Source organism: Cyprinodon tularosa, unplaced genomic scaffold (assembly GCF_016077235.1).
Source record: "Cyprinodon tularosa strain WSP-4 unplaced genomic scaffold, ASM1607723v1 ctg608, whole genome shotgun sequence".
In the NCBI taxonomy this organism is placed as follows: Eukaryota; Metazoa; Chordata; class Actinopteri; order Cyprinodontiformes; family Cyprinodontidae; genus Cyprinodon; species Cyprinodon tularosa.
This window is the reverse complement of record NW_024039350.1, coordinates 274871-344877: the sequence shown is the minus strand read 5'-3', so window position 1 is coordinate 344877 and position 70007 is coordinate 274871. Positions and strand designations below refer to the sequence as shown.

Here is a 70007-nt window from a genome sequence, read left to right as displayed (position 1 = left end):
TGGTATTCAGTTTATTTATTCATTTTTAGATTGTTGTGGAATTTTAAATGAAAGACACTGGATCAAAAATGTTAGGAATTTTTTTTTATTGAGCTGGGTATTTTTATTTATTTTTTTTCTATCTTAGCGTTCAGCAGTCAGAGTTCCCGTTTAAACGCGTTGCCTTTTAATGATTGGATGAGGGTTGCTACTCTCCTTCTTGTGATTGGTCGTTAGCAATGACGTCCTCCCTGCAAACCTGTCCAATCAGATCATCGCAAAGTTGTGCTGCGGAAGACGGATGCGAGGAAGATGGCAGTAGTCAGATAGCCCAGTGTTTGAACAAATGTTTACCGCTATGGAGGTTCTCCGGGTAAGAATGAGCGGCAGAGGAGGAATGCTCAGCCTGGCGGTAGCCTTCCTGTGCTGCGCGGGCTCCGTGCAGAGTTTTGGCCAGAGCCAAGACAGTGAGTTTACGTTTCTTCTTCCAGCCGGAAGATCCGAGTGTTTCTATCAGACAGCATTAAAGAACGGTACGATGGAGGTCGAATATCAGGTAAATGCTTGGTCAGTGAAAGCAGTAATCATTGTCCTCACAAACAGCTACACATGCACCTATAAGGATCTCCCACTTATACCCACTAGTTGAATTAAACCGGGATTTTATAGATATTACCTGCTACATCTTATTTTTGTCTAATTCTGATTTTTACTTCCACAAAATACAGTAAATGTGATGCAGTTTCCTTCATTGGGGGACTATTTGTTTTTTAAATTAACACTATAAAGCAGGAATCAGTCGATGGCAATAAAAAAAAAATAACTTGTTACTCAGGAAATCAAAAAGCTATCATTGTCCATTGTGCTGTGAAATGTATGCACAGTTTTCATTTGCATAAGAAATAAATATTTTGCCTACCCAAGTGCTTTAAAAAAAAACATCTATAATTGGCAGAAAAAAATAAAATGCTGAAAAAGTGTAATGACAAAAATAAATATTACAATTTTTTAAATGGGAAATATTAAAAGCTATTCTAATTTGTTTTCCTCTTATTTTGCTTTGAGAAATGTTTTTTTCTACATATATGTATATATGTTTAAGTGTCTTAGCTTTACTGCTGTCAGAATTGAGAGGTGTTATTCAAAACATTTGAAACATCAGTGATTTGATTTTTTAACTACATCACAAAATGGGAAGTTGTACCACAAAAAGGCTCAGTCGTGACTTCATGGTTTTCTCTCCAGAGATGGAAACTTGAAAGTGTCTATAAACTGATTTACTTCACACTATTTAGTCCAATCAAGGCAATCAAATGAAGACCAGGTTAAATAGAGTCCAAATAATGTTGCCATATGGTCAAATTCAGTGGATAATTTAGGAATGGTAACTGCTTGGCAAATCGTTACCCAGCCAATTACTTTGGGTCAATTTCTTTACAGCATGCCCGTCCTTCTGAGTTAACATTAGGGCAAAGAAATAAAAGACAGAAAAAAATATTAGCAAGGAGTACTTTCTATGGCGGGAGAAAGGGAACACATGGCTGATGGCAGCAGTAGCTCTGTAATAGCCTCAACCCTGAAAGAGACACCATTAAATTGAAGGGTGCTGAGGATGGAGTACTTTCTATTTAAGATGGAGACAAACTGACAAATTAATGCCATAAAGTGGTAAATAGTAAAAATAGTCCTTAACTTATTGGATTTGAAACCATAAAGTTGGTTCCAATTAGAAAGCAGCCTGATAACTGAATGATTTTCCCCTTTTTCTCCTTTTCTTACCCACAGCAGTTTTCTTTAACAACTTAAATAACTTAAATTATCTGTGACTATTTCTGAACAGTAAATTATATTTTTTGTATTGAAAATATGTAAGAACAATTGTAACCAAAGGGAGGGCATGTTTTGGTGAATTACCAAGGAACAGCTGTGTAGTACCTGTTCCCCACTGGCCAGAAAAGCCAGTTTAAACCCGGAGAACTGTTGACTTTTAGTGGCTCACTGATGCGTGTCTACCTGGGTCAAACGACCCGTGCTAAAAGCGCCTCGGCTCTGATCGGTATGCTGATCAGAAATCAGCATGGGTCTGGCTTACCCACTAATTTACGTGATTCCATTGACATGGACATCAACACACTTTGAATCATTAGTGAGAAAAAGCCCAAATCTTATGAATAAACTATTTGGTACAATTTTAAGAATGTGACTAATTGAACCATGTAGAGGAACAGTGATCTCTATTAAGAGTACATATTTTTCTGTAAAAGAAAAATTTGTACTTTATTCCTTGTAGCTGTATAATCGCCTTTATTATTGCTTTCTTATCATCCTGATTCGCACTGAAGGAGTCAAGATATTCCCAGAGATTCTAAAGAGGGATTGTGGAGAACATGGGAAGAGGCCTGTTCATCAAGCCATGCTATAAATAGCAGCCAAACTATTAAGATTATCTAAAGAATTTTCTAAAATATGTGGAAGCTTGCATGTGGCTTTCAGGGAAAGACCAGATAACAAAAAGTTGCTGAAAAGAAACATTGGTGCTGCTAATATTCTAACCTTTTCTGATTTTCAGCCTCCCTAAATCATTAAGAATTTCAACCCTGTGTGGAGATCAAATCTTTAAGAGTAGGTTCATAATGTGGAAAAGAAAGTGTCAGCTAAGGGGTGCAAAGTGGAAAGAGTTTCTGGATCATAGATGACACGCAGCCTGAAGCGTCTTGTTTGCCTTCTTAACATAAACTCATGTTTAAACAGCAGCAGTCTAACGGCTTATTGAGCACGCCTCAGGCGCTAAGGGTGTGGCTTTGGATTCCTGTTTACTTTTTTCCTACAGTCTGAAAGTATAGAGCTAGTTTATTACATTCTGCTTTATGAGTCAGATGTAAAGCTTATTTACTTAAAGTGTTTGTCTGTGTTCCTAGGTGATAGCAGGTGCAGGTATGGATGTAGACTTCACCATCCTCTCCCCTAAAGGAGTCCAGCTGATCATGGAGTCTCGCCGATCCGATGGAGTCCACGTGTAAAGCACTTTTCACCCATTTTCACATCTCCAACCCTACCGTCTGTTTTCTACCTGTTGGCTTACATCTCTGTTTTTCCAGGGTGGAGCCCATGGAGGAGGGAGACTACGAGATCTGCTTCGACAACAGCTTTAGCCGCTTCTCTGAGAAGATGGTTTTCTTTGAGATCATCATCGAAGGACAAGGAGGGGATGTGGGAGGGGATGACGAGTTCCCGGGTTTGGAGGAGCCTGATGGCAGCCTGCTCGAGTACAAACTGGAGGACATCAAGGTGAGATGGAAACAAAAAAAAGGTGTACCAATCGCAAAGCACACATCCATGTTAAAATATCAGTGCTGTATTCACAAGGACTCAACATCATTCTAAGAAAAGATTTCTGATTAGCTTACTTTATTCTCCTGGTAAGATGAAAGCTATTCACAAAGTACCTAAGGGAGGTCCCAACGTTTAACAAGAATGTTAAGTTTAATGAGGACTTTTAAGGAGTCTTAGTGTCATAAGCAGAGTTAATACCAGAAAGACAAAGGAGAGATATTTTTCTTCCAATGAACCACAGTGAATTAATAAGATGCTAGCGGTTAAACGGATCATGCTGTACCCGACCTCATCAGGGACTTTTTCCCAATGTAGCTGAGTAAGCACAAACACCTACAACGCCAGTAGAATTAGTTTTGTAAAATATCAGTACTTTCAGTAGCAAAATAGGTTGAAGGTTCAACTCTAGATGAGTCGGTTTATGGACAAATATACAGTAGAACAAGTAGAAAAAAATTACATAGCAATGAATAATTTAGATTTTGTTCGTAGCCAGTGAAATGCTTTTAAACTAAAAACAATGTATTTGAATGCTTTAGAGAAAAAAACTAACAATAATATAGAAGTAATTTACTTAGAAGTTATCTTGTTAGATGCAATCTCTCTGGTGTTTGATCGCAGCACGTAGATATTCTTACATTCAAGGTTGGTGCGTAAAAGCAGGTTGAAGGATGTGATGCTCAGCCTGTTTTTCTCAGTCGTCCTGCTTTTTCACATCATAATACCAGGACCAAATTAACCTTTAAAGGCTCCTGTGGGGTGTTTTGATCTCCTATGGACTACATTTTATACAGTAAGCATTCTTTGCCTAGAACGTTGTTGTTTTTTTTCTTTTTTTTTATGTCCCTATCTAAAGGTTATATAATTTTTGATATATAATTATCATTTTGTCACATAGTCCATCCGTCCATACTATCCCGGTTATTGCTTGTATGAAAACATGCATTCTTTATAGATTAGCTAGATTGTGGCCTTTTTGAGGGTCTCCATTGTCCTGCAACATTGTTGTTGTTATGTCTTCCTTCTTTTTGCACAAATTTTCTCATATATTTACTCGTCTTTTTGGTATAGATTTGTGCACAAACCAGACATGAATCTAAAGATTAGGACCATCTCATTAGCAGGCCTCTCTCATACTAGTTGCTCACAAAGGGGAGGGTTCCTAAATGTCACTTTATGTTATTTAAATATGGAAATAATACATGCCTAATGAAGTGCTCTTCTGTTATGAAAAGGAACTAATTCAGCCCGTGAGCCTCAGAAAACTGGGGAAGTGGGAAATTTTGAAAGATGGACTAACACACAGTGGGTTTTGGTATTAACGCGAGACCTGCTGACATTTAGGAAAATATTTCCCTGTGACCTTCAAAATGCGGTTGGATGGAACCCAGCTGAAGTTAACTCATTAAACGTGATTCCTGATTATTGGAAAAGCTTCTCAAAAGAGCCGTAGGAAATAAATCATGATCTCAAAGGCACTCTTAGTACTTCAGAAACGGTTATTGGTGCTCATCCGGTTGAAAAATATGACTAAGCGATTTCTGCAGAGTATCTATGTTTAGAGAGAGCATTCAAATACTTGGAAATGCATGAAATATGTAGTTCCTATGGGGAAACCCCATTCTGTGTCACTGGGTTAATTGGGCTCTCTATAATATTTAATCTGTGAACATCTGTTGTTTTAGGTCAAATAAGTCTAGAAATGTCATCAGACTCACAACTCGATTTAACCCCTTAAAGGTACTGGAAACATCTGTTCTGCAACCGAAGCATGTCAGTGATGGCTGCAGGAGCCAGCTGGTGTGTCTCTGGAAATCAAAACAAGCTGACAGATTTCAAATTTTCAAAAATCTACAGAGACGGCTGGGGGAGGATATGGGAGTCTGTAGATTTAGAGAGCATCAGCTAGTAAATGGATACTTAAAAGCTCAAACCCTGGAGGAGAGACTCCCCTCCTCCCATAGTGCTTCTTCCATTAATTTGAGTGACTCTGCTTGGTGTCCCCTCAGGAGTCCATGGACTCTTTGCACAAACGTTTGGAGCGCAGCCGGCAGATGCAGATGGTTTTACGAGCGTTCGAGGCGCGGGACCGAAACCTTCTGGAGGATAATCTCTGGAGGGTCTCGTTCTGGTCATGTGCCAGTGTGCTGGTGATGCTGTGTGTGGCCTTAACCCAGGTAACATACCTTCAGTTCACTCTATTCAACTGTAAGATAAAAAAGCAGGCAAATTCAGCCTCTTTCCGTTTGTTCCTGGTCAATGTAATATGACATTTCTGACAATAACTGATAAGCAAATATGTTTCAGTGCCAAAGAAATACAAGATATTCATAACCTACTGTGAACTTTGGGGTGACTCTCAAAGAAGCACCTTCCTGCAAAATGGACAGACTCAATTCTGCAGAGGTCCAGATTGGTGTGAAGGGTTTGCAGTAAAAAAAAAAACATGTATCTGAGAGGTCCAACATCAGGTTGATCATTCTTACTTAACATGAAAGGAGCTGCTCACCCGAGATACTCCAGTAATCTGGGAAAACTGCAGCTATCTAAGAAGGAATAATAAAATAAGTGCCATTGCCTTATCTAAATGGACCTACCCAGATTAGTGCTGTAATTGCAACTAAAACTGCATCCATTGAATACTAACCTGAAGGGGGTGAAAAGTCTCCAATTAACTTGGAAGTTTAATTCAGTGTCAATTCATTTTATGTATGTAGCACCAATTCACAACACGTCATCTCAAGGTACTTTATCGAGACGTTTCAATCAGATCAAACAGTCAGATTGGTTCAAAGTTTGAATCATTGACTTTGCAGGATCCACTCCTCTTAGATGAGCATGTGGCGACAGATATTTGCCTGCCTTTAGTTTTGCCCTACAGTAATCTCACAACTCCTCCCACCAAGCATGCATATGGTGACAGTGGAGAGGAAAAACTCCCTCTTAACAAGAGAAACCTCCAGCACTCTCAGGCTGTGTGAGCGACCTTCTGCCGAGGCTGACTGGGTGTTCAAGGAGACAGAGGAAGACATTCAAAAGGAACATAAAATAACTTATCAATAAGCAAATTCTATATTAAAAAGATAATTGTAAACAAGCTCCATAGGTGGGTCTGTCTAGAAAAGAAACAGGTAGACAGGGGGGCTCTGAGCCCGTTTCCATGTGAAGGGGATGAAAGGTAGCACATAGTTAGTAAAAGTAAAAGCTGAGCCCAAACCCATGTCTTAAAGAGAAACAGGACTAAGTAATGAAAAAAGGCCATCATCTATAATCCAAGCTGTTTATGGCAGCAGCCCAGTTGATATTTCCTTCAACGGTAGTGTCATAGCCAAACAGGAACCAGATGACGTCAATAATAAACAGAGAGAACGTAAAGCTAATAGTTGAACTTACAAATACTGGACAATATGAGAATCGAGATACAATGATGAAAGGGGGTCCCTATATCATCCAGCAGTCTAAGCCTATAGCAGCATAACTATAGAAATAGCTAAGGATAACCTGAGCCCCTCTAACTATAAGCTTTTATCATAGAAGAAAGTTTAGGCTTAGCTTTAAAGTTGACCCCCATACATCCGTGTTTATATTTTTTTATATTTATATATTTTTTTAAACAAAGCGGAGTGTGAATGACGTCATCCGCGCACATGCCGTCAGCCCCACTGAACTGCTGCTAGTTTTACTTACATGCCTGGAAGATGTCTAGGGCTACTACCGCAGAGGATTTCGCTCTCAAAATGGAATTGAACGATTCAGATTAGCTAGCAAAATGAATATAAGGGGTAGAGTAGGTAGGTAGGGAATTTGAATGGGGGGAAACTAAGGGTTAAGGAATTATAACAATTAACTTGCTTTAGGCTAATCAGTAAGTCAAACTACTATTCTTTAACACCTTGATTTCTGTTCATAAAACCAGTTACTGCATTTATAACGGCAATCATAGGCTAAATACTTCAAATAGGCTGTATTACAATTGATTTCTGTGCTAATTTGTATTTTTTCCACAGGTCTACACTGTTCGCAAATTGTTTGATGATAAGCGGAGGGTCTGCACGTAGAGGAAAGATCGACCGCCGATGGATTAGGAAGTGAATAGACTGTGAGCAATAATGATATTTCATTAAATCACAAAGCATAACCAGAGGGTAAAGAGGTATGACAAAGCGGAAGTAAGTTAAGTCATTTCATGTAGTGCCTTTAATGTCACGCCTGGCCACAAACGGGTAAGGAAATGCTTTTCAAAGTGTAAAATCAGTCTCTGAAACTGGGTGAAGGTTTTGGGATTTTCTGTAAAGGTGTCATAACTGTCAGTAAAGGTAGAAGGTACACCCTGGTTGCTGGTTCAGGGGCAAACGATGTGCAATGACCCTGACGCTGTAGTTGCATTAATATTGTAGTTGTTCTCAGAGATAATTCAGGAGTTTTTTTAAAAGGGTACTCATTATTTTTTATGTGCCAAAAGAACTGTCTTTTTTTTCATCTTTTAGTGAATGAGGGAAGATTTTACAACCTGACTGCCAATAATGTTCACCTGTCCACTCTCTTTCATGTTACACGTCTAATTAGTGTAATTATGCCGTTTGTCTTTTAAGCTTCCATCCTGTTTTTTCTTACATATAATAAAAAAATGCCAATTTAAAAAAATGTAGACAAATATTGACTCCACGTTTCCTTCCATGTTTAAAATGTAACAAATAAGCTTTTAATGAGAGATTTGTGACAATAAATGCATTGTTTTACACTGAGTACATAGATGTTTGATTTCTTTTTGCTGAATGAAGGTTTGTGTGAAGGGAGACATGGAAAATTAACCTTATGGGAATGAGAAATTTAGAAAACATTTTTCATTTTTTGTTTTAGAACATTCAGACCATCAAAGATGAGGGTTTTAGACTGGGCCTCTAGATGTGAAACTAGATCAGGTTTTAATTTTTATTTTTTCCTCTGCCACTACTTTGAATGGATGAGTCATAGAGTAGCTCTCATAACACAGAAAGTACACAGAAACACAGAAAGCTTCTCATTACTACTGATTATCATGAAAATAATAATCCAATGAAAATTAACAGATGTATTTCAAAAGATATAAAGAGAGAAAGCCCAGAATCATACAGTTTTTATTCAGAACGTTACAGACTTCATTTCAAAAGTCAGTCTGCTGAGGCTGACATGTGAAAGAACGGGACAAAACCCATTTGATATAAGAACAACATCTAAGTTTAGATTTACAAAAGCAGGCATCCCCAAACTCTGTCCTCAAGGCCCCCTGTCCTGCAGGTTTTAGAGGTTTCTCTGCTTCAGCACAGCTGGTTATAATGATTGCAGTAGACCAAAAGCCTGTTAATCAGCTTTCAATTAAAATCAGCTGTGCTGGAGCAAGGAAACCTCTAAAACCTGCAGGACAGGGGGCCTTGAGGACCGAGTTTGGGGATGCCTGTACTAAAGTATTTCTGAAATTACTTCAGATGTGCCTGTATTTCACCCGCTTTGCCACATCAGAGGCCGTTAATACTGACAGGACACTGATGGAACACATTGGATCCCTAAAGGTGGGTTCAATTCATGCCGCAATAACTTAAGATTCTTAGATGGTGTTATGTAGTTGGGCTGCTTGTGTAGAACAGTTGCACTTCCTCATGAATAAGGGAATTTTCTTTCTAAAAGTCAAGCTTCTTTGTCGGGATGAAATGAGAAAACAATTCAATTCAGTTTATTTATATAGCGCCAAATTCACAACACATGTCATCTCAAGGCACTTTACAGTTCAACCAGATCATACAGTCAAATTAATACAAAGTTTTCTATCTAAGGAAAACCAGTTGATTGCATTGACTCATTGACTCAAATACAATCCCCCACACTAAGCATGCTTGTAGCGACAGTGGAGAGGAAAAACTCCCTTTTAACAGGAAGAAACCTCCAGCAGAACCAGGCTCAGTGTGAGCGGCCATCTGCCGAGGCCGACTGGGGTTCAAGGAGACAGAAGCAGAGATACAAAAAGCAGCTGTAAAAGGCGGCCCCGTCCAGGAAACACACAGCCAGGCAGACGAGATATAGAGATAGCTCAGGATAACCTGAGCCACCCTAACTATAAGCTTTATCAAAAAGGAAAGTTTTAAGCCTAGCCTTAAAAGTAGACAGGGTGTCTGCCTCACGGACTAAAACTGGTAGTTGGTTCCACAGGAGAGGAGCCTGATAACTAAAAGATCTGCCTCCCATTCTACTTTTAGAAATTCTAGGAACCACTAGTAAACCTGCAGATTGAGAGCGAAGTGCTCTGTTAGGAACATAAGGAACAATCAGATCTCTGATATAAGATGGAGCTTGGCCATTTAAGGCTTTATATGTGAGAAGGAGGATTTTAAATTCTATTCTTGATTTAACAGGAAGCCAATGAAGAGAAGCCAGGATAGGCGAGATATGATCTCTCTTTTTAATTTTCATTAGAACTCTGGCTGCAGCATTTTGGATCAGCTGAAGGCTTTTAACTACAGTTTGTGGACTTCCTGATAGTAAAGAATTACAATAGTCCAGCCTTGAAGTAACAAATGCATGGACTAGTTTCTCAGCATCACCCCTGGACAGGATATTTCTAATTTTTGCAATGTTCCTCAGATGAAAGAAGGAAATTCTGGAAACCTCTTTGATATGGGATTTAAATGACAGGTCCTGATCAAAAATAACACCAAGAGTTTTTACTTTATTATCTGAAATCAGTTTAATCCCATCCAAATGAAGTGACTGGCTAATCAGTTTCTTTTTCAGAGACTCTGGTCCAAAGACTATAACTTCTGTTTTGTCTGCATTCAGAAGCAGAAAGTTAAGAGTCATCCAGGTTTTTATGTCTTCAAGACATGCCTGTAATCTATGTAATGGGTTAGCTTCATCTGGATTTATAGACAGATATAGCTGGGTATCATCAGCATAACAGTGGAAATTAATCCCATGCTGTCTAATAATTCTACCAATTGGGAGCATGTGTAAAGTAAAGAGAATTGGTCATAGCACTGATCCCTGTGGTACTCCACAGGTAACCTTTGAGCATGTGGAAGATCTATCATTAACATGAACAAACTGAATTCGATCAGATAGATAAGATTTAAACCAGTCTAGTGCTGTTCCTTTAATTCCAACAAAATATTCAAGTCTTTCTAAAAGAATATTATGGTCAACTGTATCAAATGCAGCACTAAGATCCAACAGGACGAGCACAGATACAAGTCCATTATCTGAGGCCATGAGAATATCATTAGTGACTTTCACCAGAGCTGTTTCAGTGCTATGATGAGCTCTAAAGCCAGACTGAAACTCTTCAAAAAGTTCATTATGGTGGAAGTGATCACAAACTTGTTTGGCAACTACTTTTTCAAGAATTTTGGATAAGAAAGGAAGATTGGATATAGGTCTATAATTGACCAAGTCATCTGGGTCAAGAGACGGTTTCTTAAGCAGAGGTTTAATTACAGCAACCTTAAAAGCTTTAGGTACATATCCCTGTAACAGAGATAGATTAATCACATCTAAAATGGAGGAGGAGATCAAAGGGAATACCTCCTTAAATAACCTGGTTGGAACTGGATCTAACATACAAGTTGAAGGCTTAGATGAAGACAATAATTTTGCTAATTCAGAGAGTTCAACTGGATCAAAGCAGTCTAAACCCGGTTCAGATTCCATGACTACCTCAGGTACAATCGCGGATAGAGGAGTGCTTATGATCTTATTTTTAATAAGATCAATCTTATTTATAAAGAATCCCATAAAATCATTGCTGCTAAGAGCAGGTGGAATGGACGGTTCAACAGAGCTATGGCTCTGGGTGAGTTTGGCAACTGTATTAAAAAGAAATCTAGGATTATTCTTATTCTCCTCTATTAATGAGGAGAAGTATGCTGCTCTTGCTTTACAAAGGGTCCTCTTATACAGCAGTAAACCATATTTCCAGACTAGGAAGGACTCTCGCAGGCCTGTGGAGCGATATTTTCTCTCCAGTTTCCTAGCATTTTGCTTCAAAGTATGCAGCTCTGCATTAAACCAAGGAGCAAGCTTTCTATTTTTAACGGTTTTCATTTTCAAAGGAGCTGCGTTGTCTAAGGCAATACGCAGAGAACTAGCAACCCCATCAACAAAATCATCAACCTGTGAAGGGGAATAAGCTAAGCTTTTGCACTCTGCAGCACTGCTCAGTGACACAGAGGAGAGAGAAAGTGAAGCAGATTCTTTAAAATTTATAACTGCACTATCTGATAAAGATCTACTAAAATTAAACCTTCTTTTGGGGGAGGAGAACTCTGTTAAAGTAATCCTGAAGGTTATTAGAAAGTGGTCAGAGAGGACAGGGTTGTGAGGAAATACTGTTATTTCTTCACATTCTATGCCGTATGTCAGCACAAGATCCAAAGTATGAAGATGAGAATGCGTGGGACTATTCACATTTTGAACAAAGCCAATAGTGTCTAAGATAGCATTAAAGGCTGCTCTTAAGCTATCGCCTTCAATGTCAGCATGGATGTTAAAATCTCCCACTATGATGACCCTATCAGTATTTAATACCAAATCAGAAAGGAACTCTGAAAACTCATCTAAAAATTCAGAGTAAGGACCTGGTGGACGATACAAAGTTACAAAAAGAAGAGGTTTTCTTGCCTTGAAATTTGGATCAGGGAAATTAAGGGTTAAATGTTCAAAAGAGTTGTAGGTATTAATTGTTTTGGGAGTAATCAGTAAGTCAGATTGGAAGATTGTTGCTACTCCTCCTCCTCGCCCAGAACTTCTGGGGATGTGAAAATTTAAATAGCTTGAAGGAGTTGCCTCATTTATGCTCACATAATCCTCTTGCTGCAGCCAGGTTTCTGTAAGGCAAAACAAGTCAATGTGATTATCACAAATCAAGTCATTAACTAGTAGACTTTTAGAGGAAAGCGATCTTATGTTAAACAGACCGCATTTAATTGTTTTAACTTTTTCCCCAATTGGAGTTATTTTGATTTTAATTAGATTATCATGATTTACTCCTTTGGGAATCTTTGCTAATTTATTAGATTTTGGTCGTGGGCAAGACACTGTCTGGATGGAGTAAAGAGTGGGTAACAGTAGAGAAGCTGCAGAGATGTGTGTTAAACTACAACTCTGCTTCCTGGTCTGCACCCTGGGTGGTCAGGGTTTTGGAGGACTAATAAATGTGGCCAGATTCCTAGAAAGAAGAGCTGCACCATCCAAAGTGGGATGGATGCCGTCTCTCCGAATCAGACCAGGCTTTCCCCAAAAGGATTGCCAATTATTAATGTAGCCCACGTTGTTTTCAGGGCACCACCTAGACAACCAGCGGTTGAATGACGACATGCGGCTAAACATGTCATCACTGGTCAGATCAGGGAGGGGACCAGAGAAAATTATGGAGTCCGACATTTTTTTGGCAAACTTACACACCGAAGCAACACTAATTTTAGTGACCTCCGATCGGCGTAACCGGGTGTCATTACCACCAGCGTGAATAACAATCTTACTGTATTTAACCTTATCCTTAGCCAGTAGTTTCAGGTAGGATTTGATGTCGCCCGTTCTGGCCCCCGGCAAACATTTGACTATGGTCCCTGGTGTCTCTAATGCCACGTTTCTGACTATGGAGCTGCCAATCACCAGAGTGGGCTTCTCAGTGGGTGTGTCACTGAGTGGGGAAAACCGGTTAGAAACGTGAACGGGTTGGTGGTGACCAGTGGGCAGAGATCCACGACTACGCTTTCTGCGTACAGTTACCCAATCGCCTGGCTGCTCAGGCACTTTTGGAGGACAGCTACGTGGGGGGCCTACTTTAACTCCTGGATGTTCTACAGCCTGAAGCCTGGATTCTAACTCTGACACCCTCGCCTCCAAAGCTACAAAAATACTACACTTATTACACATCCCATTATCACTAAAGGAGGCAGAGGAATAACTGAACATCTGACACAGAGAGCAGCAGAGAGGAGAGGAAGAAGGAAGAGTTGGAAAAGAGTCAAGGGAGGGAGAGAGAGAAGCCATAGCAATGCTAAGCTAGCGCTAGCCTAGGCTAGCTACTCCTTGCTATCAGAAATAAAACCGTGTGAAACTGACAAGTGCTCAGTAGAAAAGTGCAGCAGAAGGTGCTATGTTTTAAAGTAGTCAGTTAGAGTTACTTAGATACAGAGATATCACAGAGAAAATAACTTAACTTCAGATGGAGATCCTCTGAACAGCTGCACACTCAGTTAATCCAAACAGGAAGTGAACAGGTCCAAAGAACACATAGAAAAACATTAACATTGAATATGTAGGGCATGCAGCGATTAGTGCACAAGGCCCATGCCTTAGTCTATGTCTTAGTCCTCGACGTGGCCAACACAGTAATTCAGTAATGAATCGGTTTTCATCTTTTAGAACCTTCTTGTTCGCCCTGGTCCTAAGGGACCCACCTTTCTCTCATGTTCTACAAGAGCATGCCTCTTTACTATTGAGTTTCTAAGCAGGACATATAAAGTAATACTCACCTGATTGATATAAAGAGCCAAAGCAGCAAAGTGTCTGAGCAGCATTTATTCAATTGAGACAAAGACAGATTAACTCAGATTATATATACCATTTAGAGACAGGAAGGATCCTTCCAATAGATACAGAGCTAAAGCAGCATTTCTAAATTCATCATTCGGAAATCATCTTTATTTTGCCATTCTGTTTAATAGATTGTTATTTAACCAAACAATACTTTGTAATAAACTTTCAATAGCTTCTAGCAGAGTCCGGCTGCTGATCCATGGTGGCTGCAGAGGAGGGTTCTTCATGTAGGGTTTGGACGAGAAGGAACGTGAGGGGGTCGCCTGTGTGAGAGGGCCATGGACAGAAATGCATCTAGTTAGTTTCTGATCCTGTAGTAAAGCAAACATTAATGCTGTGTGCTTCTCTAACCCTCTGGTTAGGGTTGAGTATAAAATCATATCAGATCAATTTAATAAACCAGATTCTTATCTGCTGGAGCTTTCTGGAGGTTAAAGGCACTGGGTGATGCACATGCAGGTTGGTTCAAAACTGTTTCAGACATCAAAGAAGATCGTACTCTGATTAAAGTGAGAAATAATGTAATTGAAGAAAAGGATCCAAAAGCCTTTAGATGGAAAACAAACCCTGAAAACTAACAGTCAGATGGGATAATCACCAAAATGCTTCAATATGATTAAAGTTCTATAGTAAAAGCTGAAATTATTCATTAACGGTTGGCAGATTCTAAAACTAAACCATGAAGTGAGGATTACACTGAACAAACCAAAACAGTTTGTGTGCCAATGGGGAAAAAAAGGAAACCCTATGAATTACGACAGTTAGTATCCCTTTGTAATCAATAAAGTATTTTTAAATTGAATGAAGAGGAAATCACTTTCAAAATGGACCAACATCAACCGAGAGCATACCAGCCAGCTAAAAAGATACAGGTTCTCTAGATTACCTGGATTAACTCCTCCATGCTCGAATATATATATATATACATATATATATATATACACACATATACATACCGTATATATACATATATATATACATATACATACATATACATATACACATATACATATACCGTATATATACATATATACACATATATATATATACACATATACATATACACATATACATACCGTATATATACATATATACATATACATATATATATACACATATACATATACACATATACATATACACATATACATACCGTATATATACATATATACATATATATATACACATATACATATACATACCGTATATATACATATACATACACATATACATACATATATATATATACACGCATACATGTATATATATGTATATATATATATACATATATATATATGAAAATATATATATATCGCCAAAATTGAAATTTCTACACTTTTTTTTTTTCTTTTACACATGCTTGTCGCATATTTGCAACAGGCAACAGGTTAACATGAGTTATCCAGCCTCATAATATAAGGCTGTGTAAAAACTGTGTGTGATAGTATAATCGGCCTGGGGGGAATATCTTTTCACAGGTTTTCCACAGATATGAAGCAGTTTTGGAAACTTGATTTTATTGAACTTAGTTCAGTTCAGTGCATCCAAATCTTAAAATATTGCTCTAGATTTCTACAATAAATGATGGAGGCTTTGACGAATGCAGAGACCGCAGTTTAATAAAACAGGTTTGCAACTGGATGTGTAGTGATCCCCAGGTTTTAATGTTCCTGGAGACAGAAGTCACTCTAAGGATTTTGAGTTTTTTCTCATATTGCTTTTAACTTGTAGACTTGGGGCACTTACTAAGTCAGTCCATTTTTTTCTCCTGGAGACCACATTGCAACAAATAGATAACTTCACTGAGTCTCTAAATACAAAAAAAATAAATAAATAAAAATAAATGAAATAGCTGAAAAAAAAAAAAAAAACACAAATTCATTGAAAAACCCATAACGCTCCTGATGCTTTGTTATAATAACTCTAAGAAACATCCAAACAAATGAACATTCTTACAACCCGTTTCCATTATAAGTGCTGAAGTGCTTGATAAGGTTGTTGTTTTTTTAGGTATCTTCACATTCATCCAAACATGTTCATCTTATGCGCTCAATTTCAGCTGTTAAAAAATGATTGTACCAATGATGCTCAGAGGATTGTACCACCATCCTGAGTGCGGTACATGAGAGCAATCTGTTAAACTCTGCCCTTCTGAAGATGGTCTGTCCCAAACATTCAGATTAGTTAGATGAACCGTTGCATCCACAATTTTTCCTTCTGTCTTAATCAAAATTTAAAATAAACTACCAAATTAGAAGGTAAAGCATAAGCATATATGCAAAAATACCAAACAGCCTGAGGAGCATGTTTAGACACTGCAGGGTCAGAGCAAAGAAACACTTGTTTACCAGCTGAGGTCTAGGAGTTTAAAGGAGGATCAGCCAGAGTGACCTCAGCTACTACTAACCAGCTGCTGGTTAGTAGTATCCAAATCTACAGGTGCTGGTCATAAAATTAGAATATCATGAAAAAGTAGATTGATTTCAGTAATTCCATTTAAAAAGTGAAACTTGTATATTATATTCATACATTACATACAAACTCATATATTTCAGATGTTTATTTTGTTTAATTTTGATGATTACAAATGACAACAAATGAAAATCTCAAATTCATCATATCAGAAAATTAGAATATTACTGAAGACCAATAAAAACAAAGGATTTATAGAAATGTTGGCCAACTGAAAAGTATGAACATGAAAAGTATGAGCATGTACAGCACTCAGTATTTAGTTGGGCCTCCTTTGGCCTGTATTACTGCAGCAATGCGGCGTGGCATGGAGTCGATCAGTCTGTGGCACTGCTCAGGTGTTATGATAGCCCAGGTTGCTCTAATAGTGGCTTTTAGCTCTTCTGAATTTTTGGGTCTGGTGTATTGCATCTTCTTCTTCACAATACCCCATAGATTTTCTATGGGGTTAAGGTCAGGAGAGTTTGCTGGCCAATTAAGAACAGGGATACCATGGTCCTTCAACCAGGTACTGATAGCTTTGGCACTGTGTGCAGGTGCCAAGTCCTGTTGGAAAATGAAATCTGCATCTCCAAAAAGTTGGTCAGCTGCAGGAAGCATGAAGTGCTCTAAAACTTCCTGGTATGTGGCTGCGTTGACCCTGGACCTCAGAAAACACAATGGACCAACACCAGCAGATGACATGGCACCCCAAACCATCACTGACTGTGGAAACTTTACACTGGACTTCAAGCAACGTGGATGAAGTGCCTCTCTTCTTTTCCTCCAGACTCTGGGACCTTGATTTCCAAAGGAAATGCAAAATTTACTTTCATCAGAGAACATGACTTTGGTCCTGTTTCTCTTTAGCCCAGGCAAGACGCTTCTGACGCTGTCTGTGGTTCAAGAGTGGCTTGACACAAGGAATGCGACAGCAGAAACCCATGTCTTTCATACGTCTGTGTGTGGTGGTTCTTGAAGCACTCACTCCAGCTGCAGTCCACTCTTTGTGAATCTCCCCCACATTTTTGAATAGGTTTTGTTTCACAATCCTCTCCAGGGTGCGGTTATCTCTCTTGCTTGTACACTTTTTTCGACCACATCTTTTCCTTCCCTTTGCCTCTCTATTAATGTGCTTGGACACTGAGCTCTGTGAACAGCCAGCCTCTTTAGCGATGACCTTTTGTGTCTTGCCCTCCTTGTGCAAGGTGTCGATGGTCGTCTTTTGGACAACTGTCAAGTCAGCAGTCTTCCCCATGATTGTGTAGCCTATAGAACTAGACTGAAAGACCATTTAAAGGCTTTTGCAGGTGGTTTGAGTTAATTAGCTGATTAGAGTGTGGCACCAGGGGCCATCAATTTTGAACCTTTTCACAATATTCTAATTTTCTGATATGATGAATTTGAGATTTTCATTTGTTGTCATTTGTAATCATCAAAATTAAACAAAATAAACATCTGAAATATATGAGTTTGTATGTAATGTATGAATATAATATACAAGTTTCACTTTTTAAATGGAATTACTGAAATCAATCTACTTTTTCATGATATTCTAATTTTATGACCAGCACCTGTAAATGTTATTATGGGCTGTGCATAAAGAAAACAAATAAAAAAAAATAAAAAAAAGGGAATATGTGAAAAGAAGCCAGAAGCACCAAGCCAGCAGAATTTTCACTCTATAGATTTTATTTGTGACAAGTGACTGTATGAAATCTGACAGATGTTGCGACACCTTTTCCATTGACGGTAAGCTTTGTGGATACAACGTTCTTACATCAACATCTGTGTAGTTATTAGTATTACAAAGTCGGCACTTCCCTTTTACTTCTCTGACTAAGGCTTTCTTGCTCCACAGATGGAGTAAAAAATTACTTTAACAGGAGTGTATGGTTGTAAAAAAAACAAATGCTCAGCAAACAAACGCTCAGGATAATTGAAACACATTGGAGAAAATTATTAAACTAAATGGTATAAATGTCTATTGAAGTGCTTAGTGTGTAAAAAAAAAATCAGCATTACAAAGTGTACAGCTCACAAAAAATGTAAACCTTCCCTTTGCAGAGTATAACCAACGTTGTACATCAAGTGCTGCTTTAACATGTATTTTTTATAGGTTGCTTAAGAATCTTTTTTTTTTCATTACTTCATGTCATTGTTAAAGAAAAAAAATAATTTTTTCTACAAAAAAAGGCCTAAAAAAATGCAATGCCTGTAATTACAGAGGAAAAAAATTTTAGTAAGTGATAGAAAAGAGTAGAGAGCTTCTGAGAGATCAGATAATGAAGACAAGCAACCCAAAAAATAAAAGAGTCTAGTCGAGCAGGGAAGGCTCTGATGGACGAATGATAGTGGGTCTGTTGGGTGCAGCCGGGGGTCTTCTGCTGCAGGAGAAAATAGAGGAAAAGAGGTAAAGATGAGTAGAAAACATGCAAGGAAAGGATTTTTTTCATAAAGTCATGCAGCAATGTCTCCCAAAAGCCACAGAAAATCCCTCAAAAACAGCAAACAGCACAACCCTCACCCAGCTACACAGAATTAGAGACACTTTGTGTTGTGATGAATGCTGCTTATAATGCAGGCTGCAATCCTGGGTTTCCTGTGCTTGTTACCATAGTAACAGGGCCACTGTTGGCCTCCCTGTAGGTGCAGACAGGAAGTCGAAAACATAATATTTCTAATTCCAAGACTGGATTAACGCTTCTGTAGCAGAAAAGAGCTCACATTCCTGCACATCTGCAGACGCCTGTGTCTTTAACTAAGCAGTGCTCTGGAATGAGATCTGCTGTTTATCAAAAGATTGTTCAGCAGGATCAAATCTCCTTTTATGAAGTTTGCAAATAAAATATTGGACAGAAGGGACCAAAGTAATACTAATCTAGATGCAAATCGGACGGGATTCTTATCTGAATGGTTATTAATATTTAGGGAAACGTTTCAACCTCCTGATCTGCTTTTCTCTGAATCCAGGCGGGATATTTTCTCTGAACTTTTATAAAGAAAGTGTACATTAAATAACATCTGAACAGAGAGCCAGTCTTTAATAAAAAACCCTTGTGTGCATTAATCTTACAACATGCAACTACAATTATTTAAAAAAGACTAAATATGGTACACAGCGTGAATCAATAAATGCTTTAATATAAAAGTATCCCCTCAACAACATTTGGTAGCAACCTTTAAAAAACAACTACATTTTAAAAATCATCAAGAAGCTTGTAAATAAAAATCTCTGATTTAAGTGGATTAAAGTTGGTTGGTTTTCTGGTGTGGAACTGACTTAAGGGCTGGTTATACTCCTGCAGTAGTGTGTTGCAGTAAGCTTGACGCAGACATTTTTGATTTATGCTCAATATTGAAGCGTGGTCTGCGGTGTACACTGTGGGTCTAGATACAGCCGAGGCGATAAGGAAGTGGGGGCGAGTTTAAGTCCGACAACGGAGGGACAGGAGGGTGAAAAAGAGCGGGGATCCAGATGAAAAAAGGGCCTAGTGTTCTCGCGCACCTTGATCTTCTAGCTGGTCCAACTTCAAGAGTTTTTTTCTGCAATTTCGGTCATAAAAACAAAACAAGCCGGCCTCCTGTCTGCAGTCACAATTTGGGAGAGGTGCAGCGGAGTGTCTGCGGAGGGGGCGGGGACGTCTTTTTGTTCACTGCAACATCTTCCCAGAGAACCTGGTTTCGAAGTATAAATCAGCCTTTATTCCACAGGTTTTAAATGAGATCCTTCCAGTCTATTGTCACCCTGTTTCAGGTTCCATTGAAGCAGTTTTTTTCACTGTTTGGAGTCATTCTACTGATGATTCATTTAACAGAGTCCTAGGTTTCTATCATCTGCTCAGTTGACAGGAAGTTAAAGAATGAGGAGGTGAAGGTAGTCCTCCATCTTCATCAGTTGATGTGCTATCCACTAGCAGAAAACAGCCCCACATCATGATGCTACCACCACCATGCTTAACAGCTGTTACAGTGTTCTTAGCTCCGAAAGGCTCACTTGCATTCTTCAAAACATACTTTAGGACGCTGTTGCCAAAGAGCTCAATCCTAATCACTATTAACCATAAAACCAGAAGACGTCTGTTTTATTCTAATAAGAAGCCATGGGTTTTGGCCTATATTAAGGTGTCAGGCTCGTAGCAGAAGGCTCTTCTTGGTTGGCAGCCCTCTCATTTCACCACAAAGTAAAACTTCCTCCACTTTGGATATTGTGTCTTTTCTCAGCAATTCTAAATCTGGTGACAGAACTTCTAATGCCTTTTTTCTGGTTTGGTTAAAATGAAAAACAACAGTTTGAAATAATATTATTTTCCTGGTAAATGAGAAAATGATTTTGGGTTTTTTAACTCTGTTATAAATCAGCTGTAAACTGAGTAAACACATTTTCCCTGAAGATCCAAGCACTGAGTAAAAGGCTGCAGGGTGAGCTAAATTAATACTTTTGGATGGTGAGATCCACATTTGAGCACAACTAAAACTGCTTTAAAGGACTTTATCTCTAAATAATGAGGAAACTGTCATGAAAAATAAAGTCTTCAGAGGAAGGTCTGTTAATCAAGCAACCCTCTAACTGCCCAATAACTCAGCAGGATGTGAGATTAATTCCACACTAACCTAGAACCAAACCACTGCCCCACATTAGGCTGTGGGTTCAACAGGTGTGTGAGTATCTGGGTTTGAGGTTCTACCTGGGAACTCCTGGGGGCAGAGCTGGAGGCACACGGGCAGGCCTTGAAGGAATGAGAGGCACTGATGAATTGGTATCGTATGGCCCCTGGGGGCCCGGTCGAGAGGGCACAGGCGGTGCCCCGAACGCTGGTGAAGGATTGAGAGGCGGTGGACCGGGAGTGGATCCCCTCACTGCTGGGGGGCGGTTAGGGGGCACTGTGGTCGATGTGAGCGGTCGGGACGCCGGTGGACTGGAACAAAGAGCCAAACGCTAATGATTAACATTTGTGTTCATTTTAGACAATCTGATGTAGTAGAAAAGCTTTAATAGAATTTATATGGTATATAAAACCTTTTAATAAATACAAATCTGGAAATATACCGCAACAAATAGTGCACAGCTAAATCCCTCTCAACCTGTATGTCTCAAATTTCCCTTTACAGGATGATAGTGGAAACCATAACTTTATTTTCTTTAAGAAAAGTAGTCTCTGTGTAAAGACAGACAGACCTTTAAATGTTTTTTTAAGCTAGGTTCATGTCTGACAGCTCTTTGGGGACTCCTGGTGGGCATTATAGGTTACAAAAAAGTGCTTTTCTATTGTTTTCTATTGTTTAATTGTCCTCCAAACAATCATAATAACACAATAAATTTTCCGATTAATGATAAAAAAGCTGATAAACTGATAAGAATATATAAAACATTGAACAAACTTTTGAATATTTAATCAGACCTATCTTATATCAATATTAACAATAGTTTAACAAACATTTCAAAACCAACTGTATCTTATCTACTTCAACCAGATGGATAAAAAAAAACATCCTTGAACAGAGACAAATGTTCATGAATACCTGTTTAATTTAAATGTTTTTATTCTGGTTTGTTTATTCTCAATAATCACCTAATGGGTAGTCGTAGCACTGACTATAAAGTAGTTTGAGACCCCATCACAGGAAAAAAAACAAAATGTGTTCTGTCATATTAACAAACATTTGTTTAACTAATATTTTTCACCTCGGTTCTTTGGCGATCCAAGTGTCGTCTACAGGCGGAGGCATTGGCGTAGAGATGGTGGTGGTGCTGATGTCTCCGATGATGACCAGCGCCTCTTTCAGAGCGTGATACATCCTCAGCATCTCATCCCTCCTCTGGGCCTGCTCAGCAGACTCCTCCATCAAACTGCCCTGGTCTCCACATGAGTACAGATAGGCCAGCAGCTCAGAGTGGATGAAGTCCTTCGTCTAAAAAAGGAAGGGAAGAAAAATGTCTACGTTGTGATAAATTATTTACTAAATGTAACTTAATCTTTTTCACATTGCAATTAGATCCCAGCATATTCTATTTAGGCAGAAACATCCAACTTTGTAGTGGTTTCTGCTTTAAAAGAAGACATACGTTGTTGATCATGAGGTGCATGATGGTCTTGGGCATGAGATCCCTGATGGATTTGTTGACGATGCTGATGTAGGAGTCCACCAGGTTACGGATGGTCTCTACCTGGCGCTCCAGCTGTGGATCCATGGACACCGTGTCCGAAGAACTCATAGCGTCCTCGCTCTGTTGCTGTAGGACACCAGAATCAGACATGAAGTGTTTCATACCAGGAAAAGGCTCTTATCTATAATTAAATATCATTATTGGGGCTGATCTACAGTCTGCTGCACCTGGTCCTTCTCTGGGTAAACACCAGCCCTGAGGAAGGAGGCCTTCCAGCTATCCACGTCCTCCTGAGTGTCGCAGGCCAGCTCGATCTGACGCAGGTCTTTATATACGTTCCTGTGAGGGAATAGAACCGTTAAAGTGAACAAGAGCAAGATTGCAAGGAGTCAGGAAACAAGGATGCGTTAGTGGATCGAGGTGTCGGCACCTTTGTTCTGTGTTAAAAATAGCAAAGACGTGCTTGCTGGACATGAAGCCTTTTTCCAGGTCTCTGAGTTTCAGATTGTCGAGAGGCAGCATGAACTTCTTCTCTTTTTCCTAAAGAAACATCAAATGGTAAAATATATCAATGCATACCTGGAAATATAGGGGGAAAAGCTCGTAGTTAAGCCATGATTTCCTTTTGTTTATGCAGGTCTACCTCCTCATCTTTATACCAGGAGAGAGACTCGGCGGTCAGGACAAACCAGTAGTCTTTGGAGCCGCCCTTCATGATGCTGATGTTGATGGTGAGCCAGCCTCTGCGGATCACCTGAAGAGTCCACAGAACCACTTCACAGTTTAACACACATCCTTAGAGACGACGCAGAATGCTGGAAGCCTTCAATATAAACTTTTTATTTTGGAAGTGAAGACCTATTATCATTAAAATAAAAAAAGCACATCATTTAAGCCATATTTCCAGTGACGGTATCTAAATTAAGGAACGATAATTTTCTTCAAAACCAAGTAGGCCATAATTAGAATAGAATACAAAATCCTTTTAATGTCCCACAATGGGGACATTTTGGTGTTTACAACAGCAACGAGATAAAAGAGAAAATGGTCACACAAACATGGACCTTAGAAAAATTTATAAAAATAAAAGAAAAACAATAAAACACTGTACTGTAAAGTATTTTAACAATATAAAACTGTGAATCTGGAGAATAAATAACCAATATACAGCTATGGACATTTTTACAGTAATGGATATTTAAAAAATAGCAGAAACATCAGACATGTGCAAAATGACAGCAGCATGTTATTTAACTGACTAATGAGGAAACTGCAAAATCAGCAGGAATGTAACAACTTATTGATGTTGTTGGGAACAGTGGTGGTTATAAAGTCTTACAGCTGCTTGGAGGAAGGATCTGTGATAACATAATATGGAGGATGGAACAAAGTACTGAAAACATTAAAAACTTCTGCTTGAGTCTTCACAGAGCAGTAGAGATGTTTCTGTGCAAGTGGATTATCCTCATTTTATATATATATTTTTTATATAATTTTATATCTGCGGCAGCAATACGTCAAGCTTGATCATTAAAATCCAGAACAATTATTCCTACAGATATCCAGATCTGATCAAGAGTTATTCTTTCAGGATCTCAAATACTTAGCCTTCAAGCTGTGTGCTCATATTTACTCAGAACATTTTAAATAATCAGCTGATTTCCACGAACAAGGACTGTAAAAATGTTGTAGGCTATAGACATGGTTCTGTTGATTTAATAAAGCTGTGTTACCCTAACCATTGGGGTTAAAAGAACAGGGAAAAAGAGACTGTATTGGCTGCTTCAGCTCCCCATTTCTCTGTATCCCGAGAGAATCTCTGCAATCTTGCCAAATACTGCGACAGATCTGTGCCTCAGAGAGGTGAAATAACAAGGAAATTATGAATAAACTACAACAGGAGCTGAATCTGTACAGCTTCATTTAAATCATACAATTTAAACATACCTTTGAAAGAATGGATGGTTGTTTCAGCTTTTAATGTTTTGCTCTGAGTCTGCTACTCCTATGTTATACTTTCAATTTGTATCCTTTCTATTTGCTGTTGTTTCTATTTTAATATGTGAACTTGAAGAGTATGTATTGAAATGGAAAAAAAAGAAGAATTATATTTCATTTGCAGGCCGTTTATCAGTTTGCCACACTGGATAAAATCGAAATCTAGATAAGTAATTTTTTCTTGGATTTAGGAGGTAAAAAAGACATTTTGCCAATGGAACGAGAAAATTTACACTTAAAAGAAGAAAACACAATTGCATTGTCTTATTTCAAATGCATTTTATCTAATTGTCTTATTTTAAGAGTAAAAATGCTCATTCCATTGGCAAACTATCTCAATTACCTGCAAAAATTAAGGATAAATACACTTAATTTAAGAAGTTTTCCAGTTTTTTTTGCCAGTGCGGTAGCTGTTCTGCTATAGTTGGGTTCCAGAGTTGGAAAATGTCTATATGCTTCTTCAATAAAACATTAACCACAGGAATCTAAACTGTAAAATAAAAAAATGGTTTATTTTTAGCTTTTTTTTTTTATACGGATCAGAGGAAAATTTCTCCAACCTCATGATTGGTCAGAATTTCATCAAATGTTGCTTTACCGGGAAATCCCATGTCCTGCTGCTTGTAAATCAGCAAGAATTTTTCATAGCTCGCCCGTATCCCCTCCTATTTCGTTAATCTTCTAAAAATAGAAACACATCCACATCCTTAAAACAGTAAACCCAAAATAGCATCACGGAGAAGCTGTGATGTCACTTGTTGACACTAAAATCTAACTTGTGAGTTCTCATAAATCTGTCAGATTCTCACTTCCCTCTTCTCTGTGTCACAGCAAAAAAAAAAAAAACATTTATCGTCATTCACGGCCCGTGTAAACAGTGACTCCCCCACCTACCTAAAGAGGAACCGTAGGGCAAGGTGCTTACAAGAACCTTACCATTAGTGGTAAAAAAGGGGGAAAAAAGGAAGGAAGAACCAATGGGGGCCCAGATAACAGTATTGAGATATCAACAATAAGAGCAGAAGTAATTAACTGTAATGATGTGAAGGCAGCAAACACAGTGAGTCTGTTCACCTGGTTAGGCATGGCTCTCTTCTTGGTGGTGTTAGCAGCCGTCCTCTGCTGGGCACTGCAGGAGAGACATTCAATAGTTTAAAAACAAAGAGACATTTACTGGATTCACATTATTTTCACACACAAGTCTAAAGACTCCACAAAAAACATCTAAACATTACACAGTAAAGCAAACATCACTAGAGTTTAACATCATTGCCTGGTTAATTGCGTTACTACCTGCTTTTAGCATTTCTTTTTTAGCTTTACTTGCTTTTACTGAATAATCGCTGTATTGAATTGTGCTATACAAATAAACCTGCCTTGCCTTCCTAGTGCATCAACAGCATAATCATTTTTTTCTAAACCACCTCACAATATTTGGTGTTATTCTACACTCAAACTATTTAACTAACTTGATCTTTTTCATTTATTGCAATTTGGTGTTTGTACTCCAAGTTACTGAAAGTATGAATACTTATTTATAATAATAGTCCCCTGATCCTAACAGAGCGTGACTGGCAGATGGCTATACTTTATTTTTGTGCATTTTTAAGATTTATAACTCAAGTACTGCATGTGCAGTGTAACCTCAAGTCACAAAATTATGCTGTTTATTTATGTCTATAGACATTACAGGCCTAGATTAAACTGAAGCTGAGGCTATCTGTGATTCAAACTGTATCTCAACCAATGTTTGAATTAGAATTACTTTATTAATCCCTTGCGGGAAATTATTTTCTTGCAGTGGAACCGTTTACAGAAGAAAGAAAAATAAAATATAGCATTATATCACACAGAATAAAATAAATAAAATTTGTAAAATTACAACCAACATAGTAAAAGTACACCCTTCCCATACAAACAATGTAAAAAAAGATATAAGAACAAAATAAGATAAGGATCACATTATATGCATTATGTTCCGTCTGCAGTCTTTATATATTCTGATACATTGCACCATCACAGTCATACACACGTTGGTATTTCTACTGCTGGTGATGAAACTTGAAGAGGTTGGTAAATAGCTGCTCTGTTCTTTGCAGCTAGTTGAGCCGCTAATTCCAGATGTAACATCAATCACAACATTGCTAGTCTGGTTTTTTGCCCGGTCTAGATATAACTACGACTAAATGTTGCTGATTTCTTGTTCAAAAAATACGTTTTGAAACATATTTTTATCAAAATAGTTTTATTTTTCCTTCTACTTTGCATTATGGACTAGTTGTTTGGACATATAACAACCATCGTTCCAGTAGTTGTCTAAAACTAATTTAGCCTTATTGTAAATTCCTCAAAACCAAACCTTAGTACTTAAACATTCAAAACATTAGCCTTAACACCTAACAGGTAGGTAATATTAGGATTCAACAAGCACATGCATGGATGAGAAAGAGTAATCCTAACATTATTTTAACTTTTACATCTTTTAGCCCTTATTGTAATTAACATTGTTTTTTTTTACTTAATAGATGAGGGAAAAACCTAACTGGCAGCAAAGCACCAACCCAGAGCTTACTTTGCAAATCCAATGAAGTCCTCATGGTTGGTGTTGATGTAGGAGAGCTCGATGTCAATCAGCAGCAGCACCTGAGGGCCAAAGTGTGACACATTAGATGAATCTGCAAATTAAAGTGAATCTGTGTTATTCCCAGATGCTACAACTCTCAGTGCTGCTAAAGAAAACACAAACCTTTTCTTTGGTTTTGTTGTCTCTCTCTCGGATGTGAGTGGTCACAATTCTCTCTGTCTCTTCTCTAAGTCGAGGGTATGAGTCCAACTGTGAACATCCCACATGTGAAGAAAAGCACAAAAACCCAAAGCAGAATGCAGACTGATGCAAGTAAATACAGGCCGCCCAACTGCCAACAGGTAACTAACTGTGAGGAGCCTCTACAGTGCCTTAAAAAGGTCAGTAGATACCTTGAACTTTATTATTTTTCCGAACATTTTGTAAAATTACAACAAACTTCAATGTGTTTTATGGGGATTTGATAAAAAAATACAAAGATGTGGCTAAGTGGGAGGAAAATTATTAATGGTGTCCCACCAAAAGCACAGGTTGGGCTTCCCACTGATGCCTCGGTAGCAAAGTTTCTATTTGACAGGTAAAGTTTGCCATGGTATTTGGAGAAATTTCACAGCACTGCTCTAAAATGAGGAGAAATGGGCTCGTACACGTTCTTGCACGCGTTTAATAGGCTTTCCCTCTTGGGAGTGGGTACAGGGACGTGCATGTGCATTTTTTTAAAGTGAAGAGGGCGGGCCTTATCAAAAATTTGCGACAATCCTCCACCATACATTTAAAATTGTGCAGTCCTAATCCTGTTGGAGGTGAACCTCAGGATTTCTTCCAGATTTCTCTCCAAATTATCTTAATCCATCTTCTCATCCACTTTGACTTTTCCCGTCCCTCTTGAAGAAACCTTCCCCCATGGCATAATGCTGCCGCCACCATGTTTTATGGTAAAAATGGTGCATCCAGCGTTAGTTTTTCATGTTAGACAAAACTAGCCTTTATTCACAATAATCAGACAAAGAAAAGAAAGGAAAAACTCCAAAGGTTGGGCATAAAAACATTAGAAAGATGCTTTTAGGAGTATGTGAGAAGACAGATCAACCGCTATGCTACACTTTGCACTCGAGCCCCCCCCTTTTATGGCTTTCCTTCTCCAATGGTTTTTCTTTCTCAGCACCATTTCCAAAGGCACCATAGACCTCTCAGTCTTCTCTCTGATTAAAGCTCTCCTTGCTGCACTGTTACTCCGACAGATGGATGGTTCTATCTTAGCAGGTTACATAATGTGTTTTCCACATTTTACATTTGTCAATCAATCTGAAAAAAAGATTTCTTCCCCTCATAATTATACTTTACTTTGTGTCTTTCTATCAAATAAAATCCCCAAAAAGTGCACTGAAGTTTGCATTTGTAACTGGACTAAATTGGTGACCCTTGAAGGGTCTGGAACACTTTCCAAAGCACTGTAATCCCAGGCTGCAGACCTGCTGTGAACACGCTGAGGGAAGTGCCTGCATAACTCCCAACAGTGAGTTTTAAAGAAGGTTCAGACACAGATATGAGTGAGCTGCATGCACCAATACGTTCACGTTCAGCTGATGTGAGTCTCAACGAATCAGGAGGAAGGTGAGAGATCAGAAAGACATGAGGACTGAGGAGGGTGTGTTTGTGTGAGTGGGGGGGGGGGGGGGGGGTTCTAAATTTGTTTGTGAGATTTTTTTGACAGTGGGCTAATTGTGGGAGTGAGGACTTGTTAAAACACTGATCAGTGTTGTGACGGGCTGCATTTAAGGGGGTTCATTATTGGATTCATCATTGAGGGTCAACAAAGAGGGACGCAGCAGCAGTTGTTGAGTGAAGCCTTGAAGCAGTGGTGAAAGGAACTGATCAGTGACAACGACAGTGGCTGGTTAGTCAGTTGGACTCTCTGCGTCTCACTTTCGTTCCTGCGATGGTTCACATTTACCTTCTCCGAGCACTTCCTGATCAGGGTGACAAGCTCGGTGACGACCAGGTCTACGCATTTCAGACAGGGGTCTTTCAGCTTAATGACCTGCTTTTTCACTATGGCCTCAAAAGCCAAATCTGGGGTGAAGAGACCTGTCCTGTAGTGAGGCATCATGAGAGTTGGAGTTCCAGTATTGGAGGGGGGAAAAAGGAATAGGGCAATATATAGCATGAAACAGAGTAGAAGGGAGGGGGGAAAAAAGAAAGTGATGGTAGGAAAAAAATAGTTGGGTGGGATAGTGCAGGAAAAAAAGAGTTGAAGCATGTGAAGAGAAATAAAAACAGTTATTAGGTTAGCTCTGCGTGTTCAGGACAAAAACAAGCTGCAGGTTCTTTGGGTGGTTTTTGAGAACAGCTACCTATGAAAATAAAAAAAAAAGAAAAGAAGTTTGTGTCATTGAAAAGAAAACAGAAGACGTTGTGTGATTTGAAATATTTCTCAGTGCTCCACATATAGAGAGCTAGTAATTAATGAAACTAAAAGGAAAAGCAAATCTCCAAAACAAGATGGCTGTGTATATATATATGTTTTTATTTTCAAGCCTATCCTAAGTCAGCCCTGCAGCTTGTTTTGCAATAAACCTGCACAGAAACATTTAAACATCTGCTTCTACGCACGCAGCATCTAAGAGGCAGCATTCCAGTGCACTGCAGTCCAGCCAGGATGCATAACCCCCTCCACAGACAGAATGGTCCAACAGAACTGTGACTCCTACTGAAAAACCCAGCTTGAGGTAATTTTCTGACAGCCAGTAAGTTTTCTCACTGTAATGAGTTAAAATGAGGACCGTACAAAAGAAGGATGCAGTAAGTTTAGGAGTATTTTGGCGTCAGTGTCAAGCAGGAGGGATTTATCTTGAATGAAGAAGTGAGGACTGGTAAAATGTTTCTCTTTGAATGCGTCAGTTCCCAACATCCAGATCAGGAATCACTAAGAGTGGCAGGCTTGATAAACTCATCATAACCATATTTATTAATATTCCTTCAGAATGAACTCATTCTCTGTATCTAAATGCTGTAAACTTCCTTTGATGAAGTGAAATCTATGATGAGCATTAAAAATTAATTTAAGCTGAGCACCCAGCAGGATCTAAGGCCATGTTCTCATCTAGCATCAACATGATGTGACGCAAACACTAAGTTTTTATTCAGCAAAAATGGCTGCTCCTCAACTAGGGAATATGTATGCTTTTAATTTAATACAAACGTTGTGCTGCATGTTACTGAAGGGGAAATTTAAGATTGGGGTTATTTCTTTATTGGACTGCTTAAATGGCAAACATTAAGAACATGAAAGATCAGGAGGTCGCTTGAGGTCAGGAAACAAACAAAATTACAGGAAAAAAATAAATAAAATTTGGGAAAATAATTATAGGTCTCTATGTTTATGCAGGAGACAGATATTCTCCACACTAGTTTATCTCTAATTATCTATAAGTTTGATCTCATTTCAGTATTTAATTTATGTATTCATTTTGTTTGTTTTTTTCCTGTTATAAAAAGACAACTTGTTTTTTAAGAAATGAAAAGATAAACTGATTTTGCACATTATGGTCCCCAGTCAAGCTTAGTGCTTAAAATTGTGATTCCAAATCACACTGAGTCCTTTTGTTTGTCAGTAGCAGCCACTTTAAATACAATCAGTTTGCTTATCATTGTCATTGTCAATGTTGGAGATCTCTGACTTTATCTAGAATCCGATTTGGACCACTGAACATGAAATTCTTTTTACATGCTCTAAAGCAGGGGTATCGAACTGGTTCCAGAAAGGGCCGTGTGGCTGCAGGTTTTCTTTCCAACCAAGCAATAGCAGAGCAGACTGCAGTCATCTCATCAAGTGAGTCCAGTCTGAACATGATGACTTGATGAGATGACTGGAGTCTGGTGTGCTATTGCCTGGTTGGAAAGAACCCACAGACTGCCACTCTGGGTCTCTGAACAAGACCCTTAACTTCACACTGCTCCCCGGCCACCCCATGATGGCAGCCCACTGCTCCCCAAGGGAATGGGTTAAATGCAGAGGTAAATTTCTCCAATGTTCAATTCAATTCAGTTTATTTCTATAGCGCCAAATTCACAACACATGTCATCTCAAGGCACTTTACAGTTCAACCAGATCATACAGTCAAATTGATACAAAGTTTTCTATCTAAGGAAACCAGTTGATTGCATTGACTCATTGACTCAAATACAATCCCTCACACTAAGCATGCTTGTAGCGACAGTGGAGAGGAAAAACTCCCTTTTAACAGGAAGAAACCTCCAGCAGAACCAGGCTCAGTGTGAGCGGCCATCTGCCGAGGCCGACTGGAGTTCAAGGAGACAGAAGTAGAGACACAAAAAGCAATGTAAGATCAATAATAATTGTTTGAGGTAAAAGGCTTGTTTAGATTGTTGAACCCCTGCTCAATAAAAGCAGATTTCCTGTCTCAAATTGTAGGTTCAGTGATTCTTCTCCATCTTATTTTCATCCCTTTTGCAGCTTAAAGGTTCAAACCCTGCTTTGTTTGACCAGTGACAGAGGTGGTCATGAGTCTTTTTGGAAGATTTTCAACCATACTATGGCCTTTTTTTTTCTACAGCAAAGTTGGGTGTTTTTACAGAACCTTCCACTGATAATAAGTTAATCTGCGCCATAGAAGTTGAATGAGGCTGAAATTTTACAGTCAGATTAAGACCAGCAAATATTATGGAACGGTTTAGAAGTTACGTGAAAAATCAAGCTAAAATAAACTACGGAAACCTTGAACTAAAAAGCTAACAGACATCTCAAGGCTTAAAGTTGATACATCCTGCATTTTTCAGCAGGTGTTTCCAATCCAAGAAAAACAACATCCAAAAATACAAAATAAACCCCTCACACAATAGTATTTGACTGGTGTAGCTCCTGGCTGCACTAGCTATGCACTGGCATGACAGTCTGACAGGCGGCCATGCAGTGATACCTTATTAGTGCACTGTCTGACTGTGTTGATGAGCTCCTGGATGACCAGGTCGATGCATTTCAGACAGGGCTCTTTCAGTTTAATGATCTGCTTTTTCACTATGGCTTCAAACGCCATGTCTGGAGTGAACAGGCCTGTCCTGAAGGACATACACATAAGATACATGGACACATATGCAGAAAATAAAAACCACAGACCAGGAAGACATGAGCGGACAGACACTGTGAGACAAATAATAATGAGGAGGAGAAGGAGAACCTGGATTCAAGCAACCATGTGGCAGACAGGTTTTTAGAGGGTTAAAACCTCATTTCCAGAAAAGCTTTTTTTTTTTTATCTGGACATTTTGTTTACATTATAATCAGCAGTAGTAATGCGATGTACGTGGTTAATCCTGAAATGTGAGAGTGCAAATATCAGAGCCTAGTTTGGGAAATCTAAAGGGCTGGTTTTACTCCCCGCAGCAGTGTGCCGCAGTGAGCGTGTTGCAGATATTTTTAATTTATGCCCAATATTAAAGCGTGGTCTGCACTCTGTTATTCCACCTCACAACGCAAGAGGGACAATCTGGAACTGGCTGTGGGTCTAGATACGGGCGAGGCGGTGAGGAAGTGGGGGAAGACGAACCAGGTGGAAAAAGGGTCCCAACGCGCCGGGCTCTTCTAGTTGGTCCAACGTTACGAGTCGTTTTGCACAATGGAGGCCATACAAACAAAACAATCCAGTGAAATAGCAAACAGGAAATACGCATAGTGTTGAGCGGATTTAGATTTGACCAACCAGTGGCCTCCTGTCTGCAGTCACCTACAATTTTGGAGAGGTGCAGCAGAGTTTCTGCGGAAGGGACGGAGGCACATCTGCGTTCACTGCGACACACATGCAGATGACCTGGTTTCTGAGTATAAACCAGCCTTTAGGAGTACAGTATCTTCATCGAAAACAATAAATTTCATCCAGAAGAGGGCCCACATGTGTGTTTTTCATCTGTTAAGCTTTATCTTATGTGTCAAGAGAATCTAGTTGAGGCTTTAACTACTTCACCTCTGTACAGTCATATTTAATGAAGTGAAAATATTGCCTTCAGGACAATGGGACCCACTTATTAAAGAGGCATTTTCTTCTTAAATTTGTCCTAAAGTAAACTTTATCTAGAAGAAATCAACAAGTATCTGAAGCATCCAGAATCAAACTTAGTAAGAAAGTCTTTGATAATCAAGCCCGATCGGATAGGCAAGTGGCCTGGGTCGGATTGGAAAAAATCGTATCTGTGTTGTTCAAACAGCCATGAAATGATCAGATCCAGGTCGCATTGGGCCAAAAAAAATCAGATTTGGGTCACTTCAGGCTGCAGCATGAGCCTGATGTTTGAGGGACATTCCTGCCAGTGTCTTTGTGCTCTGAGTAGATAACAGTAAATTTGACCAAATGGTATCCTGGATTAATTTCAGTTGAGGAAAGTCACAAACAGCTCTCACTAAACACCAGTGCAGCTCTCTGCCCAAGGAGAATCTCTAAGACCAGCAGGTAGTCACATGGTGGCCAAACTTTTGAAAATAGACGTATATAATCATTCAGCCATCGCTCCTTTCTGTTTAGAAAGCAGTTTTTTTTTTAGCCCAAGCAACAAAACTAACAACAAACGAACCAAAAAATGGAAAAGAAACTTTAAAACCCCCAAAGTCAGAGACAGTGCAGACTGAACCAATCTAACAATTAATGTTTAAAATGTATGGCCACTGTATCTGTCCTTTTTTCCCTGCAGCTTTAAAGAGGGTTGTGCCTCAGCGCCCCCTTTTGGCAACCTAATGTTACAAGCAGCTAAAGAAACTAGGAAGGGATAAAATGGCTAATAGGTAGAAATTTATCATGGTAGGAATTTCCTGTTTTACATTAACACTTATTTGAGATGTCTAAATATAATGAAGTTGGTATTTAACTCCTTAAAACTCCCCTTTATTTTATTTTATTTTTTTTATTTTTTTTTTTTACACAGATTTTCTAATAAATTAGCAAATTTCAAGTTTTGAGTTTCCATTAATCCTGCTTGGGATAAACGTGACAGAAAATGGATGGATGATGGAGTTTGCACTAGAAAAAAACATTTCTGGATATGAGGTTTTAAAAAATGACCAAAGGTTAAAAGAAAACTGAAAAAAAAAGAATCATATAAAATGGAGCACAGACAGAACGGTAGAAATGTAAAGAAAAGGAGGTTTTTGTTTCTTGGCATGCTGGAGGTTGAACTTGCCTGACTCCATGGATGTTCTTGATGGCATAACTGATTTCTTTCCGTAGCTCTTTCTCATCAAACTCCATCTAAGACAAAAAGCTTATTTGATTTCAAAGAGCTTTTTCTTCTTCATCCAACTTAAGGCTCCAAAAGCTCAATCAGCAGCAGCTTACCTTCACCAGCTCGAAGGGAAAGCGTTCATGAAAGATTCGGTTAATCTTTGCTCCACCAGACAGGTTGGAGGTGTCCACCTGGTCTCCAGACCCTTCAATACATTTCTCAAAGTCCACACCAAACTGCTGCACCATCCTGTAGATCCATATAATGAGTGTAATTATTGGATTAGAACATGTTATTTTCATATCAAACTGTCAGGATACAAAAATACGAACTGGAGCAGAGCCTTGGTCTTGCGTGTCGGGTCGTCAGGCCGAAAGTTCTTGTACTCCTCCACTTCTTTCTCCAGTGACAGCATCTGGCTCTGCAGCTTGCTGCGTAACCCCGGCAACGTGTCACGTATGTGGTTGGTGAGTTGCTGAACAGGAAGCAGTGGAACAGATGGTTATTTCACATTTACAGGCACTATTTTCGTGTGCTAGATTAAAAAAAACAAAGGAACAAAAAAAATTCTTCTGGAGTTAGTTTATTAAAGGAGTTCTGGTCGATTTTGGCTCCCCTCAGAGGAAAAAAGTTGTATTGTTTTGCCTGATGGAAGACCACATTTCCCATGAGGACCAGCACATGGCGTGGAAATATCCTGATCTCCTGGTCACCTGCAGTTGGACTGAACTACATTTCTGTTTCCAGTGGCTGTGTGAAAGATGGATAGCTATGAGGTAATGCTTCTAACAATGGTGAAACTGTCACATGATGATATGAATAAATTGAGAATCATTTAACTTGGGTATTGTATATTAGCGACTGAAGTTTAAAGCCTTGAACAGACCAATATAATGTTATGTTTGATAATTAAAACTATAAAAATGCATATAGAGTTTGAAGAACCCCCCCCCCCCCCCCCCCCCCACACACACACACACACACACTCCAACAAAATGGGTCAAATATGTAACTTTTGCTCCTTTTTCTTCATAAATTTAGATCCTTGCTCTGAAGATAATTCAGAATTCATTATTTTATATAAGAAATGGGACTTATATTTTATGACAATATAATTTTTAACAAGTGAACTTCTCCAAACATTCCAAATTAACAGCATACAATGTTTTTAACCCAACGCATCCCTGCAGTCAAAACTAAGGATAAAACAACACTGACAGCAGGTACAGAACCAAACAGCAGGTGGTGCTGTTGTTCTGTCTCAACTCTAACACCTGCACTGTATTTTGTGGGGGGGGGGACGTAGAGAATGTAATGCCTTCATGCTCATGTCAGAAGAGGATCTGACCTGATTTAGGGTCTTCTGCAGGTGTGGGGTCCCCATACGTTCTGCGATGTGTCGGTATGCGGGATGCGACAGAAAGAACTTTCTCTCAGCAGCCAAAGCAGCACGGATGTCTTTCTTTCCATCTATGTCCTTCTGGCTACGGTTAACCACCCCGATATAACCTGATGATTAATACAAATAAGGAAACCTTAGAGTTTTTACAGTCACAGAGCAATTTACATTTAACTCACAAGTAAAATTTACCATATCTGCTTAAAATCAAAATGAAAGAGTTTTATAGAAAAAAAAATGTATTAGGACAATACAATCAAATTAACATGAAAGACATTTCATATCTACTTCAGTTCAAAACTAAATGGAAGCAGATGATTGACCAGCTCTCACACAGGTCTATCAAACTCAAAAATCTGGGTGTGTATTCAAAAAGAATGCTAAGAGTAAAAGTAGCTATTTGGGAAATCACTTTAGGTGAAATGTTTGAATTTCACAAAAATCGCTAAGGTGAAAAAAATTAAAGGAGTAGAAGATGAAAGAATTATTGCCCCACAAAGTTTGTTAAAGTTTTAACAGCCTGCATATGAATTAATCACTAGCCAGTTGCTAAAATATATTTGATAAATGGATGAATATTCAAGGTAAGCAGCAGCTCAGAGCTGTGTGTAGGATTATATGATTAACTGACTGTGATTACAAAAAGTGTTTTGTTGAGGTAGTTCTTTTTTTTTTGTCAGTAAAACTAAAAAAATGTGGGGTTTGTCATGACACAAAAAAGTTGATATGGAAACTCAAAAAATCAGATTTAGAAACTTTTTTCAATAAACATAACCAGAAAAATATAACCAGGGCAAAACCAAGTATACGGTCATTTAATTTAGCATCTGTTGAGAATGAAAACGATTTCAAACAAAAAAGGTCTTATGTTAAAGAGTAAACAAGAATTGTGTATCTTTAAATGCAGCAGATCAGTCCAGTTTCTGACCTTCTGGTAATTTAGTATCGTATATTTCTTTAGTGATTAACTGTCCTTCTGAAGTCACGTCTGTTGTTCTCACTAGTTTCTGCGGTCCCTGTCTGGATCAACCTTTTGTTAACATTTAGTAGTTTTACTTCTGGTAATATAGGCCAATAAATCTTTTAAAAGGGGAACAGAGGATTAATTGAGAGGATAAAGTACACCAGCCCCTTAGTGTTGCCGGGGCAACATACAGGAGACAGGGGAACTCAGGCTGAGATAATACTGTAAAAAGGCTACTATTTTGATTATATTAGTTGTTGTTTTTTTTTTACTTTATCTGAACAACACAAGGCCATTAAACCTTAGCCTGGTTGTTGTTGTAATATTGGATAACTATATCATTATCTGAAGTTGCAAAAGCTGCTATTATTCAGATAATTGGGTCATATCATTATTTCTACCTAGGAATCATAACAGTGAAAGATTTTGGAGACGGTTAAGATTGTAAACAGCTATAATGCATCAGGCTTATAGATTATACCCTATAGGCTTTTCACCAACGTTTAATGATAAATAAACACAAGTCAAATAACTTTGTTTTCTTATGAAACAACTATTTTTTCTCAGAGAAACCATTTATCATCCTGTGACGGTTTGGAGAGAGAATCCCATGTGTGCTGTGTTACCTCTGCGAAGTGGCAGCAGTTTGTTTTCCAGGATGTCTCGTGCATCCGTCCCCTCATCCATCAGGTCCAGCTTTGTGATCACCCCGATGGTTCTCAGCCCTAAAAACAAAAGGAGCACAATGTTGGTCCTATAATTCACACCTAGAGCTCATTTTAGCTTTAAGCATGTGATCAGGATGCAAACGACATACTGCTGATCCTTTGATAAACATTTAAATTGATAAAAGTGCTTGAAAGAAAGAGAGATAAAAACGCAGATCATTAACTAATTTTACCAATAACTGCTTCCTCTTTGCTGCCTGGAAAATCTTTTAATAATTCAACTGTTAATGGAAATGACACTCCAGCTTCATTAGTGAGGCAAAGAGAAGAGAGGAAGGGAGGAACTCAGAAACTCATTCATTTTCTTCAGTACTAAAACAAGTTACGGCTTTTATTTCACGAAAGGACCCCCTCACCCTGGGGGTCCACCTCCTTGGCGATCTTGAGAGCATCAGAGTTAGCCAGGTCGGTGTTGGCTGGAGTGACGGCCAGGATGAGGCAGCTCTCCTTGGTGATGAACTGCAGCAGCATGTCTCTGATCTGGTGCTCGATGTCCACAGGCTGGTCACCTACGGCCACTTTGGTCATCCCAGGCAGGTCGATTAGGGTCAGGTTCAACACTGAGGAAAAGGAGAGAAGAAATGGAGAATGAAACCAATCAGAGGGAGTCCAACGAAACCAAACAGCTGATTTAATGAGTGGCTGTAGTACCGTTAGGGGAGTAGACACGGAGGTTTATGGGGATGGAGGAGATCCCTTTGTTGGATCCGGTGAGCCGGTCCGTCTCTGCTTCAATCTCCATACGGACCTCCTCAAAGTCCACAAACTTGCGTCCCTTACAGTGAAGGAACTCTGCATACTCTGAAAAAATAAGGTGGTGAGCATAAATGTGAATGACCGATAGAAAATAAACTTAAATGAAAAACAGAGGAAGATATTTAGAACAGCTGGCATGGGAAAATCAGTAAAAAAAAAAAAATCAGTTTATTTCATCTTCCTTTTCAGCCAGACGATCCCCGTGCATGTAAATCCAAATGAAACCTGAGCTGACCACTTTAAAAATATCTCACTTTTTAAAACCTTACATAAAGGAAAAAGAAGAAAAAGTTTCCTAAAAATCCGAAATGTTTCTAAATATCTTTAGAAATAACTCACTTATTTAGGACTGTTCCATGATCAATAATACTTTGGTCAATTTTTATGTTATAATAGGTTTAATAAAAAAAAAATCTATTGTTCTTGAAGGACATTGGAAAGCCTCAAATATATATTCTTTTAATTTTGTTTTAAAAAGAGGATATCATACCAAATAAAAATATGTACAATAGAAATTAAAGCTTACTAAAAGAAATGCTGCATTAAAAAAACAACTTAAACATATATGGAAAAAAAATTATTTAATAACAAATGCAAAAATTTTTAAATAAGAACAAAGAAACAAGATATTTTGACATATTAAATTTAAAACCTCTCGGATGTTTTTATAAATTTGGGTCAAATAGGATCAAAATTTGACACCCCTACAAAGGCAAGTATTATCAAAATAATAAAGCCTAAGATGCCAATGTTGTTTTATGGTTAGAAAATAAAACAATAAATCTGATTATTCACTGCTTCCAGGCTCCAGATGAAAAGAATTTCCCTGCTTAGTTGAAAACAGCTCAAAATATAAAGCAAGCAGTTCAAAGGAGTGTTAAACCAATGAAATGATATATTCAGGATTTAAATGGTAAATCAGGAAGGAGGTAAATCTAAAGTTTTGTGAAATGACAAAGCTTTACCTGCTTTGCTGTTAACCAGCTGGAGGATGAGAGGACGGCGGGTGACGATGCCAGATCCCCGGGGTAAAAAGTCCCTGTCAGCCAAAATCAAACAGATATTTCATTTCAGAAAACAAAAACTACAGTATAATATTCACAAATCAATCCCTTCTTTTTGACGGAAACATTAGATCTAAACATTTAGTTAGCTTACTGGGTTTTATGTTTAGTTATTTTACATAAAGGATACCAATACCTGGTTCCTCTGATAGAAACCATTGCAAAATCGTTCTTATTATGAACTTTTTGAACTTTCTTTTTTCTGAACATAGAAAGTACCACTGGCTCAGTGTCGTTGGGTTTAACTGTGTCTCTTTCCTGGATGGAGTCTGTCCAAGAGTTAATATTGGTCAATAGGGCTTTCTGTCCTCCTACCTAATGGGCTTCTAGAGACAAGAAGTTTTTACTCATCTGCATAAAAGCATCAACAAGCTCTGACTTTACCTTGCAATATTTGACATGAACTGAACCGCATGTAATGGGATCTGATCGTGAAGGCATCTGGAATGACTAGAATGAATCAAATGGATGTAACCTAAATGAGGACCAGTCAGATTCTGTACGACTACATATGAGCTGGAACTGTGTTTCTTATTTTCTGAAGTGCTCTAACAGGACAATAGCTGATAACTAACAGTATATAAACTGAACTGAAGCATTACCCCTATTCACTGTGCACATGCTCATCAGAATGGAAACTTCTGCTCAATACAGTTCTGATCATTTCCAGGTCACTGGGCTCACATCTCTCCAGGCGAGGAGAATATGTTTGTTTTTCTGTCTGTCTTACTGCCGGGTCAACAGGGTTTTATTCTAAAGAAGGCAACCGGAGCAATTAGAGAATCCTTCATACATGCACTGAGGTCATTACTGGATGCATATGTTACCGCTACTCCTAACGTTCAGTGCTGACTGAGCAGTGAGGATGTTGCACAACCGTGAATCCCATCCTGTTTCCTCATCTCTACTCCTGTCACTTATGCCAGATCATTTGGTCGCTGATATACTAAATCATACAAAAAGGCCCTTTCTGAACAATTTCACAATGATTTTTTTTGGACAACGCTATTATGCAGACTTAACAACAAGTGGATGGACTGATGAGTGGATCAATGGCTGGTCGGCTTTAAATCATTTCGTATATCTTTTCACCAATAGACACATTTTTTCTTTAACCTATTTCATTTGATGGCATAATACTTTAACATTTAAAATGTCTGTTAGGTGAGTTAAGTTACTCTATGGATTGTTCTTTTATGGTAGAAAAGAAAGTAAATGAGTGCAGTGAGATGCAAAAATATTTATGACCATTAGTTTTTATCTTTTTCGTTGTCTTACTATCACAAACCAGTAAAAAAAAATGTTCACCTATGTTTTTTTGTTTTTTAATCTAAGAGTAAACTCAGCTGTCCTCAGAAGGTCTGAGGATAAGGAAAAGGAACAAAAAGATTACGAGGACAGTTTTTGAGTTGGGTTATAAAACCATATTTCAAGGCATTAACGTTTATTGGAGGAGTGTTCAAAACAGGATTTTAGCACAACAGCAACTCTGCTGAGAAATGTCCATCTGTCTAAAACATACAGTACAGGAGGGAGCGCATTGATCAGTGACAGTGAAATAGTGTACAGTGAATTGGTGTACAGTTACTTTGGAGGAGTTACAGAAATCTCAGCTCAGGAGGGATAATCTGTTGTCTATTAGCTTCCACAAATCTGTCCTTTAAAGAAGAGTGGCATGAAGGAACCCAAGAATTACTATGCATAGGTTGTCCCCAGACCATTTAGGGACACAGCAAACAAATGGAAATAACCTGCTTAGATAAAACCCCACTGGATGACAGATCAAAGCATATCTATGTAGAGGAACGACTTAGTTAAATTCTTTGACCTAAATTCAATTGAAAATCTGCAGCAAGACATAAAAAACAATCTCCACAAAAGCTCTTTGTCCAATCTGACTGAACGTTTCTGTCTAAAAAGCTGGTAGAGACCTCTAAAAAGTTCAAGCTGTGACTGGAAAAAAAATGTAGTCCTATAAAGAATCGACCCTGACCAGCCGAATATAAATGCTCGCCACACTGTCATCTTATTTCTAACAAATATTGAAAACCATAATTTTCCTTCTGCTTCACAATTACACATGGATGTGTGCGCAACGTAATATACTTATAAGTTCATTTAGGTTTATTCAGAAAACTCAAAGAGGTATGAATACATCTGTGAGGCTCTTTAAACGATAAAGAAGGAGAACAGCAATCTGGACCGGTCAGGATCCCAGAGCTTCTCACTAAAAAACAAACACACTGATCTCAGAGGCCAGCAATTACGTCCCTACATGATTACCAAACATGGGAACAGCTAGAATCTTTGTGGGTATTTGGTACCTAGTGTGTCATAAACACATGACAGCGCAGCTGGTGACATGACTGACGACCCGGGCGAAGACACATCAATGCCTCCACTGTGTCCCTGTGTGGCTGCTGTGAAGCTCAGAAACAAAAGGCGTTTTGGGAAAAAGACTGGAGACATGGCTGCCTCATCCACTTTCACTATTAGACACCACAGTCTAGTTAAGGTTAACAAACCTCCTGCTGACCCATCTATTAACATCCGATTAAAAACATTCATTTCTGCAATAATTATAGATTTGTCATCATTTCCACTTCTGACTCTCCAAAAAAGGGTCTTTACTACAAAGTTCTGGTTCATGTTTTTGTTTCTGGTTTCTTTAATCAGCCTAAAGCATAAACACAAGACTTCTCAGCAGTTTCTATTTGAGGGAGTGTATGATAAGCTGTTATCTGGCAATGACCTCAGCAAATCTACAAACTGACCTTTTAGTGCCACACCCCTGAAATTCAAACAGTGACCTATGTGACGTGAGGTCTGTGTTTACTGCCAGGCAGTTTGATGATAAAGCAGGCTTTGTGAATGTTTGACAGGATATGGTTGATAGGGGCCCCCTCACTGCCTTCATTAGATCACTCACACACACATGAGGTCATTTTTGACTTTTCTGATCAAAGACTTCCATTATTAAAGTCAAATGTGAACGGGTTTTACGGTAATTTGGCAGATTAACCGTTGCCTGATCAATGTATGTATTTATACGTTAACTACGCAGGAAAGAACTGTGAATAGCTCCAGAATGGAAAGAAGTAGCTTAAGGGGGGAAAAACGTTAGAAACTGGGAGGAACCGACAGCCAAGAGTTTAATAGGGGATTTTTTTTCTAGCATTGAAGTTTGGAAATGTTTAAAAACAAACCAACAGTAGCTGAATGTTATAAACGAAGAATTAAAACGGAAAACCGGAGTTTACGGACCTTCCAACGAAATTTTCCAACACCGAGCTCTTCCCTGCGCTCTGCCCGCCCACCACCGCTATCTGCGGCAGGTCCAAGTTGCAGCTCTGGCCGATGGAGCTGAAGGCGTCCTGAAGCTTGTTGATGAGGGGAATGAGGTCTTCCATCCCCCGGTTTCCCATAGCGGCGCCTCGCTGAGCCCTGTGGGCTTTATCCCAGACAACTCGCTGGTTTGCTTTTTTGGGATTACTCTTCCAAAGGGAAAAGAGGGAAAAGTTTCCAGATGGCTCCGGGGCCTACAGCCGTTACTTTTTAAAAACTAATTCATAAAGACACAGTTAAAAAAAAATGGTAAAGTCATGAATCTGTTAGGGTTAAGAGTTAAAGCATGGTGAAAGTAGCCGACTATCAGTAAAAACTTCTGTCACCATCCGGTCAGCAGACTCCCAGCCTCCACGGCAGCTCGTGGCTCCGCCTTCAAGGTCACTCCGACCAATCATTGGACAGATGACACGTCCGTCATCCCTGACGTACGTTTACGTAAATTTATATGGTCGTTCTGGTCTTCAACGTTGTCAAGGCCAAGGACCCCCAAACTGATGGTGAGATGGAGTGGGGACCCCCTAATTATATATATTTCATAAAATTATGTTCTATCAAACTGGTCCTATAGTCACTCTATTACAGATGGAATATGGTAATAAAAGTAATTTCCCCCTGGGTTTATTAAAGTATTTCTGATTCTGATTCCTGGTTGATGGGGCAGGTGTTGTGAATGAAACGGTGCCCAGCTTGAAAGAGCTCCTGTGTGTCGCTGAATGTGTGCATTGATGACTGAAAGACATCTTCTGCCTCCATTTATCTGTATGTTTACTAGAGTGTGTTTAATTCATGTTAATGTGTATTTAAAGAAAAGTCTAATCAACCTAAACTTTCACAACCCCCATGCAGTACCTCTGTGGACCCCCTGGTGGTCAAGGACCCCCTGTTGAAGACCTCTGACATACACCATTACTTTCTGTTCCAGTAGAAATGTTTACAATCTTTAAAAACTTACCATATAAGAAGAAAGCTAAAACACGCTAATAACAGATATATATTTTAACTAGGGCTGCAACTAACGATTATTTTAAAAATCAATGAATCGGCCGATTATTTTTTCGATTAATCGATGAATCGGACAAAAAATATTTTTTATATTAACCTCTTTATTCCAAAATAAACATTTTAGACAGAACAAACAAGCACACAAGTACAGGTTGCTCATTAACTGTACTGGTGCAATATGAAAAATAAATGTTTGTGTTAAAACTACGCAAACTTACATGAGAAATGTAGCTGTACATCCACAAAATATAGGTTACTTTGTTTCATAAAGCGCAAAAAAAGACATTTTTGTTTTTAAAAGCACCTAAGGGGTTCAAACAATAGGTCCCCCCATTTCAACAAATGAGTTTTTTTTAGACTAGAAGAATTCTGCCTTTTAAGACAGGAAAGTATAGCAGTTAAAGATGCTACTTGAGAAAATATTTAACCATAGAGATAAAAATAGCCCTGTGATTCAAATTATAAATTGTATTTGGAATAAAAATGAGAGAACTAGGGGTGGTAAAAAACACATCCTCCAAAGACAGATATTTACATGGGAATGTGGCATATAATTAATTGACATATTACTGATCTTGCTGGATTTTATTCTGCTTTACTTCCATAAATTGCAGGATCTTCTTTACTTTATCTTTGCCAGAAGATTTAAACTTTAAAAGCCTTGCCCTCATAATTTGCAAGTTAATTTATTTATAAAGAAAATATAAACGCTGCTTAAGCTAATTCAAATGAAATTAAAAGTAAAATAAGTAGCCAACCTTATCACTGTCTGTAACCTACTAACACGGTAAGGAAAGCATCAGATGAGCTACCTGAGAAACTAACGTTATGTTTCCCCACTTTAAAACAAAACAAACATGGTCGCTCATCCTGCTGATCAGCTCTCTTCACTGCCATTGAAGGCTCCAACGTGTTTTCTTTTCAGGTGCTGCGTCATAACAGTGGTGCTTCCGTGCCATGTTCATTTGTTTTTACAAAAGTTGCATGTTACGACTTTTTTCACTTTACAAAGCGCAGGCTATTTTAATTATTGTGATCAATTTGCACCGTCAATCCCGGCGCATGCGCGCTTCATTTTCAGTCTGGACGCTGAGGATAAACTCCTCACTAAAATCCTGCGGCTCTGACTGCAGCGCTGAGAGGGACTCCTGTGGGAGAGGGAGAACGGGGTTGGGATGGGGGAGGTGCCCCACAGCAGAGTAGGAACGATACATGCTTTCACGTAAGAGTCTCCAAAAGCCGCCAGTGACACCGTAAAAAAGTCGCCAGATTTGTCGCTAGTCGCTTTTTTGAAAAATAGTCGCTGGAGGGGTCTGAAAAGTCGCTGAGTTGGCAACACTGCAACTGCGGCGCTGACTCGCTCCGCCATATTTTTTTCTCTCCCCCAGTTTCAGTCAAGTGGATGTGATGACGGCGGCGGCGGCGGATGACGCATTAATCGCGCGACACAACTAATCGATGAGTAAATTCGTTGCCAACGCTTTTAAAAGTCGATTTTTATCGATTTTATCGATTCGTTGTTGCAGCCCTAATTTTAACAACTAATGAATGGAATTCATAAACTTTGTTTTGATCCCGACTCAAAGTCCATAATAGCTCTGCTTTCATTGTAGGTGAACCACCAAACATTATCCGGAGATTTAGTGCTACTGGTGCTTTTTGTGACATTGGAGGTGCTGTAGAGGCCTTGCAGAGACAATGATGGAACAGAACTGAGAAATATAGCTGCTGCTGTCAGATGTCTGACTCCACACCTTTGATTCCCATCGTGCCGAGCTTGAATGACTTCTTGCTCAAAATACGCCATTCCCCTTATACATTTTTCGGTACTGTTTTTAGCCGTGCAGAAAACTCTTGGCTGGATAGCCAATTTTCAATGAATTTACACTTCCCGACATTATCCAGATAAAAAGTTATTGGCGCATCACTCTAAGGTCTGTTTGCAATGTTGTTGTTTTTTTTATTGGTTCTGCTGTCAGGATGGAACTATTAATGGTTACAGCGAAGCCATTAGGTAAATATCCAAAAATTATCGTGAATTATTTTACTTTTTGATATGAATTACAAAAATGAAATCTTATTTATGACTTGGTGACAATTTTAAGACCTATGAGAGACTGATTTAAGACATTTTAATACCAATTAAGGCCTTATTTTTATATTAAAGAATTCAATTACTTTTAAGACATTTTAAGGATCCACAGGAACCCTGTTTTTGTTTTTTGTTTTTGTTTTTCGGATAAGCGGAGGAAAATGGATGGATGGATGGATGGAGGAACCCTGTTTGTACAACTTGTATTGATTTATATATATTTTCTTCAGTATGTAAAAACTATGAGATATCTGGAAATGTCTGGTACCTGACCTGAAACGTAGGGGAGGAATATGTTGTCAATATCAAGAACTAAAAGAGCAAAAAAGAGTCAATTGAAGTCATTCTTATGACACTTATGAAATATTACTGTTGATAAAATATAATTATGGTCTTAATTGCTGAAATGTATATCTAGACTTTTGGAATTTGGGTATAGGCCTAGTTATATAATTTAAAAAGCTGTCTACATCTTACACATCTTTTAATTGTAATTATTAATTTATTAATAAATAAATTTATTTACTTATTTATTTATTTTTTAAATTTTTTTTCTTCCTCGGTGGGGGGGAGCGGTTGCGGGCGGGTCGGTGTCAGGTGTCCACTGTCGCATTGTGGGGGCTCCTTTTTTTTTTTTTTTTTTTTTTTTTTTTTTTTCGGGGATTGGGATGTCTGTTTTCTCGGGGGGCGGTCGGGCCTGCTGGGTGGGGGTCCGGGCGGCTCCGGCGGGGGTGGTGTTGGGGGGCCGGTGTGGACGGGCTGGCTGCGCTGATTGGTTATTCGGGTGGGTTTTCCCTCTTGGAGGCATGGTGGAGCTGCTTTTTTCCCGCTGATCGCGGCGGGTGTGGCTGCGGAGCGGGTGGGGGTTGGAGTGGCTCTGGCCGGCGCGCGTCGGGGGGCCAGGGTGGCGGAGCTGCTCTGGCCGTGTGTCGGGGCCTGGTGCAGGCTGCGGGGCGGGGGCGGCGGACGTGGCTGTGCTGCTTTAGCTTCGTCCGGTGGGGGAGCGCCGTGGTTTGCTCCGCTCTGGCTTTGTGCTGCCCCTCGGGCTGCTGGGGGTGGGTGGGGGTGGGGGGGTTTTGCACCGACTGCGGTCTGCTCTTCTTGCGGTTTTGCGCAGTGCGGCTTTTCTGCTCTTGGGTTGATTCTGTGCGCTTTGTGTTGCAGTGCGCGCTGTTGGCATCAGTCTTGGTGGGGTGGGGCTGCGCTTTTGGCCAGGGGGGCGTTTTGGGGGGGTCCCGCGGCGCTCGCGGCTGGTTCGCGGCGGATGCGCATTGGCCCTGGCCGCAGGCGGGGCCGCCTGTGTGTTTTTCCTGGGTGGTGCGGTCGCGGTGGGTGTTGCGGCCGGTCGCCGGGGCTTGGTGCCCTGGGGTCGGGGCGTGTTTCGGTGCTCTGTGGGGCTGGGGCGTTTCGGTCGGTGCTGTGGGGGGGCCGGTGTTCGGTGCCCGGCCCTACTTCAGGGTGGCCGGCGCCGGCATGGCGGTGGCTTCTTCGTGGCTGTCTCTCCTCCTCCCTTGGTGGGGGTCTGATTTCCGGGGCTGGCCCCTCCTTGGTGCCTTCGCTCTTGGGGTCCCTTTGGGCGCTTGGGGCTTTGGGTCTCCCGGCTCTGGGGGGTGTGCCTCTTCAGCTCTCCACAACCACTATTGAGCATTTTTTCTATGGTTAAAACTTTACATGCACAAGTTCACCCTCACAAACAACTACAGGTGCTAGGCTTCAGGTACTTAGAGATTCACTTCCAAACAGAAACCCCACATTCATATCTTCAGGTAACACAGAGTACATGTCAGACTTAATAATATTACTTTAGCAATAGTTTCAAGGTGTTGCTTTATTGTATATCTCGTACCATGTCTTTCGGTTGTGCTGTTCTTTTTTCATCTCGTTACAGGTGATGAAGCAGACTGAAAATTTTTTTCCTTTTTCTTCTTCTGTTTTTCTGCTCTACTTACATTGCAGTGTCCATATAAACTGTAAAACTCCCTGCATAATTATAATAAAGCAATTTATATGCATGAAACAAGTGGAGCAGTATGGCAATTGCCATACCGCTACACTTGTGAAAGTAAAATCTGTTGGGCTCCTTTTGGCATCAAGACAATTATTCTTATTGCCACCTTGCCAGACAGGACACTGAAAAAAAAAAAAAAAAAAAAAGCTGTCTACATCTTATAATTCTCATGGACTCGATATCGATACTCCATTTATATTACACAGTAATATTTCAGTATTGAATTGAGGTTTATTGGACTAACAGAAAATGTGCAAAACCCTACAGGTTCAAACACCTAAAGCACTGTAAAACAAGGAAAGAAAGACACAGAGTCAGAATTTTTTTTACTCGCGAGGAGAGTACAAAGAGACTGTGCAGTTACAATCTCTAACCCACTCTGCCGGTCTCAGCTTTCGCATTACAATTTATTAAAGTCAGGGCATTCCCTAGTTACACAGCTGAGTGCTGCGCTAAAGGAAGGGGAAACAAGATAGACAATTCAATTTGCAGCCTCAGTGAACAATTCAATTTGCATTTAAATGTCTTGCAGTCAAATGTTCCAAGAACGGCTGGTTTTGCTAAGCTTGAGTAATACTTCCTGAGAGTTGATGTATACTGCCTGTGCAACACCTCTCTGGAACAGTAATATGTCACACATTATACATCATAAGAACAAACATTAAGTATCTTATAAGTAATTATTCCAACATTCCCCCCCTGTTTATGGTGTATAATGTCAGTTGATTAAAGTATTACAGATTTTACTAAGTAGTCACTTCAGGAATGATGTTCGACTATTAGCTCGTAAAGTAACACAAACATTAACACTTACACTCAGAGGGACTTTGAATTAACTCACGGCGTGCAAACAATGTTGCCACATTCTGATTGTCATCATCTTCATCTGCAGAGTCTGTGTGGGCGAGGAGCGGATACATCTGAGACTGCTGCTGCGGAGAAGAAATAGCTGTGGATATAAGGCTCTGAATGAGGCTGCGAATGCAGGGAATTAGACAGCGGCAGAGTCAAGGTCAAGATGGCGGCAAACACAGCTATGGACACTAAGACCGAGGACACCAAGGACCGATATTTGCCAAACGTGTCCAACCTTGAGTCCCACATAGATGTGTCCACGCCGGAATGCTCTTTAATTTTAACATTCAATGACCTGAGGCCCTCCAGGGCTATGGTCAGGCTGCCAGCCGAATCTGTATTATTAGGGATAAAAGTGCAGCATTGCTCGCTGAATATAGCACAGACTCCCCCTTTTTCTGCTAACAACAGGTCTAAAGTTACTCTAATTTGGAAAGCCATGAGTGAGTCAGTTGTCTATGTACAGTACAGCTTCAAAACCACTTTGGGTCCAGTTTCCTAACTTCTGGACATTGTAATGTATATAGTTTAAACAATCAACATTTTTATATATGGTACACCACCTTCATGTTTTTACCATCTTTATCATTTGATACGATGTATGTTTGTGGATGTTAAATAGTAATTCCTTTTTGTAAGGTTATAAAGAAAAAATGTGTTACACCATCAACCTCTAGACAAGTTGCATCAACAGCCTCCATTATCTCCGACAATTACAAATGGGGGGTTACCGGAGTTAGAAGGACTCATTTAAGGCCATTTCAAAGCCTCGCCATATTTGGTACAAAAAACTCCATCTACTCTTTCTAATCATTTTCTCTACACCTTCTATTCTGCATTGCATGTCCATCAGAAATTGCTTCTCGCACTCTGCTCCCTCTTGCTTTCCACAAACACATCCTCCCTTATCTTCTGAATCACATATCTCTTTTACACACTTCTCTTTCCCTGCAGCTATAACTCTCCACGCACTGACTCCCTCTCACGCTTCAATAAAACAATGGCGGACTCTTTACATTTGTTAATAACCTAATATTGCTGGAGACCAAGCAGGCCCTGGAAGAAGGTTTTCAGCTGGAGTCAGCTCTGCAGTCGCTGCTCCACCGTTCCAGTTTTTATTCTTTAGTTTTACTTTACTAGACCCACTTCCCATTTTGAGTGTTTTGGACCAGTGTGGTTGTAACACCTGGAGTATTCTAAGACACTGGTTTATTTCAACAGGACAATACTTAAGATACCATTGTGATAATTTTCACTTCAACCTTTTCAGGTGGAAAATTCTTGCCTCTACATCCACCAGAGTTGTACTGTATTTCTTCCTGCTGTTTTAGTATGGAGCAACAGAACCTAAAGGTTCAGTTATGCCCACACACACACACTCACACAGTCACTCCTTTTAAGGCCTAGTTTACTTTCCCACCTTTATAGACACAAAAGTCCTATTTTCATAGACTGGTTCTGGGGTCTGTTCCCCAATTAGGACACCTTTTGCTCTATTTTACTGCCTGAGAAGGGTCTACAATCTCTCAGGGCTTTTTCACAGTCAGGTTCACTCCTTTTAAGTGAAAACCTACTTACTTATTCTGTTTGTGGCGTGCTTGCAGACAAGGCTTCTGTCGCATCACTCTCCCATACAGCATCTCCTGGTGCAAAGTGCGCTGAAATGTTGAACGATGCACAGTGACACCATCTGCAGCAAGATGATGCTGCAGATCTTTGGAGGTGGTCTGTGGGTTGTCCTTGACCATTCTCAACATTCTTCTTCTCTGCCTTTCTGATATTTTTCTTGGCCTACCACTTCTGGGTTCAACAAGAACTGTCCCTGTGGTTTTCCATTTCCTTACTATGTTACTCAGAGTGGAAACTGACAGTTTAACTCACTGAGACAACTTTTTGTATCCTCCTGAACGACTATGTTGAACAATCTTTGTTTTCAGATCATTTGAGAGTTGTTTTGAGGTGTCCATGATGAATCTTCAGAAAAGGGTCAAGGAGGAGAACAATTTGCAACTGGCCACCTTAAATGCATTTTCTCATAATTGGATACACCTGGCTATGAAGTTCAAATCTTAATGTAGTTACCAAACCAATTTTTTGTGCCAGTAAGTCAGTGAAAAGTAGTTAAGGGTATTTAGGGTGTTGTAAACACCCAAATATTTAGAAATAGAAATAATTAAGATTAATAGGGGTGCCCAAACTTTTTCATGTGTATAATTTATAATTTGAACAAACAAGGATAACATGCAGAGATTAGTCCAAGGGCTCCATTCTCCATTCAACGTTTACACAATCCATCAAACTCAGATTACGGAGTAACTATGCTGGTGGCAAACATCTGTTCATTGCTTTGTCACTATTAATCATTAAGTCAGTGTGTCAGAAATCTCTATTAATGGATTTAAACATGGAGAGACTCAAACTGAGAAAAGAAGCAATTAGAAAGATCTTATTGACATGAATGAAGTAAGTTCTTTGGCTCTCGGACCCCAGCAAAATACATCATGCTGTAAATCGACATGAGCTTGCATGAATAACTTTGGAAGAGGATTAAGGTAGTCGTCCCCCTGGAGCCCGGGCAATGGTGGTGGATAAGTCGGAAGATAAGCGGGTCTAATAATAATCTAAGTTTGAAGAAGGAGATGGGCTGTAGGTGGGGCAAAGTTTGGCTGATGCACTGAATGATGAAGCTGGGCCTTTGTCTTAATAAAGAAGCACTTGAGAAACAATTGGCCTCGGAGAGGGTGCAGTCCATCGTTGATTGGCTGAAGATTAAGCGAGGCACGTCAGCCTCCAAAATGTATTTTTGCTAAAGCTTAATCTTTCAGTAGAACTGCCTCATCTTCAGGCAGAAAGAAAATAAATAATTATTTTTACTCTCAATAATGTAGATCAGAAACCATGAGGCCAATGGACTGTCAGGTTAAAGTAAAATAATAAAAACACACAGTAGGGTTGTTCTTTGATTCGTACCTCATTTTAAACATCCACAAAATAAAATATTTTACCACCTCAGGACATTACCAAATTTACCTTCTTCCGTATCACATTAAGCACAGCATATTCTGCGCATCTTGCTGAATGCTTACTTATTTTTTTTTTATTAATTTATTTTATTTTCACAACAAAAACATAAAAACAGAATAATGTTTTACTAAAAAAGAAACTGCTGAAAAACCCTCAAGGGGCTTAATGAGTGGCAGTCTCCATAAAAACAAATATATTTCACCATTTCAAACATCTATATGATATTGTGTAAAAAAACAAAAAACAACAACATTTTTTTTGTATAAAATATCCTTGATCCTGTGTATAATACACTAAACTGTGTTTGAGTTGTAAAAGAGTAAGGAGGCCTGAAAAGACAACTACTACAGTATGGATACTGGTCAAATTCATTATTAAAAGTAAAAATATTACAAAAGTGCTATAAACAAATAAAGCTATTTGAAGTTGATTCGCTTGATAAACACTAAGAATACTTGCCTGAGCAAACAGTGATTGGGAGGGGTGTCTACGATTTACACAAAATATTAGTCTTAAAGCTCGCTTCTGAAGTCGAAAAACAGATTCAAGTTTAGTTAGGTGGGTGCTAGCCCAAGCAATCCTATAAAGCAGCCATCCTCTGGTGGACCTCACTCTGAATCCTGAACAAAGGAAGGTTCTGTCCAGAACCACGCACATCTGAGAAAGTCGGTAAGACAGGCAATGCTCATTAAGTATTTGTACAATTAGGCAGACTGAGATGCACACTGTGTTCATTTGAGGTTCCACCTACTCCAGTTGCTTAGTAGAGTCAATCTATGGGAGCAAAAATTTTAGCAAATTATTTCCTCATCTATTTTAAAAGTGGTGTGCCCTGCTTCTCATGTATACGTGCTCCCGTAAGCTAACAGCTGTTTTGTGTGCAGCATGCTCACACGCTCTTTCTACTGTAATAACAGTCTACACACAACCCCCCCACCCCCCATTCATAAAACACTCAAATCCGGGACATTTCCAGGGACAGCTGTAGTTGCGGACAGATTGTCCAAAACGGGGACAGTCTCAGCAACTTCACATTTGTATTCCATTATAAATTGTTAAATTGCATTGGTTTGTTTGCATTTGTTAATCCATGTTTACCCATAGATTATTTGTAGCCTCAAAAGTCCAATCCATCTCGCTGTTAGCTGCCATCTTTCCTTGCCATGTCAACTCCCAAAGCCGAAAAAATAAAAACAAAAAAAGAAGAGGCTGCTTGTGAGCCAGTGCTCAGGGCAACGAATCCAGATATTACACATATGAATCCTCTCTGCACATTTGCAGATTTCAAACAACAGAAGTGTAGCAAAAATGTAAAGAAGAGAGCCAACTGAGAAAAGGCTTGAATTGTAACCAATGATTTATCTGTATTTCTGGGTCTTGAAGCGAAAACACTTCAGAGATAAGTTTCTCTGTGTGTGCTTACACATTGTTCTAAACATTTTCAAATCTTTGTACACGTTTGCAAATCTTAGTACACATTTGTAGATCTGAATACAGATTTGTTGATTTTTTTTATTCATTTGCAAACCAGATAACACACACAAATAGAAATACAAGCTGCCTAAAATCAGCGAAGAAGATTCTACAGCTGTGTGTGCACACTATTTGTTTTTGCAGTGACATTTAAAATAGTTAAATAAAGAAATTACCTATTGGCTTTCTCCTACCCTGGCATAATGATTATGCAATGGACGGCGCATGGCCGACCTTTTGAAACGTCAAAATTGAGAAACTGTCAAGATTCCCTTCTGCTGCTGTGCTTTTTCAGACACTGGATATGTCTAAATGTGTTTTAATTATGTTTTTACACCAAAAGCTCCTTGTGAAAATTCTATTCTTTTTTTAAAAATTTGTATAAGATTTATATTATAGTTCTTAGGTCTGCCATTTATTGAGGTTGAAAATAACTATGTGAAAATCCAAAATAATGTTCACATTATTCACTTTTAATTTTATTGAGAAATTCACACCTTCTGATCGAGACAAATCTCTGCTTTAGCAACCTCATTAATAAAAAGCCCACTTTTATGATTCTCCTTCTTAAAAGAATCGAAATCAAGAATCAATAGGAGCTGGAACTGAAACGGGAATCAGAATTGTTCACATATAACTGATGCCCAACCCTACTGATAATTCCCAGCATTTAATTTCTGTGAGAATGCTATTTTTTTATTAATTAAAAAAGCTAATTGTTATATAAGTAAGTGCAAAAAGTGCACTTACTTATGAGTGAAAACGCAAACATACCTTAGCACAAGCAGAAAAGAAAAAAGCTGGAGGAAATGTCATAACTGGACTTCGGTGAGTTTAACTGAATACAGTACCCCTGCTATACGGTACATTATCTAGTGTTGCCAAGAGTAACACATTTAACTATTGTGCCATGTGTTTAGAATAAAAGCTTCAGCTGGTTTATACTCATGGTTCTAAAATAATGCAACAGCAATGTGCAAAAAAGAAGTTTATGGTGCAACCATAGCAACAAATACAAACTTGGATAAATGAGAGTAATAAAAACAAATTTAACAAAAATAAACATCATATAAAATGAACAAAAGAATATCAAGCACATACTATGATCTGGTAAATAAAACGTTACCTGAAACCAGGTAAAAATGGTTTCAGAAACAAGTAAATTATTGAATAATTACTCTTTAGATCTAAATGTACATAACTATATGCAAAATTTTAACTAGACAAAAAAACATAACTGTCCAAACACATTTAACCTCAGAATGTTTCTCCACTCACTCCTTAAAAGCTGTGTTTCCTGGTTTTCTGACTGTAAATAAAAATGATGACATCTGGTGGCCAACTCTGTTGTTACAACTGCCAGTTCTCTCAGTCTTTCTTCTAAAGATCTCATTCATTTTAGCTGTGGAGAAGTTCAGCTTTGAAGATGCAGCAGGCACAGCAGAAACTCATAAATCATTTGTTTTTTAAAGAAACAAAAGTAATCTTTTAAAATTGGTTGCTTTTTGCTTCAGGGAGTTCTGGTAGGTTTTCCATATTTATAGACGGTATAAGTCTGTCACCATCAGACTGTTCCTCTTAGGCTTGGGTTCCTCTGATGAGTTTAGACTGTTCTTTCCTAATCTGTGCATCAAGCTGGATCCAAACATCAATAACAAAAAACACTTTTGGTTATTTGTAAAGATAATGATTCCAACATTGTCAAATATATATTTATGTTTAAAAAGCACTGCTTATCATGAAACCTTTTAATTATGCTTGGGAGAGCCACGCTAATTGACTACACTATTCTCCAAGGTTTGTAATGGTAGAGTAGAGAGTTGTCTCTGCTGGAGTCTTTCCTGCACCTTCAATATTCTCATTCAAGATGGAAGATCCATTTGTATTTTCAGCGGAACTGTTGTCATGGATATTGTCACCGGTTTAATGCAGCTGTTCTGCTGGTAGGTTTACTGTAAAATAACCAGGAGAGACTGTGTTTGCTTGTCCGTTTTGTATCTGTATCTCCTCATATTGGTGATTTTCATCATTTATCTGGAGAATGAAACAACAATTTGAAAGAATTAGAGCAGTGATAAGATATCTGCATCTGGTGTTTCTGCATTTAAATAAGGAATATATACAGACCTCTGTGTTTTGAACATCTTCATTGTGCTCTGCTTCTTCCTCTGAAACACAACACCCTGAGATAGAGAGGATTTAAATATAAACCATTGTTTTACCAGGTGTTACGTCTTGGCAAATAATTTCATGGTCACTTTTTATAAATAACAGATCTGTATATTTTACTAAACTGCTAAAATAAAAATAAAAATAATTAAACTGCGAATAAATTTTATTTCTATAGAGGAGCTTCCACAAGAATATTTTTACAAAGTATTCCTCACCTTCCCTCTTGAGGAGTTTCCGTCGAAAAAGTATTACAACAATTATAGCAGCCACCACCATTACGACAGATAAAATTACAGCAATCAAGCCTGCAAACAAATGAGATAGTCATAACAATATTGAACAATACAGAGTATACTAATACTCTATTAAAAAGAAGTCATATAACAACAAAAAAATAAAAACAAACAGGAACTGTTCAAAAAGTGTGTTTAACAGAATTATTATTATCCCATTCTTTACCTAGTGTTGGAGGGTACTGTTCTTTCTCAAGAACTAAAACAAAAAAACTAAATCTGTTCTATGTCCATAGGTATTAAATGGTTTACTTCTGTGAACTTCTGTAAATTAAGCAGTGATGAGTGAAACAATAATAAGCATTAAGAAAAATTGTTATTATTATTTCTTATTATTTTATTATTAAATTATCTTATTTACACACAAAAAAAGCCACAAATAGAATAAAAAAAAGAAGTCTTGCTGCAAAGAAACACTGTTCAACTGTTGATATATTTATTTTTGCACTGCTCCGAACCTTCCACATCAATGCCTTTTGCACCATGTCTCTCCTACATTTTGATCACGCTGCACTTTATAAATGGAAACGTTCATTTCACTGCTAAGCTGCTGCTCTATCACTGTGGAAAAGCTTTATATACTGAATGTCAGGGCTCCTGTTTTGTGTCTGTGTTTTCTGTGTTTGTCTCCCTTCATCCACTAGGAGGCACCTGGTTCTGGTCCGCCTCCTCACACACCTGCGGATGGTTTCCTCGTTAAACTGAGTGTTCTTAAGCTGCTGACTGCCACTACATCGACACCAGAGTGTTGCCAGTTTAGGGTACTCTAGCCAAGCTGAGTTCTTGTCAACCTGAGTTTAACTTTGTTTTGACTTTGCCTCTTGGCAGGCAGTTGTCCTGCTAACTGGATCTCTCGGACCTTCACACCCTGAAACTGAGCTTTAAACTGAGCTGGGATTCAAACAGGAGGTTTGGATCCACTTTCCCAAGAGATCGTTTTAGCTTTCCACTGAGAAAGGGAATATTCTCCACATGGACCCGTTCAAGTACCGCAGGAAATCTGAGTGGCAGTCAGTATCTCCGTTCTCCAACTATCAACTGCATTCTGGGTAAAACCTGTTCCGCCCTCCACCAAATCAGACAAACACTGGAACCACTGCACACAGAGAGGAGTCAAGGATACAACAACTTCACTGGAAACGTGAGTCGGCAACCAAAACCTCTTCAAGTTTCACAAGTCAAATTCCCCACTGAGCCTGAACTAACCGCTGTGTCTTCCCCCTCACTTTGTAGTTCCGGTTGAGCAGTGTTCAGAGCAACACTTCTCTTACCTTTTTACCTTCCTACCTTCTGTTCCCGTGGTAAACAAAAACTGCATTGGCAACATTAGTGGATAAAAAAAGGACCCTTCTTCAAACAGAAACTTAACCAGTGTTGGAAAGTAACAAAGTACATTTACTTTATTACTGCACTTAAGTTCTATTTTTGAGTATCTTTACTTTACTTATGTAAATGTTTGGGGACGTACTTATAAGCTATACTAAGTCTAGCTCAAGTGGTAAGTCATATGGCTTGCACACAGGAGGCCCGCTTCAAATCCCTGCTGAGGGAATGAGCTGCCAGTGTGAGTCTTTAGGCATGATCATTCACACTAATGGTACCTCATTTGTTTTTGTTTGTTTTTTAATGACAACGACTATTCAAAATATCTGTCCTTTTTTTTTGAGCCGTAAAATCATTTATTCTGATCCAAACTTTTGTTCCAAGTGAGGGGATAGAATCTACAGATTTCCCCCTGATTGTTAAATCATGCACGACTATGATTGGTGGAGTTATTTTGAAGTGAAGAAGCAAAGCGGAGTGAAATTCATGCCAAGAAAAGAAACAAACAGGAACTGTTCAAAAAGTGTGTTTCACAGAATGATCATTATCCCATTCATTACCAGGTCTTGGAGTCTGCTGTTCTGCTACTACAGCAGTTGCAGTAGTAGCAGTAGTTGTAGTAGTAGCAGTAGTAGTAGTAGTTGTAGTAGTAGCAGTAGTAGTAGCCGCATCATCTAAAGGAGATAGCAATGAATAAAAGTTTAACTTTTTGATGAGGAGGCTTTTGTAGACCCTACAAAAATGTTTATCTTTAATAATTGCACAATGATAATTAAAGAAATCACCCCTGGGTAAGGTAATATGAATTTTAATCATACAATTTTACCAAAATAAAACTACAGAAATAAATAAATATTTCCACTGTGTGTAAAGATTTTATTGGTGTCTCAAAATAGAAAGTACTGAGGAAAAGAGAGCAAAGATTGGGAGTACGCAGAGAGGTTTGAGGCGTTTCTCTGTGATACGTTATTATCTTTTATTAATGCTTTATTAGTGCTTGATCTTATTTACACATAAATGATCAGAGATAGAATTCAAAATAAGAAGTCATGCAGCAAAAGGAACATACAGGAACTGTTCAACTGTCTGTTTATTTATTTTTGCACTGCTCTGAACCTTCAATCAATGCCTTTTGCACCTTGTCTCTCCTACATTGTTTACATTTTGATCACGCTGCACTTTATAAATGTAAATTTTCATTTCACTGCTAAGCTGCTGCTCTTTCATGGTGGAAAAGCTTTATATACCAAAATTTCTTTTTGTGAACACTCTGCGTATACAAAGTATCAATAAAGTTTGTCTAAGTCAAAAAGTGCACAGAATGACCATTATCCAAAGTTTTTACCTGGTTTTGGAGTCTGCAGTTGTTTCTGATGATCATCATCATCATCATCATCACCATCATCATCATCTATAGGAGATAGCAACAAATTAAAGCTTAACTTTTTGATTAAGAGGCTTTGCAGACCCTACGAAAATGTTTATCTTTAATATTTGCACAACAATAATTAAAGAAAACACCCCTGGATGAGGTAATATGAATTTTAATCAAACAATTTTACCAAAATAAAACTACAGAAATAAATACATATTTACACTGTGTGTAAAAGTTTCGTTGGTGTATCCCAGTAGAAAGTACTGAGGAAAAGAGAGCAAAGATCAGGAGTATGCAGAGTGGTTTGAGGCGTTTATCTGGCATCAATAAACAAAATAGATGAAGAATAAATTAGACAGATTCTTATGATCAATTTCTTAAGTATTTGCATCTTATCTGATGAGATGTTATCTCATAACAATAGTGAGCAATACAGAGTATCCTAATACCCTAAATTAAAAAGAAGTCATGCAACAAACTAAACAAACAGCAACATTTAGAAAAGTGTATTTATTTATTTTTTTTCCAGTGTCCTGTCTGGCGATGTGCCAATAAGAATAATTGTCTTGATGCCAAAAAGAGCCCAACAGATTTGTTTTCATAAGTGGAGCAGTACAGCTATAGCTGTATTATAATTCATGCAGGGAGTGTTACAGATTTTATGGAAACTGCAATGTAAGCAGAACAGGAAAGGAGAAACTGAGAAAAAAGGAGAAAAGACGAGATAAAAGGGAGATAACGAAAAAACATCTTCAGTCAGCTTCATCACCTGCAAAGAGATGAAAAAAGAACAGCACAACCAATGGATATAGTATAAGAGATACAATAAAGTAACACCTTGATACTGTTGCTCAAGTATAAGCAGTATTATTTTATCTGACACGTATACTGTGGTAGCTGAAGATAAGAATATGGGCTTTCTGTATGGAAGTAAATCTTTAAGTACCTGGAACCAAGCACCTGTAGTTGTTTGTAAGAGTGCACTTACGCATGTAAAGTGTACCCAATGGAAAAATGCTCAATAGTGGTTTGTGAGGAGCCAGGGGACCCAAAGCCCCAGACGCCCAAAGGGATCCCAAGAGTAAAGGTGCCCACGAGGGGCCAACCCAGGAAATCTGCCCCCCCGCCAAGGGAGGAGGAGAGACGGCCCCGAGGAAAACCCCTAGCCACCACAACAACAGAGCCCCAAGGAGCGCGGGGACAAGTATGCGGCTCCGCCGGCAGCCAGCCACCTCAAAGTGGAACCAGTACCCGCCTGGGCATCCACCCCAAACACCGAGCACATTTTGTAGAATGTCAGGGTTATTCCAGATGGGTGTACGACTGCACGGGATAAGTGATGACTTCGTCATTTTAAGAAATTCCCATCATTCCCATCGTCAGGGAAGAGCTGATGTTAATATTTTAAAAACATGAATGCCGCTTGATATTAGAGCTAATAAACGGCACATTTGAAATTACAGGTGCTGGTCATAAAATTAGAATATCATGAAAAAGTAGATTGATTTCAGTAATTCCATTTAAAAAGTGAAACTTGTATATTATATTCATACATTACATACAAACTCATATATTTCAGATGTTTATTTTGTTTAATTTTGATGATTACAAATGACAACAAATGAAAATCTCAAATTCATCATATCAGAAAATTAGAATATTACTGAAGACCAATAAAAACAAAGGATTTATAGAAATGTTGGCCAACTGAAAAGTATGAACATGAAAAGTATGAGCATGTACAGCACTCAGTATTTAGTTGGGCCTCCTTTGGCCTGTATTACTGCAGCAATGCGGCGTGGCATGGAGTCGATCAGTCTGTGGCACTGCTCAGGTGTTATGATAGCCCAGGTTGCTCTAATAGTGGCTTTTAGCTCTTCTGAATTGTTGGGTCTGGTGTATTGCATCTTCTTCTTCACAATACCCCATAGATTTTCTATGGGGTTAAGGTCAGGAGAGTTTGCTGGCCAATTAAGAACAGGGATATCATGGTCCTTCAACCAGGTACTGGTAGCTTTGGCACTGTGTGCAGGTGCCAAGTCCTGTTGGAAAATGAAATCTGCATCTCCAAAAAGTTGGTCAGCTGCAGGAAGCATGAAGTGCTCTAAAACTTCCTGGTATGTGGCTGCGTTGACCCTGGACCTCAGAAAACACAATGGACCAACACCAGCAGATGACATGGCACCCCAAACCATCACTGACTGTGGAAACTTTACACTGGACTTCAAGCAACGTGGATGAAGTGCCTCTCTTCTTTTCCTCCAGACTCTGGGACCTTGATTTCCAAAGGAAATGCAAAATTTACTTTCATCAGAGAACATGACTTTGGACCACTCACCAGCAGTCCAGTCCTGTTTCTCTTTAGCCCAGGCAAGACGCTTCTGACGCTGTCTGTGGTTCAAGAGTGGCTTGACACAAGGAATGCGACAGCAGAAACCCATGTCTTTCATACGTCTGTGTGTGGTGGTTCTTGAAGCACTCACTCCAGCTGCAGTCCACTCTTTGTGAATCTCCCCCACATTTTTCAATGGGTTTTGTTTCACAATCCTCTCCAGGGTGCGGTTATCTCTCTTGCTTGTACACTTTTTTCGACCACATCTTTTCCTTCCCTTCGCCTCTCTATTAATGTGCTTGGACACTGAGCTCTGTGAACAGCCAGCCTCTTTAGCGATGACCTTTTGTGTCTTGCCCTCCTTGTGCAAGGTGTCGATGGTCGTCTTTTGGACAACTGTCAAGTCAGCAGTCCTCCCCATGATTGTGTAGCCTATAGAACTAGACTGAAAGACCATTTAAAGGCTTTTGCAGGTGGTTTGAGTTAATTAGCTGATTAGAGTGTGGCACCAGGGGCCATCAATTTTGAACCTTTTCACAATATTCTAATTTTCTGATATGATGAATTTGAGATTTTCATTTGTTGTCATTTGTAATCATCAAACTTAAACAAAATAAACATCTGAAATATATGAGTTTGTATGTAATGTATGAATATAATATACAAGTTTCACTTTTTAAATGGAATTACTGAAATCAATCTACTTTTTCATGATATTCTAATTTTATGACCAGCACCTGTATGATAATTACTGCATATTTCCTGTTCTGTGTCTATCCAGGGCTCATCTAAGTGAGTTTGTTTTATCCAATTAGAGATGTATTATAGTCTATTTGCTAAGTAGTAGTTATGGAAGTTAGATAAATCTAGTCCCCCTCTGTCTTTAGTTGTCTGTAATGTCTTTAAGCTGATACGAGGGGGTTTATCTTTCCAAAGAAATTTACAGATGGAGGAATCTAGAGATTTAAACCAGTTGAATGATGGTTTATTGGGGATCATTGAAAATAAGTAGTTAACTCTAGGTAAGACCATAATTTTATATCTTTTATAAAAGTAGGATGTGGTTAAGTTTTGGTAAATCAGCTAATTTCGATGACAAAGTAATTCCCAAATATTTGATATTTCCTGGTTGCAATTGTAGACCGGAGGGATTCTGTAGAGATTAATTAATTGGTAGTACTATAGATTTAGACCAATTTATAGAGTAATGTGAGACTTTTGAGAAAGATTCTAGTAATGTAATTACTCGATAAAGGAAACTGTTTCAGTGCTAGAGATAAAGCAATACATCATCTGCGTAAAGACAAATTTTATGCTCTATTTTCATGCATTTTATACCTTTGACAACATTAGTTTGTCTAATTGTTGCTGCTAGAGGCTCAATTAAAAATGGCAAAAAGTGAGGGGAGAGCGGGCATCCCTGCCTGGTGCCCCTCTGGAGACAAAAACTGGAAGATATTTGTCCTGACACAGGCTGTTGGGAAGCTGTATAAGATTTTTAACCAATTTATAAAGAAATTGCTAAAACCAAATTTATGTAGAGTAGCAAACAAAAATGTCCAGTTTACTCTATCATAAGCTTTTTCTGCATCTAAAGACAATATGTAGGATTTAATATTTTTTCTGCATGAATTGCATGAACCCTGGTCCTGGCGCTTTATTATTTGGCATGCTTTTTAATGCTTCCTATAGTTCAACTGTTGACAGCGGTAAGTTCAGGATCACTCTTTGACTCTCTGATAATTCAGGAAAAGTTCTTTTATCCAGAAATCGATTGATTTATAGAAATCTCGGAAGTCGTTGTTAATACCCTCAGGGTCCTGTAATGTATTACCAACTGAGTCTGTAACTGCAAATATACCGTAGTAGTTTTTTCTTTGTTTATATTCAGCTGATTAGCTAAGAAACGTCCTGACTTATGCTATGTTCAAAGTTTTCTATTTGAAGTCTTTGTATAAAAATGTTATTTTGTTTATCAATATATTCATTTAATCATAAATTTGTTTTACGGATTTTTCCCAATTTTTCCTTAGCTTGGGAGATTTCTGGTAACTTAATTTTTTCTCCAATTCCTGGATCTTTTCTTGTTCTAACTTTTTTTTCTATGAGATAAGAATGAAATTATTTTACTTCTCATCACTGCTTTCCCTGCTTCACATTGTATAGATGCTGATGTTCCTGGTAAATCATTGCACTCCAAGTATGATGCCCACTCTTCCTTGAAAAAATCGAGAAATTCTTCATCTTTAAGCAGTGATGTATTAAATCTCCAGCTCTTGTTTTGTGGGGCTATTTTTTATTTATTTATTAGGGTTTAAGTAACAGGAGCATGATCACTAGAGCAAAAGGATGGATTAAAGCATCCGAAACGTCAGAAAGCAGTGAGCTGCTGATTAAGAATTAGTCCAAACGAGAGTAGGAATGATGGACATTAGAAAAGAATTCCTTACTTTTAGGAAGAAGAGATCACCATGCATCGCAAAGACCAAAATCACTCATGTATTGTTTGACTACATTTAATGGTTTCCCACTGCGCTGAGTCCCAACCTGTCTATTTCTCCATTTAGACCAAAGCTGAGGTCACCCCCAATAATTAGGAAACAGTCCCCGTGCTTTGAAAGTGCATGAAAAAGTTTGTGGAAGAATGAGGGGTCGTCAACATTTGTACTATATATGCTGACAATACATAAATTTTAGTTATGAATAGATATTTTACGTATGATGAATCTGCCTTAGGGCTCAATCATTTTGTCTGATAATATAAAACTGACATTTTTTGGGTTAAAATTGCTACTCCTCTCTAGTTATAGCAGGCCACAAACACATCAGGGAACTCGGATGAGTTAAGATCACTTGCAGTTATTGCTGATTTATGGGTTTCTTGCAATAAGACAACATCTGCATTTAATCTTGTAAGCTGGTTAAAAATCTTCATCTTTTTCTCTTTGGTGCCAGCTCCATGCAGATTCAATGTCACAAACCTTACATTCACCATAGGTGTGAGTGAAAAGCTGAAACGTACATGCCTCTGAAGAAATAGTTATACCTAGACCCAGATAGCATCAAATAACGTGCAGACGAATAAGATGAAGGAAGACAGAGAATTAAGAAAGTGCAATGAATAAGAAAAGGTGAAAGAAAAAGAACACAAGCCCATGCTTCCTGTACCCAGCTGTGACTAACAGCCATAATGTGTGCCAACGTGCTCTTGAGCTGTGCATATATTTAATTTATCACTATGTTCCTTTCTATACACTTTTATGCGCAAAAAGTTTGTTTAACAGAAGGATTATTATCCCATTCTTTACCTAGTTTTGGAGGGCACTGTTCTTTCTAAAGAATGTTTTAAAGAAATCTAGTTTGGGAGAAAAGTAAGATTAAGTTAAGGGGAAACATTTGAACCCCAAGAGTTTTAACTTTAATCAAAGTTTAACTCTGACTATAGATCATGATTGATACTACATTGGATGGCTTAGCTGCAGTGAAACAAGTCAACAGTGATGATCTAAAGAATTTGAATTGATTCTTTTTGATTTATATCTCCAACTATCTCCATTATGTACAAAATTCCTAAACACCCTAAAAAACTAAATCTGTTCCATAGCCATGTAATGGTGTACTACTGTGAATAAATTGACGCAGTGAGCGGTGAAACAATGAGAAATATTTACAAAAAGGTTTTTATAAAAGTGTTGAACCCCCCAACCTCTCTAGATATTATATTCATAGCATAAAACCCTGGTTTAACACATGCGTTATCTTCAAGAAGAAACCAAAACTTTTTTTAACTAACAAACTGATCTGGTGAATATAAAGTCAAGTCCAATGCTATTTAAGCAGTTCTTTTAATTTAAACAAGATGTTTGTTTGAAATTATGCCGTTGCTTTAATTTTGATTTTACTATATAAAAAAATTGATAATTATTCAAAATATGGAAAATATTTTTTTCAACATAACAAAAATCAAATAACAGAAATCAAATAAATATATTCTTAAACTGATATTTTAAGAATTCAGCTTTGGGGATGATATTAAAGGACTTCTTACTATCACACTATTGTTTAACTTTTACAAATAGAATAAAATAACACAAAAACAACTATAAATGTGATTAAAAGCAAATGAATACTTTGGTAGTAAGTTTTGTTGTTGACCATCCCACTAATGCAACACCAGTGGTAACTTAAATGTATAAATTATGATTTCAAGTGTTTTCTTAGAAAAGGATTTTCTTACCTCGTTTCTTTCTCACTTTCTGTTCCCCTTGTGGTGGATTTACAAACCAAGCCATGTCAGAGCGGGTTTCAGCTAAAAAAGGTTTTAGAAAGAAAAAAGGTGAATGAAAAATTGCATGGGCAACGTTAGTGGATGAAAAAATTACCCATCTTCAAGAAGAAACCTAACATCTATTTTCTTTAGACTTTTGGACTAAAATAAAACACATTTTGAGTACATTTTCTACAATGACCATCTTTTGCTTTTCTTTTAAAGAGTTTACGTTTCAACCAAGGGTGTAACTTTGTGATGAAAATTGGTGGGGACCCTCGGGTGGTGGGTGATGGACCTACACTTCTCAACCTGAACACTTTCATAACGAATAACATTTGATTCCAATGCCAAAATCGATAAACCATATATAGCCTAGAAATACAATTTCAATTCCATCCATCCATCCAGAAAAATATGGATATTCTGCATTTTCTATTTTTTTTTAGCATATTTTTTTTTTAACTAGTAAAGAAGAACAAACAAACAAACAATGTTTTCTCAAAGTCCTTGCATTATAATACTAACTTACAATCTATAAATTTACAATCTGTTGCCATTTTTAGCTGAAAAAACGTATCAACAGATCATTCGTTGACATTTCTATTTTTTTAAACCAAGCCGTGTCCTGACTTTTACTTAAAACATCTATCAAAGTAGCTGCTGGTTAATATTCACTGAGTGCTGCTGTGTGTCTCTACCAGAGGTGTCAAGTAACGGAGTACAAATACTTTGTTACTGTACTTAAGTACACTTTTTATGTATATGCTTCACTCCATTTCTTATTTTTCTTCCTATTTCTGACTTCTACTCATTACATTTTCACAAAAGTATCTGTACTTTCTATTCGAGTAATGTTTCAAACAAACATTAATCGGCTTCGGCTTAATGTAGAGGTCACGGATTAGAGGGCCGCGGTCCGGTGTTATGCCGAAAAGTGCATGCCTGCAGAGATATGGAGCGCGCCTCACTCTGTACAACTGCGAGTTTCGACGAGGAAAACAAATCAAAATATTACCAATGGAGCGACTTGTTGTTATATTAATGATATAAAACGTTTAAATTAGGGCTGCAACAACGAATCGATAAAATCGATAAAAATCGACTTTTAAAAGCGTTGGCAACGAATTTCATCACCGATTAGTTGTGTCACGCGATTAATACGTCATCCGCCGTCGTCGTCATTGCCGTGGGGCGCCTCACCCATCCCAACCCTGTTCTCCCGCGGCGCTCCCGCAGGAGTCCCTCTCAGAGCTGCAGTCAGAGCCGCAGGATTGCAAATGAAGCGCGCATGCGCCGGGATTGACGGCGCAAATTGATCACAATAATTAAAATAGCCTGCGCTTTGTAAAGGGAAAAAAGTCATAACATGCAACTTTTGTAAAAACAAATGAACATGGCACGGAAGCACCACTGTTATGATGCAGCACCTGAAAAGAAAACATGCTGGAGCCTTCGATGGGAGTGAAGAGAGCTGATCAGCAGGGTGAGCGACCATGTTTGTTTCGTTTTAAAGTGGGGAAACGTAACGTTAATTTCAGGTAGCTCATCTGATGCTTTACTTACCGTGTTAGTAGGTTACAGACAGTGATAAGGTTGGCTACTTATTTTACTTTTAATTTCATTTGAATTAGCTTAAGCAGCGTTTATATTTTCTTTATAAATAAATTAACTTGCAAATTATGAGGGCAAGGCTTTAAATCTTCTGGCAAAGATAAAGTAAAGAAGATCCTGCAATTTATGGAAGTAAAGCAGAATAAAATCCAGCAAGATCAGTAATATGTCAATTAATTATATGTCCCATTCCCATGTAAAAATCTGTCTTTGGAGGATGTGTTTTTTACCACCCCTAGTTCTCTCATTTTTATTCCAAATACAATTTATAATTTGAATCACAGGGCTATTTTTATCTCTATGGTTGAGTATTTTCTCAAGTAGCAACTTTAACTGCTATACTTTCCTGTCTTAAAAGGCAGAACTCTTCTAGTCTAAAAAAACTCATTTGTTGAAATGGGGGGGCCTATTGTTTGAACCCCTTCGGGGCTTTTAAAAACAAAACTACCTGTCTTTTTTGTGCTTTATGAAACAAAGTACCCTATATTTTGTGGATGTACAGCTACATTTCTCATGTAAGTTTGCGTAGTTTTAACACAAACATTTATTTTTCATATTGCACCAGTGCAGTTAATGAGCAACCTGTACTTGTGTGCTTGTTTGTTCTGTCTAAAATGTTTATTTTGGAATAAAGAGGTTAATATAAAAAATATTTTTTGTCCGATTCATCAATTAATCGAAAAAATAATCGGCCGATTCATCGATTTTTAAAATAATCGTTAGTTGCAGCCCTAGTTTAAATATACCTCCGTGGGAATAAAATTGTGAATATTTGGCAGATTCATTTACAAAATACGGGTGTTATGAACAACATTAAATCCAAAAAATTTTGTCTGAGGTATGGCTGATTTATTTATTGTAGTCTCTTGTTATTCACACACAACAATACAGGTGCTGGTCATAAAATTAGAATATCATGAAAAAGTAGATTGATTTCAGTAATTCCATTTAAAAAGTGAAACTTGTATATTATATTCATACATTACATACAAACTCATATATTTCAGATGTTTATTTTGTTTAATTTTGATGATTACAAATGACAACAAATGAAAATCTCAAATTCATCATATCAGAAAATTAGAATATTACTGAAGACCAATAAAAACAAAGGATTTATAGAAATGTTGGCCAACTGAAAAGTATGAACATGAAAAGTATGAGCATGTACAGCACTCAGTATTTAGTTGGGCCTCCTTTGGCCTGTATTACTGCAGCAATGCGGCGTGGCATGGAGTCGATCAGTCTGTGGCACTGCTCAGGTGTTATGATAGCCCAGGTTGCTCTAATAGTGGCTTTTAGCTCTTCTGAATTGTTGGGTCTGGTGTATTGCATCTTCTTCTTCACAATACCCCATAGATTTTCTATGGGGTTAAGGTCAGGAGAGTTTGCTGGCCAATTAAGAACAGGGATACCATGGTCCTTCAACCAGGTACTGGTAGCTTTGGCACTGTGTGCAGGTGCCAAGTCCTGTTGGAAAATGAAATCTGCATCTCCAAAAAGTTGGTCAGCTGCAGGAAGCATGAAGTGCTCTAAAACTTCCTGGTATGTGGCTGCGTTGACCCTGGACCTCAGAAAACACAATGGACCAACACCAGCAGATGACATGGCACCCCAAACCATCACTGACTGTGGAAACTTTACACTGGACTTCAAGCAACGTGGATGAAGTGCCTCTCTTCTTTTTCTCCAGGCTCTGGGACCTTGATTTCCAAAGGAAATGCAAAATTTACTTTCATCAGAGAACATGACTTTGGACCACTCACCAGCAGTCCAGTCCTGTTTCTCTTTAGCCCAGGCAAGACGCTTCTGACGCTGTCTGTGGTTCAAGAGTGGCTTGACACAAGGAATGCGACAGCAGAAACCCATGTCTTTCATACGTCTGTGTGTGGTGGTTCTTGAAGCACTCACTCCAGCTGCAGTCCACTCTTTGTGAATCTCCCCCACATTTTTGAATGGGTTTTGTTTCACAATCCTCTCCAGGGTGCGGTTATCTCTCTTGCTTGTACACTTTTTTCGACCACATCTTTTCCTTCCCTTCGCCTCTCTATTAATGTGCTTGGACACTGAGCTCTGTGAACAGCCAGCCTCTTTAGCGATGACCTTTTGTGTCTTGCCCTCCTTGTGCAAGGTGTCGATGGTCGTCTTTTGGACAACTGTCAAGTCAGCAGTCTTCCCCATGATTGTGTAGCCTATAGAACTAGACTGAAAGACCATTTAAAGGCTTTTGCAGGTGGTTTGAGTTAATTAGCTGATTAGAGTGTGGCACCAGGGGCCATCAATTTTGAACCTTTTCACAATATTCTAATTTTCTGATATGATGAATTTGAGATTTTCATTTGTTGTCATTTGTAATCATCAAAATTAAACAAAATAAACATCTGAAATATATGAGTTTGTATGTAATGTATGAATATAATATACAAGTTTCACTTTTTAAATGGAATTACTGAAATCAATCTACTTTTTCATGATATTCTAATTTTATGACCAGCACCTGTACAAGGAAAGAGACTAACTGGTACAAGCAGCAAAAATGAAGCAGCAGATGCAATTTTGCTGCTCCTGCTGCGTCCGGTGTCAGCAAGATGCTTAAACGCTTCTGACGCGCTGCTTCAGCTGCTCTATGGCAAGCCGTCAACCATTGACTTTGCATGTAAACTTGCTGCTCCTGCTGCGTCCGGTGTGAACGTAGCAATAAACGGAACAGAACTGAACCCATACAATAATGTATTTATTCAGAAACAGTGTGGGCTTTCTTACAATACTGAATGCTCTATAATTGTATTTCTGTTATTTGTTGATTATGCAAATCTGCTAGTTTTTATTCTCAAAAATCTATAATATTACAACTCCAAAAGAGGCTTCAGATCATAAAGCGTCAATTACGCTGTCATTGTTTTACAGGTAGAATTTGCATTTACTGACCCTAGTCCTTTAACTACTAATGGATATACAGGAATACAGTCATACAAGTGTCAACTCCTCTTAGATAGCACGGGATGTAATTTTTGGCAATTTCTATTTTTTTATTCTATTTAAAAGTGCAATGTATAAAATTAATGCATAAATGCATAAAGTGTTAAATTCTGTTTAAAGTAAGAGATCATTAAAAATGTCTCCGTACCTTTACTGGTTGATGATTTTCTTTATTCGGACCCGGCTGATTTTTTAATTGGTTACCCCTGGTTTAATGTTTATAAATATTTATTTCACGTCATGTGCGCCATCCAATGCAGATCATTGGCACCATCCACATCTAGTGAAAACTAGTGTAATTGAATGAGTTATATAATGCAAACACTCATTGGTTAGCTGAAGGAAATCATCAGAAGCAAGTTCTTCAAACTGCAAATGTGAATTGTCTATGCAATACTACTTCCTTTGTTTTCAGAAAAAATGTTGAAATGTCTGAGAGATCGGACACAAGCGAGAGCGTATCGGGAGACGGAGATCAACAAGACCTTCCTCATCCTTGGCCCTATCTCAAAGAATTTTTCGAAATTGTCGTAAAATTGAGCTTTCAATTCATATAATGGTATCTGTCTGTTTTTTTTAAGGTTACTTTATACTTTTATACTTTAAGTAGTTTTTGGAGCACATACTTTTTCACTTTTACATGAGTAAAGAGGTCAAGTTGATACTTCAAGTTTTACAACAGTGTT

The 70007-nt window shown here is 38.5% G+C and overlaps 2 protein-coding genes and 1 long non-coding RNA gene across 8 annotated transcripts; 1 reads left to right on the top strand and 2 right to left on the bottom strand.

The window, feature by feature from the left end:
• Positions 1-261: 261 nt before the first annotated feature.
• Positions 262-8058, top strand: tmed1b (transmembrane p24 trafficking protein 1b). Its single transcript, XM_038307396.1, has 5 exons — positions 262-535; positions 2898-2995; positions 3078-3267; positions 5322-5489; positions 7320-8058. The coding sequence occupies exons 1-5, from the start codon at positions 326-328 to the stop codon at positions 7368-7370; spliced, it is 717 nt and encodes a 238-aa protein (XP_038163324.1). The 5' UTR covers positions 262-325; the 3' UTR covers positions 7371-8058.
• A 5906-nt stretch (positions 8059-13964) lies between these two features.
• dnm2b (dynamin 2b) lies at positions 13965-42878 on the bottom strand. 5 transcript variants are annotated; one of them, XM_038307368.1, is made up of 20 exons: positions 42429-42877; positions 39066-39139; positions 37996-38145; positions 37701-37904; positions 37243-37341; positions 35602-35762; positions 34586-34728; positions 34367-34502; positions 34212-34279; positions 31964-32102; positions 27186-27272; positions 27012-27082; positions 25514-25568; positions 23085-23195; positions 22872-22981; positions 22669-22780; positions 22400-22567; positions 22019-22245; positions 21021-21251; positions 13965-14144 (listed from the first exon to the last, which is right to left on the bottom strand). In XM_038307368.1, the coding sequence occupies exons 1-20, from the start codon at positions 42587-42589 to the stop codon at positions 14105-14107; spliced, it is 2547 nt and encodes an 848-aa protein (XP_038163296.1). In that variant the 5' UTR covers positions 42590-42877; the 3' UTR covers positions 13965-14104. The 5 variants fall into 5 exon arrangements, with proteins under 5 accessions (XP_038163296.1, XP_038163297.1, XP_038163295.1 ...); XM_038307369.1 differs by lacking the exons at positions 13965-14144; positions 31964-32102 and adding exons at positions 18002-18716; positions 28978-29116 and having other exon boundaries at positions 42429-42878; XM_038307367.1 differs by lacking the exon at positions 13965-14144 and adding an exon at positions 18002-18716.
• Positions 42879-55093: 12215 nt separating this feature from the next.
• On the bottom strand, positions 55094-58166 carry LOC119798049. 2 transcript variants are annotated; one of them, XR_005282656.1, is made up of 3 exons: positions 58100-58166; positions 55354-55443; positions 55094-55149 (listed from the first exon to the last, which is right to left on the bottom strand). It is a non-coding gene; the product is annotated as an uncharacterized LOC119798049 (long non-coding RNA). The 2 variants fall into 2 exon arrangements; XR_005282655.1 differs by lacking the exon at positions 58100-58166 and adding an exon at positions 57315-57419.
• Between the last annotated feature and the right edge of the window lie 11841 nt (positions 58167-70007).

Bases quoted from the DNA above. Each gene is read 5' to 3' on its own strand.
- dnm2b (XM_038307366.1), bottom strand. From the start codon at position 42,589: ATGGGAAACCGGGGGATGGAAGACCTCATTCCCCTCATCAACAAGCTT. The intron at 27,273-28,977 runs GTAAATGTGAAC...GGATGTTCACAG, and splicing joins TCAGGAAGTGCTCGGAGAAG to TTGGACTCATACCCTCGACT. The intron at 22,781-22,871 runs GTGCCGACACCT...ATTCCCTCACAG, and splicing joins ATTTTTAACACAGAACAAAG to GAACGTATATAAAGACCTGC.
- tmed1b (XM_038307396.1), top strand. From the start codon at position 326: ATGTTTACCGCTATGGAGGTTCTCCGGGTAAGAATGAGCGGCAGAGGA. The intron at 536-2,897 runs GTAAATGCTTGG...CTGTGTTCCTAG, and splicing joins CGATGGAGGTCGAATATCAG to GTGATAGCAGGTGCAGGTAT. The intron at 3,268-5,321 runs GTGAGATGGAAA...GTGTCCCCTCAG, and splicing joins ACAAACTGGAGGACATCAAG to GAGTCCATGGACTCTTTGCA.